The sequence below is a fragment of the Paramormyrops kingsleyae genome, chromosome 14 (assembly GCF_048594095.1).
Source record: "Paramormyrops kingsleyae isolate MSU_618 chromosome 14, PKINGS_0.4, whole genome shotgun sequence".
Lineage (NCBI taxonomy): Eukaryota > Metazoa > Chordata > Actinopteri > Osteoglossiformes > Mormyridae > Paramormyrops > Paramormyrops kingsleyae.
In genome coordinates, this window is record NC_132810.1 from 20,009,677 (window position 1) to 20,065,749 (window position 56,073).

At 41.5% G+C, this 56,073-nt stretch overlaps 1 protein-coding gene across 7 annotated transcripts; it reads left to right on the forward strand.

The window, feature by feature from the left end:
* Positions 1-10,859: 10,859 nt before the first annotated feature.
* Positions 10,860-55,442, forward strand: LOC111857940 (DNA (cytosine-5)-methyltransferase 3A). 7 transcript variants are annotated; one of them, XM_023839210.2, is made up of 23 exons: positions 10,860-11,005; positions 13,189-13,363; positions 18,263-18,367; positions 25,389-25,740; positions 29,877-29,923; positions 30,035-30,184; positions 38,978-39,202; positions 40,883-41,041; positions 41,776-41,883; positions 42,610-42,766; positions 43,594-43,743; positions 44,120-44,164; positions 44,562-44,641; positions 45,348-45,460; positions 45,728-45,911; positions 46,340-46,424; positions 47,069-47,214; positions 47,865-47,955; positions 49,238-49,386; positions 50,151-50,236; positions 50,619-50,688; positions 50,812-50,930; positions 51,432-55,442. In XM_023839210.2, the coding sequence occupies exons 2-23, from the start codon at positions 13,280-13,282 to the stop codon at positions 51,571-51,573; spliced, it is 2,847 nt and encodes a 948-aa protein (XP_023694978.1). In that variant the 5' UTR covers positions 10,860-11,005; positions 13,189-13,279; the 3' UTR covers positions 51,574-55,442. The 7 variants fall into 7 exon arrangements, with proteins under 7 accessions (XP_023694978.1, XP_023694980.1, XP_023694979.1 ...); XM_023839212.2 differs by having other exon boundaries at positions 30,038-30,184; XM_023839211.2 differs by lacking the exon at positions 10,860-11,005 and adding an exon at positions 11,127-11,230.
* The last annotated feature ends 631 nt before the right edge of the window (positions 55,443-56,073 follow it).

The following is a 56,073-nucleotide window of genomic DNA, read 5'->3' on the forward strand; positions in this document are numbered from 1 at the left end:
GGGAGCAAAAATTCTGTAGCTTATAAGAAAAGTAAATGTTGGAATATAAAACAATCTTCTATTTCATATCATACAGGGTGTTTTCCACAGAAGTACAATCATAAAAAGGCTTAGTTATGGCCCAGAGCCTCTGAGATTTTTCCAATGATACTGACTAACTTCAAAAGAGTCTCATACAGACATCAATGATGTCTGCTTTCTGCACCAACTTGCAAGCATAATGTTCAGGGCTGGAGCTTCTCTTCTTCTGCACATTATGGGGTCCACAGTGCCCTGGCAATGCTTCAGGAAGCTCGCGCTGAAATTCCCCGCTGACACAGGCTCTCTTTAGCTGAAGAATTAATCCTGATCGTCCTGAAAAAGACGCGTCGGCTACTCCAGGGCAAAATTGACCATAGTTGCCATACTGTCCAGCAGGGGGCGAAGGAGAGTCTCAAACTGAATCATATTGTTGGTCATAACGGTAGACACCAAATCAGAAAATGTCAGTATTGGAAAATAAGCTGATCTGATAGACAGAAAATATAGTTTTGGTTTTATGGTAAAGCTGGTGACTAAAATATGTAAAATGGTATAAGATAGAGAGCAATTCATACCCTGTGAGGTTAAAGCAGCCCTTCAGACGAGACGTACTGAAATCCCCAGAATGATTATGGTCTGCTTTATCTGGTTTTGTGTCTTCTACATCCTAGTTTCATAGACATCCATATCCTGTTTCCTACATAGTTAAAAAAAAAAAATCCTGCGACGCACAAACTTTTGACAACCTTGACAACCTCTTCAGGAATTTTTAACAAATTCCCACAAAACATGCTGGTTGAGACAGATGCTTGGGCAGCAGACAGCAGAAAGATTCTTCTTCAAAATACTGGATTGTTTTTCTGCGCATCCTCTTATGCCTGGTGGGCTTCTGAAGGCAATGTGACCAAGCTGTGTATCCAATATACCCCCATGATAACTTGTCACTGATGTGTGTAAATAATCAATGCACTTGTCGGGAAACAAGCCTTGTTTTTTTTATCCATTGGATGCATGCAAATTTAAACATAAGTAATTGTTCCCCGGAGATATTGATTGTCGCATACATGAATCCGAATGGAGAATTCTAGAACACACAAGAGCACACAATCTACAGTATATCAGTGATTTATTTTTCTATGTTTGTCGGAGGAAGGCCATAGAAGCACAGTGAAGGTAGGAAACTGTACAGACATTTGTGGGGGGGGGGACGACAATTTGAACCCACAACCCTGGAACTATAAAAGAACAGCAGTTAGCTCCAGTGTCACCGTACCGTCCTTCATGCGGGTCCCTTTGTTTACTCTAAATCAGTGATTCCCAACCAGATCATCAGGGACCAACAGACGGTCCACAGTTTTGCTCCCTCCCAGTTCCCTGTCAGACAGTCCACATACAGTATTTGCTTCCTGGGTGGGAGCAAAAACATGGACTGTCTGCGGATCCCCAAGGACCAGACAGTGAAACACGTCTCTAAGTCCTGTGTTTTTTTCAGTAGCTATACAGTGCTTTGAATGTGTTCATACAGGCGGACTTATGTTACCGATGAGCAATCTTTCATTTCCCTGATCTGTATAAATGACGGCGCTTCACCTCTGCCTGGGGCTGCGGAAATCTGACGATGGAGAGGCAATAAGAACCTCTTGCTTGCTTTCGTTATACTTTCTTTTCTGTCATGCTTTTCTTCCAGCAAGGCATCAAATAACGTTTTTTTGGCTTGAGAATCATATTTCTCTTTTCTTATATATTTTTATGCATTTTATTTCTATGTATGCAATGTTTATGTGTATTACGTGTATTTTAAAGTGAGCAAATGAATGGAAATGTTCCCAGCATATTATTTTGCATTGTTACATTTCATTTTCCCATTTTCTGTTCAGTTTCCTCCTCAATTTCATACAGAACCTGATGATTTTTATTCTCAGATACAGCTTTATGATTAGCAGAGTTATTCCATTTTGTAGTTTGCCAGTCCTTGCAAAGTCGATATTTTAGCTACATAATAATGAATGAAAAACATCTCGTGTAACACAATTGCTTGGGTTCTTTCCCACGGATGTTGCAAAGCAATATGTATGCTGGATGATTTGCTATTCAATCGTTGCGATGATTGACGTGCCATTTGGAGGCCTGAAGAGCAAAGGAAAAGACAGGACATCCTGGACGAACGTTTGATCAGATGGCACCTTAGAATAATAATAATTATTATTTTTTATTATGTGCCACCTACATAGTGAAGGTGGTTGTACTTGTTTTCCTTATTAGAGCTCATGTAGCATGCGAGATCTATTGGCTGACCACATGTCACTTCCTGTTTTTTCGCGCATCTCAGACAGCCCGAGCTGATTGGACGAGGAGCATCAGCTGATCACCCAGTGAGCCAGCAGCACTGCAGTAAGTGGCGCGTGTTGGGCACAGAGAGAGCGGTGCTGCCGCACTGAGTAGAGCCATATGGACACCAACAATAACACTGCAAACATACCTTCACTGGTACTGCAGTCAGTGTGGGTACTGACGCTGACCTCCCATGCAATACATCGCCGCCATTTTTACTGACCATATTCCTGTTTTTGTCAACGGTGAAACTAAATCAAGTCTGTTTAAAGCCCTTATTGTGACCATGACAACATGTCTTATATGGTCAAATTGTTTTGTAGAATGTATCTGTGATCAGTGTACATTAAAAAGCCCACTTGGCAGTTATCACTGGACCGTTAGGAGCATTTGTCTCCCAGCAGTGTCCTCCTGTCGATTTGATCTGCAGTTTTGACACCAGTAAGTTATTGCAGAACTGTAAAATAAAAATAGTCGAAGGTGACCTTGTATATTAATAGCAATTCTTAATATCCGTGTATATTAATTAGGTATTACAAGCAGTTTGGGTTGCAACAATTGAGTAAATTCCCAAAGGAATCAGTTTTGCCTACTTATGCCTAAAAACATTTTTTTTTTTATTGTATGACGTTGTATGCTGCCTAAGAATAGCTTGCTTGACTGCGGGTATTTTTTGGAGTATTGTCCTGTTGTAGTGACATGCCAGTTAAATATACAGCAGTACAGCACATGTCAGGGATTCCACACCGCGGCATCGGGGATGCCACATGACCTCGTGTCTCCCCGTTTACGTGCATCATAGCAACGAGATCCCACAGGAGGTTCCCAGCCTGCCCTGTAGAAGGCGCTGCAGAGCCCTCTGGTCCTGGTGACCCTGCAGGACAGCAGCTGGTTGGAGGGCAGAAGGACACCTCAGTCACATGGTCTGACACCGACATAACACATTAAGCTCTCCTACCCCCATAAGTCCTCAAAAGACACTATTTACATTCACATTTATTTATCTAGCAGACGCTGTATTTAAAATCATGTTGCTATTGATCACGACTACAACTGCAATTTTGGGAATTTTTATTTTAATTTATTTAGACCACTGGTCCCTCCCACATCCCCACTGTACGCAGTATTCTCTTTCTGGGAGCTCAGTGTAAGTGGCACTAGGGGGCAGCAGACAGATCTCTGTAACCATGTTATAATCGATGCACATCAATAACATCATGAGCTCTGGACTGGTACAGATGGCACGCAGAGGATGGCTTAACTGGAGACACATTTTACTGATTGTCTTTGTCCAGTTTTCTGACATGTAAACCAAAGTTTTGAGGCTCCAATTTGGTTGCATTAATTAATAATAATTAATAGTAATAAACCACAGGCAGATATGCTCCTTGCATAGGGCAAGTGGGTACAGAAATTGGATGGATGGATGGATGGATGGATGGATGGTTGATCATTATAAAACATAGGCAAAGAAGCTTTTGGGTTATATGATTAATTGTATGATTTTCAAGAGACATTCAGTCATATAAGCCACATATAAGCCATATAAGTATTTCTATGGATTTATTTGACTGCCTACATCCAGTGTCTTTCTTACTAAAGATAGCCTGTTGGGCAGAAGCCTTTTAGATACTGAGGCAGTCAGTCTTTATCCTCTCTTGCCATCTTTTCTTCTCACCTGCTTGCACACCCCCTCGCCACCAACGCGGGTCTGGATCTTACGTTCGCCCTCTTCATCTGGTGAATAGCAGGATGACTGGCGAACGCGGAGGGGGGGGTTAGCTTAATGTGAGCGTGCTGTCTCGTTACCACGGCACCCACCCGGCGCCCACTTGGGGGGTGGTGGTGGTGGGGGGGGGTGTCACTGCTTGTACTGTCAGCTCCCTACTGAGGTTACAGTTCCTAACATGAATCTCTTAGTCCTTGCTTCACTGTACATTATTCTTTAAACAAACCCTGCCGCATAACCAACGTGATTTTACAATGTTTTACTTTGTCAGATCCTGTTATAATTACTATAGTAAATTAATATGAATGCTTTAAACACCAATTAAATATGAGTTTCAAGATTTCTTGTCCTTTTATAATCAAAAACATAAATGTCATTACAGCTGGACATAATTTGCTTAAGAGTTTGTGATCAGATGGTTGTTGGTTTAAGTCCCGTCTGTGAACAAGGCCCTTAACCCCAGTTTCTCCCAGGACTGGATGGTCCTCCTTTTCTCGCTTTGTATAAAATGCTAAACAAATGTATAAATAGTATTTGTATTTGACTGTAATATCGTGTCACTATGATATTACCATTTCTGTTTTGAATTAAGAGCAGGGATGTACAGTGCAGACTTCCCTTCTGTCTCAGGCTGCAACCCCTCTGTGCTCCAATCCCAGCTTTGGTGCCAGCCACACCCCTCACGTGTCCGTCCAATCGCTGTCCACCCTGAGAATGACACCGTAGGAGACGTTATCTCGCACGAGGGCGGGGTCACACGAAGGCTCCACTTCAGGTATGTGTCCATCCGCCTTTCACCTTCATTCTCATTGAAGTCAATACTCACATCCGCCCCTGCGGCCATTTTGGCCATGGAATGGGGCAGGGTGCCCATCAGTGCTGTAGTGGTGTCTTGGTAGGTGGGTATACTGTTATACCGTATAATTGCGTATACGCTCTCCTCCTCTGATTAATACACATTTCTGACTATTTTGAAGAGTATATACGGTAAATCCATTTCTGTAGAGGTGGGACTACACATTATACCTGGATATACCCAGTGCTACATCTCTGGTGTCCATAGTAATTCATGGTTATGCAGAGACGTTTGCCCATCTGCAGACCTTCCAGTAACTCATCTAGTGTGGAGTTAGAAGGTCAGGAGCCCACGTGAGCCAGAACTACTGTGTGAGTTAGTCTATGCGAGAAGTACAGCAGACGTGTGTAAACGTGAAATGCTAGCTTGTGATGTTTGCCTAGTGCTTCCTTCTCAGCTGATTATCATGCTGGAGAATATGATGGCTGAACTCACGTTTTTAAAAAGAGATTTCACATCCTCAGAGATACTCTCATCATGACTGTTATACAGCCGCGAGGGTGAAGCTTGGTGATAGTATTTTCAGTTGTACCTGGTTCAATTACAGATCCTACGTCATCTCGGGTAAAATTTAATGCATGTGCTGCACACCTGAGCAGTACTACAAACCCATGCAGCTGAAAGTTCCAGAAACATCTTTCATTCTTTTATGAAGTCATCCTGAAAACCTTCAGTTTCCTTCTTTGTCCTGTCGCCTGTGGCTGTTGCTGTGGGCTGATGTAAAACACTTTGAGACAGTGAAATGTTAGGAAAATGTGCAATACAAATAGAATTGAGTAGAATTGTAGAATTTAATTGAATTCCTTGTAATTCAACAAGTAGGTATAATATTTTAACACATTAAACATTGCATAGCTTAAAAATAGACACTGACAGATGCATCAAATTATTCTCACAATTCCAGCAGGTGGGTGAATATAGTGAAGGCTTCATCATTACAGAGTATTTATTAAACAAGGATTAAGCAGGTATTGAGCGGGTTTAAAGCAGGTGTTTTTTTTATTATTTACTAAATTGAGTGTTGGCTTTCTATTTTATTTTTCATTGTCCACAGTGAAGCTCACTGAACCGCTTCACGTGTCTCTTATACAGAAGATGGCTGTGAGGAGAAGGACTCGCTGTACGACAGTGAGGACAGGTGAGTTTGTGCAAGATAGTTAAGTTGCAACAATGAATAATAACAATGCTAATAATGAAGTCATTAAAAATGTTATATAAATACGAAACATACAGTGTCAATGGCATTGCTGTTTTCCAGCTTGCTTGTTCATTTAGAGGAACAGATGGAATAATGATTGAGATCAGCTAACTCCGTATGTTTCACCTTTTACAGATAAGACACCACATAAATTGTTAATAATGGTTTTAGTGGAAAGAGGAGGCCCAGTCAGTTATTCTTTATTTATAGATTATCTAACAATTTTGCCTGTTCCATAAACCATTGTGTCAGAGCCTTGTTTTTTTTAAAATTTCTGAGAAAGGGGATGCTCTCGAGACGCCACTGGACATTGAACCTCGATGCTATCCTGTTTCAATGACAGTTTTGATGATTTTCTGCTCTTAATTAAGAACAGAATGGTCGCTTTTTTTATGGAGCCCAAAGCAGGACATTACATTGTATCTTTTCATTGTATTGCCAAGGCTTCTGGATTTCTTTCTGAAATTCACTTTCTGGACCTCTGCCGGTTTTGGTTGCGGCTTGCTGCATGTGAAAGACTTTCAGTAGCTAAAACCCTGACAATGTATCTGATGACATTGGGGATTATGTTTAATGCAACCCATCCCAAAAGTGCAGAACCCACAGTGGCCTCTTCAGTTGTTGCGGAAAGAGCGACAAAGCTGCCTTAAGTAATTAATAAAGGGAATGGGTGACCCAGATATGCTCTTTGTATTGTTATATAATAATGCATTTAGTCATTCAGTTCAGTATACATTCAGTCTTTAACACCACCACTGAAATGGCAACAAATTCTCACAGCAGTCTCAGCAGGCAATCACGTTTGCTCAAAAGAAGTAGGTCGGCACCCTGTTTGCGTTTCCCATTATCGTAAAGAGAATGCGGATGCCAGAAGTGATCGGTATAGAGTCCTGAACACGATGTGGGCTTTGTCCGTGTTGAGGAATCTGAACACATATGTGCTAACTTTAAATTTGGTTCCAGGCACATGGATATATAGAGACCAGTGGGAGAGAATGTTCAACTCAGTCACATGAGACCACGGGACTGTGGGAGAAACAGGAATAACAGCCCACAGACTTACTTTGGGATATACCGTGAAATTGTCCCTTCTGGCAAAGCACGATGGTATTTTAAAAATGGATTTTATGGAGAAAGTAGGTCCCAGATGCTGTGAACACATGTGCACATCTGCATGTATGTATGCGCATTTGTGTTTTACCTACGCTTTTGGTCAAATGGTTTTACGTACCTCAGGAGAACTGTTACTGGATTTCCACCTGAATAACCACTGCATTCGGGCCTTGGATCAGTCAGTCTTGCCCCCCTGTACACTATTACTTCCTGTCTGTAATTTTCATTGGAGATAAGGACAAGGACATGGGATGACATGACCCCCCTCCCAAATATAAATATGTGAAGGCAAAACTGTAGACTGCCCCACTCATTTATGTATATATAGAGAGTGATAGAGTGGAAGACTTTTATTTTGAAAACATTTTGCTGCTTTCATGTTGCGGGCGGCAAACCCACCAAATGCACCAATAGACCAGTAACCTATAAAATCCTTGTCCTGATTCTTTTTGCAATACCCTCTGTCCAGCCCAGTATCATCCCTGCAGGATCCAGCTCTGGTGACGGGCAGGGCTGTAGGCTGCATCAGCAACGTCGGCCATTACCAGCCGGATGGAGCTCCCCGGTCGTAGGCGAAAATGCTGCTGTTTTTACAAAATGCTGCAAAAGCTGCTGATGATCGTAAAAAGGAAAGGACTGAATGTGGAAATGGTGCATTTAAAATTGAATAAATCTATGTGCCAGTTATGTACTATCTCAGTATGTAGTCACAAAAAGTCCTCTGCAAAAGTCTTAGGCAGTCAAAGAAAATGTTTATGGCTGTATATCTTGGTAGTAATTGTATGTTTGCTCGGAAAAAAATGTCTAGATAAACAACACTTTGGTTTCTAAACCTCTCCTTAGGGGTACCTCAGCCATATTGTGTATTTGTTCAATTTCTCCACCAGCTGAAATAATTAATTAACTTGATTTGTTAAATAACTCAATGCGGTATTGATTAGCCAAACAAGGTGGGGGTAGTGGTCGACTCAAAAAGTACATGGGTGTATTGGACGGTTGCTGCAAATGCTGTGATAATTTTAGGAGATGTTATGAAATGGCTGAGAGAATATCACAATCTTACACCAACATCATTCAAACATCATTTTTTATGACTGCCTGAGAGTTTTGCACAGTACTGTAGTTAGTTGACATTGACACAGTTGTCATAATAATTAGTGTAGATTTGGATTTTTCATTCATTTTTATTTTCAGGGAACCAACCTGGTTTACTAGGCCCTCAGTTAGATGACTTTCTATTCCGGGCAGTAGCCCCGCCCCCCCCCAATCTGTCTTCATCTTGTTTAGCGGTTTTCTGCGAACATGATGTTAGTGATACATTCCATTCGCCACTGGCTACATCACCACTCTCTTCTCATGCTTCTGAATCTACCGTGACTGATGTACCCACAGACATGCAAACACATCAATGCTTTAAATAATCCACCTGCAAGATTCCTTATATTTTAGTGTATTAATGCAACTGATTCTAATTAAAATTTGATCCCATATTAATTCTCATTTACTGTTAACCTAACTTGGATTGTAATGAGAATGTGCTCTTTGTTCTAAAAGTGATTTAACTACCTGGTAAATGAACATTGCATTCCCCAAGAACCTATAACCAAATGGCTTCTGGAGAATCTGAGATGGAAATCTTGTATTGTTATTGTAGCATTATAGTAAATTTGATTATTAGATATTAAGATTAATTGTGAATGATTCAGGGGGAATTTAATCGGATGGACATTTTAATCTGTTAATTATTTGAAGTAGATCAAGAGTGTGACACGTTAAAGATGATGTAGAGGCTGTAGATGCCTCTTGCATAAGAGCCATTCCTTATGAAATACTGGGACATGAGGAGCCCCAGAAGCACAGGGGACACCCTCACATGAGTGACAGGGGACACCCTCACATGAGTGACAGGGGACACCCTCACATGAGATACAGGGGACACCCTCACATGAGTGACAGGGGACACACCCTCACGTGAGTGACAGGGGACACCCTCACGTGAGTGACAGGGGACACACCCTCACGTGAGTGACAGGGGACACCCTTACGTGAGTGACAGGGGACACACCCTCACGTGAGTGACAGGGGACACACCCTTACGTGAGTGACAGGGGACACACCCTCACGTGAGTGACAGGGGACACCCTTACGTGAGGTACAGGGGACACCCTCACATGAGTGACAGGGGACACACCCTCACATGAGTGACAGGGGACACACCCTCACATGAGATACACCTCTAGGTAAAACAGGATGGGACATACCTCACAGCGACTCCTTAATTGCAATGAATTAGCCAATTAGTTACTTAATTAACCAAGTCATTGTGCATTATAACTGGCTATGAAGAGTAATTGGAAATTACTCTAAAGCTACATTACAGCAATAATAATAATAATAATAGTGGTAGAATGTACCTTACAACTACTCCTCAAATTCAATCAGTTCATTGATTAGTCAATTAATAAATAAATTGTGCTATGAAAAATAATTGAAAATTGTATCAATAAAAAGCTGAAGTACAATATATATATATATTGGAGTACTTATGCAATGCAGTTGTTTATGTGTACAATATTTCTCTTAATGTGAGAAGTCTGGAATATTTTCTGTAATAATTTCTCAAAATACATTTGTCTGTAAGAACTATATAGAATCCTGTAATCGTGTAGCATTAAGCAGTGAGTATTATAACTGCATTTTCTAAGGCCATGTCATATTTCATGCTGTTGGCTCGAATGACAATTAATAAAGTATTACAAAATAAACTGTATTATAATGCTTTAGTACTGGAACATTATTGCTGCACTTTAATAACTGATTACTACTATTGATAGCAGATGCATTCTGACTTTAACTTGAGCAGGAATTAATGTTATGCACCCCATGTGTAGGCTGACCAGTTTCATATTGACTCCATTTTGATACCTCTTTGATGTTTGGTATTGTTTTCATTGGATAGCTTTTTTTAATGAATAAATTGAAATTAAAATATTTTTACGGCTTTGTTGTTATTACTGTTTGAAAATAAACATGTTGAATGCAAGATTATATGTAATGCAGTCATAATACTCATGGAGAAAAATCTATTACTTTTTGCATAGGTAATTTTCTTGTCTATAAGATCCTAATATCTTGGAATTGGATTATGATTTGTATCCAGTTTGTCTGTCTCGAAGTCGTGTTATATATGCTTTTATAATTACAGCCTTAATAATGGATTTCATTAAATGCTTTTATTTTGCATACTAAAATGAACAAAATTATTCTGGATAGCTTAAAAGTGTAGACAATATTATAGCTGAACTTAATGCAAATACAATTAATGCTAAATTACGTTTAACACGTAAAACTATGGTTACTCTCCAAGGGAGACACCCCCGGCATGCAAATTTTCGTGACTTGGTGTGTTTGCTGCATGGATGAATCGGTGGCATATAGTAAATTGCAGCGCTGTAAAATAAGAATTGTTTTTTTACTCCCTCTTTCACATCATCTATACTGACGATTGTGGCTTGCGATAAGTTTGCGAGTGAAGGCAAACGAGGCGCATTTGGTTAGGGGGGGGAACACGCCAGTCCAAAAATCTTACTACATTTAGGACCTGGTGGAAACCATCGTTGTAGACTGGCCTCTCTGCAGTGTGATCGGAGCAGCTGGAGTTCTCGCCGGCTAGGGAGGAGATCAGGGAAAGAAACAGAGGGACGATCCGGGAGCTTGAGCAAGCGAAAAAGGGTTAGGCCTGGAACTGGCAAAACGGGTAATTACCACTGTGATCAACTAATTACAAATATTGACCTGTTATTAAAAAAATCACTCGGCTATGATATCCTTCTGAAATGTAACTCCCCCCCCAAAACCGGAAGGTATTTACTAGTCGAGAAAGCAGCAGCTTTTTTTTTTTTTTTTCTTCCTCCTTCTGCAGATGTGTGGTTCAGGCATTGTGATTTGCACTTGAACTTGATGACCGTTTTGTAGCGACCAGGTTTGTACAGAGTACATGTCGCGGTCAACATCGCTGCGAGGAGAACTATTTAATTATTGAGCCGTCTGCCACATTGAATCTGAAACCGAGCGCTTATATGTAGCCAAAGACATTGTAACGATTTGGATTGTTAATCCTGCAGATGTGACCTTATAAGCCTTGCCTTCAGAAACCTAATGTAACCAAAATGTAACTATATTTCGGTGAATTTGCAATCGATTAACCTGACCTTGGTACCTAGCAGTATAACAAAGATTAATGAATTATGTGTCAGAATTGGGATTTTATGCCGGATGTTATTAAAGATAGTTTATACCTTTTGGTATATAAACTCATAATACATTTCACACCTACAGTATATAAGGCCGGATAGATCTTCACTGTATATCTTGCCCACAGTAAATAATCGATCGTCGATTGAATATATAGAATATTTTAACGCTTCATCAAACATAATGAATATATGACACGAAAAGATATATATTTGTATTTGTATTATATATAATACATATTTAATACATAGGCATATAACATATATAAGTAGAAGAGTAAATACCACTAATACTCATCACATAAGTACACTACCCATTTCTTGTAATATAATTTAGTATAAGCTTATAAATGTATTACAGCCCTTACTTTGAGCGAAGTGATGAATTGAAAATTAATGCACGTTATATATCATAATTAATGCACGCACCCTAATTGTTAATTGTTACTGACTTTTGTTTGTGTGTTTGATGTAGACGCTTCATATATACATTATATAATAGACACAAATAAGCCACCCATTTTTGGTAATATCATGTAGCATATATACTACAGCCCGTAGTCTGAATGAAAGCAGTAATTGAAAATGAATGCACTTCGCAAACAAAAGTCAGCAACAGTAATTTATCTTTTGTTTAGAGATCGTTTTATATCTCTATACACATACAGAAATACACCACCCATTTTGGTAATATTTATTGTTTTACATCATGTATGTATTACCTATTTGGCTAGATGTTGAACTTTTCAGTATTTACCTATATGTGTAAAACATCTAGAATGAGCACATACTCATCACACTGAAGCGAGGAATTGAAAATGAATGTACGTTAAATGAATTACTAATTGTTTTTAATGTTTACAGTATTCTTGTAGGCCACATACATAATATCTTTTAAGAATGCCTTGTGTTAACTCCCATTTGCATGTAATACAAATAAAATTAGAATTTCATTGCACCCATTATACACTAATTATGACCACAGCTGATTGTGGATGTAATATGATTCACCTGTTATCTTTTTCTCCTCTTCTATTGCTGACATTAAGATATGAGCATATGAACGTATGAGCTTCATTTAAGGGCTTTTAATAAATGTGTTTTAAGAAAAACAGCTACAGTAGAGTCAGTAGTCACTTAAAATATTACTATTGCATAGTGTTTGCTGTATGGACTTCAGTTAATTGCTGACCCGAAGTTTTCCAGTCAGAAGTTGTAGTTAAATTGTACCACAGAGCATGTTTTTGAAAGTTGGGTGGTTTGGCGGGCAGGTGGGAGGTGTGGAGGGGGAGGGGGGGGGGGGGGGAGGGTAGGGCTAGGGGTCTGAATCTTCTGTCAGCTTTGGGATTTGCAGTTGTCTCATGCTTTCTATATATAATGCTTGGGAAGGAGAAGTCATTTTCTTCTAAATTAATTAATATTTAGTATCTAATACTAAATGTACCTTGGTAAGTTCCCCTGAAATACACCTTGAAATAATAATTCAGCATACGTTTATCAATTTATATATTTAAAAAGATATGTTCTGTATACACTACTCAAACCATTGCATAAAGTTTGTTTTATTATTACATTTTATAGCTTTAAACTTGGAAATCATTCAAAACCGGTCATATTCCAGATTATGGGTTTGCATGCCATGCATCGTATCATTTAGGCAATGTGACTTTTTTGTTCTCGTTTACAGGGAAAAGGAAGAAGTGAAAGAGGAACCATTTTTCTTTTCTTTTATTTTATTCTTATTTGTAAGACACACCGTAGGTCACGCTGTTTTGGTGATGCCATCCAACGTCACCGGCCCTGTAACCACCACATCCTTAAAGAGTTCAGAGGCGAACTGTGATGCTTCCGGAAAAAGGACGGTAAGGGAGGCCTTGACGTGGAACAGAAAGCATAAAATGTGGTCATGCAATTCAAATCAGTTATTTGAACTTAATCTATATAGAGAGAATTTGTCCTGATTGAAAAGAAGTCATTCCACTAGAAATCAGTAGATTATTATGGATTTACGTTTTTTTTTGTTTTGTTTTTTGTAGATGGATATCTTATGAAGAAACTTGTCTCTTTGTATACCAACTACACCAAGTGTACAACAGCAGTGTTAGTCCTGCCACACTGTTGTTTGCTTTTTTAAAATCCATTCAGGAATTAATTCTTAATCAAAAAAAAAAAACCTTTAAATACAACTTGATCAGTCTATTCACAGCCGTGCTCTTAGTTCGTATGTTAATATAAGTATTCTGGATGCTAGGTGTATTTGGTAAATTATCTTGTTTCTGCTTTTTATGTGTGGGTACTGCTATGTTTTAAAAATGCTATTTAAATAAACATTGTTGCCTTTCCAGACGTCCCAAACAGCTATATTGCTCTCTTTGGTATATTAGGCCTATTACTCTCCTTCAGAGTAAAACCATACAAAGGTCATCGCCCTAGGCTTGATCTTAATAGTTAATGTAGTGGGCTGGATCATATCACAGGATGGGCACTTATGTAATACCTTTGACTACTTAACCTTCTATCCTAAATTGCTGTATTGCATTTCTAACCGAACAGTTACTTTCGCCTTTGGCTGGTGGTCTTCTGGATGTCTCATTCAGCTGTGGTGCTTTCCGTTTAACTGTCATACCTACAGGCCAAATGCAAACCCTGTCAGTGAAATAGCGGACTAAATTCACTTTGGGGGGTGGGGGCACAGGTGACTGATGTGGTTAAGCTCCACTTGTTCGTCACCCTGCTTTAGAGCTGGGCCAGGCTGCCCGCCAGCCATTGGCTGCCGGCAGTGAGGGTCAACCCACTCATCCAATTGGAGCTCGGGGCTGGAGCACGACGCCAGCTCATTCGCCGCTTGGCTACAAGGCCAGAAGGCAAACGGCACCTCAAATACACTAGCAGCAATGTAATGACATAACCACAGGGAGCAGCTCTGGCAACATGTTTTGGCTAATTACAGTTTCTTAATCTGCGCAGGAGCAGGGCAGAATCTGCGCAGTTGTTTCGGAGGTGTGCGTGGTATTACTCTCTATACAGAAGGTTTATTGCAGGGTGGTGGCCATTAGAGGATAAAATAAACCCAGCAGTGCCAGAACTGTGGATATTCTGCTGGGAAAACTGTAGCGCGGTGCGTGCACTCCTGTTGCTTGGCAACCTGTGTTGGCCTTAAATAACCTGTAGCTGGTGGAAACACAGCAAAGAGATTAAGTCGATGTGAGAGTTCGCGTGAGGTGAGAAGAGGTGGCAGGTGTCCCGATATGCTTCTCCTGGGGGCGATTATTTCTTCAAACCACACACCACTCCTAAATTTTATTATAATTGCACAGAAGATGACACATACCTGTATCATGTATATACCGGACCTATGTGGTGTATTAAGATATGGGTACCATCTTGTGTCTTTTACTCTGTTTTGTTTTCTCATTTTTTTCCCCCTCCTTTTTGTTCTCATTTACGTGAGTTGCCCAGCGATAAAACATTAATAGTAGGTTTAGATAAGTATGGCGTATGTGTCAGAAAATGAGGAAAAATGTTTTTGAAAAGATAATTAATATACATTTCCTTCAGCGATGAGTCACTTTTAAGCCGTTGTGCGGAATAATAAAATATTATTTCTAAATTAATAATTATTAGCATATTTGAATGCAATTTCACACATTCAGGTAGATGTGTGGACTTCCCCATTTTTTTCTTTGAAATATCTGGGCGTTTATTTGTCAGAATGACAGGAGGACAGTGATCGTATCATCGGTGCCATTTAGAGCTGAGGATAGACTCTATCTATGCCCTTTGAAGAGGTACGGTTACATACCTGCAGGTCTCAGATGGGCCGTCGCCTTTAATTGAATGATTGGCTTTGTCAGCTTAATCAGGGAGCCCTTTGATCGTTAGGCCACTAATGATAAAGGGCTTGTTTATCATTACCTGCATAGTTGAACAAACTGACTAGATCCCAAGGGATTCTGCATGTCCGAAAGGCCATGAATGAGTTTATAAGGAGACTGAGTTTGTCTGGACGTGGCGGTTTGGCAGAGATGAAGGGAAGGAATATAATAAAATAATAAAATTAACCATTTCAGTTTTTTCTTTCATCATCCAAAGCAACATGCATTTCTCAAAGGTACAACAAAAGTTCCCAACCTGGGGATCTGAACCTCTAAACTGGATAAAATTCAAAATTCTTTATACGCTAAACTATCTTCTGCTCATCTAGGCCATCCTTGAACTCGTTGGAGCCATAATCCGTTGCTCAGCCTCTCAGTCCCGATGACAGCGGTTGCTAAGTGGGATTTTCGCCCTAGCAACAAACCTCTAACTTTAGCAACCTGTCTGTAACTGGAGTAAAGGATCTCTGTAGGCATCAACCGACATCTATGTTGATCTATGCAACCAGGGCCTCAAGGTCTGTCACCGAGAGTGACGTGAATGGAGATAAAGCCGTGATAGGCATTTTATCATGTTCCGTTCACCTTTTGTCCTCATTTATGTGTAATTATATAGCATTGTGGCTGCTTGCAGCTTAGATGATAATGGCAAGTGTAACTAACTATGGATCTGTTGAACTCTGAAATCGGTTCTTTGAGGATGATCTTGAAAATGAATGTTTGCGATGTGCTATTTGCCTCCCTGTCCGTGGCTTTGGACAAAAGCGTCTGCCAAATATGCAAATGAAAATGGTCCTATGCTGAAGCATCCCATTGTCCTTCGGGTTCTCCCGTAGTGACACGTGTGGTAAGGTTAACATATTTTTCTGAGCTTGTATTTCTTAGATTTTGCCACATCATGAAATACGGGGCCTACTCTTGAGCTTCAGCTACTGGATTTGGTGGCCAAAGCAGAGAAAATACATTTTCAAAATCAATAAGAAAAATTAAGATTTCATCTGGATTAACAAGGTGTTGTATTCTTTATATATAGGGTGACCAGAAAATCCATGTCGGGGGTGGGGGGGGGCACTTTGAGCTACTTCAGGTTTTACAAACTACTTTGGCTAAATAGTTTTTCTTGTGCTTTACAGGTTCATTTCCTCGATTGAAAGACTCATCCAGCTGTTTCAGATTAACATTAGTGACACGTGCATGATTATAGGAGACTGACCAATCAGCACACAGCAAGAACTCAGTGCTTAAATGTCCTCCCTGACATGGATTATCTGGTCACCCTATTTATATATTAACAATACCTTATTTGGACATTCTTGAATGTGTTTCCTCCACAACAATTAATTGATACAGACCTGCCAGTCGTTAACTTACGATGGTGTGGTGGTGGTGATTATTATTCAGTAGCATAATTCGATAGGGATTAGCAGATTTAGGTCACACCATTAGATGGATGGAATTGTCTTCAACTATCCAGTCATCATCTGTGTTTAGTATTATTTGTAATATTTTACATTCCAGTGCAACAGTATCATAAACCCAATTGATTCTCTGGTGTTTTTCAAAATTGAAATTTGCCACAAAGAATATTGTTTTTGATACCTGGTGATATTTAATGTTATGAACCACACTTGGGGGGCTACAACATTCTATGAGGTTCCTTAGGCTTATCTGAAAAAAAAAACAGAACTTCTTATTTCCTAGTTTTTACGTAACTTTACAGATATATAATCTTCAGTCATTAAAGGTGTCACACTGACTCGTAAGACCATAAATAAACAAAACAAGAAAATAGACACACACAAAAAAAAGCGACAGTCATAGTTAATTAAATATCTATAAGCAAATACAAGTTGGTGTGTTTTGCGTACAGATGCAGGCAATCTACACGATCACTGAAACTCATCAGTCCATAAGCCTCCTCTGTCGCATCCAAACTAACCCTATCCAAGTGCTTCACCTCAGTTTGAACTCCCATCCACACACGTTGACAGAGCAGCTTCAGCTGAACCAACGGCTCATCGATGGTGCTCTCGTTTGCCGAGTGTCGAGTAGAGCGGAAGGCTCGCCGAGGTTAGACTGTCAGCACTCAGAACTGTCATCTCCAGATGATGCGGAAGAAAAATATGACCTGCGAGTTCTATCGTATCCCGGTGACACCACAGGAGTCAGACCCAACCACGGGGGTGATTTGATACCTGTCACCTTATCGTCCACCTGTGCAGGATTTCAGTGGCCTTAAATGTTCTAAATGGGAAAAAAATGTATTTTGTATTTTATTGAGACATATCCAAGTACATGACCATGTGATTAATTTCCACTGCAGTAAAATATATTTTTTTTGTGTCTTCAAAGGGTGATGTTTTCATTTGATCTTTCTTATTGTATAATTTCACCTAATATAAGAATATCCTTAAGGCTTGTAAGTGTTATTGGGCGTAGCACATTTTAGTGCTTGGAACATAATTGAAATAATTGCTGCCTGGTTCTTACTTAATAACTCAGGTTTATTATGTCAAAATTGTGCATTTCTTTGATTTATAAGCTGCATTTGCTTTACTTATATCAGTAAGGTCAGTGTAGTTCTCATATTGTCTTTGTTGGGAGAAGGCATTTTCTTGCATGTTTTTCATAGATATAATTACTATTGACACATGCAAATAAAATGACCTAAGATGACCTACGCATTACACGTGGGACAAAATGCAGCATGAGTCACGAGACCAAATAAGGAATAACTTCTTAGAGGTTTGCATTTTAAGGGAGGTCTTTGGGTCATAGCTACCAATATTAAAAGAGGAAATCTATGTAGCTAAAGTTACAAAATCAACGACCGTGTGAAGGGGGCGGATGAACGTGCCATAACTGTGGCTGTTTTCATGTTCACAGAAGGGGGACAAGGCAGATGATACCGTCACCCGGGAGGAGAGCTCGTCTGACAGTGGCCCAGCAAGGACCGTTGGCCGGCCCGGAAGGAAGCGTAAACAGCTTTCAGTGAGTGCGATTCCCAGCGTCTTTAAACATGGAGTGTACAGTAATCGACACCTATGGCATCTTCTGTTACCTGAGGTCTTAATGACTGTCAAAATAAATTCTGAGCAATGATGGACGTTGTACAGTTAGCTTCTGCTGCTGCATGTTAGCCTTTGCGTAATTTTTGTTTGTTGCAGTGAGCAGTGTTTGCACTTTGCCGTTAAAAAAATGAGGTGCATTCAGGCAAAATCGAGACACTTCCTTCCAAGTGCCATAGTGCTTTTCCTGTGGATTTTCTCATAATTGGGAGCATTAGCTATTGGTGAATTATTCCCGGTCTATGGATTTTGAGCAGTGAGGACCGGCTGGTCCTGGCATCCATGCTTCTCGTCAAACCCTTTTGGTGTGCGATGTCGTCCTTGAGTGGCGCGGTCTGGGGGAAGCTGCCCCATGCTGTCGCCTGGCAGAGAATGAGCCGTAGCGAGGCCTTTGTTGAACTGTCGTCAAGCCACCGCGAGGTTTCTCGGCTGAAACTCTGAACTGCTCTTGGACGGAGAACAAAGGCCCGTTGATAGCTGGCAGGACAGCCGAGTCACATGGGTTCGACGCCTGGGGTCAAACGCAGCCAGAAATGGCGTCGGGATTTGTAAAGACGCTCGCTAACATATGCTAAACCTCTTGTGTTTTGATTACGTTTTTCGTGTTTGTAAAAAATAAATTTCGAGGTAAGACTATCAGAAATGCTTTCAGCGAAGAAATACAACTTTATGAAGAGTTTTTTTAATTGTGAAGCCTTATTTTTTTTATGTGTTTCTGAGCTCTTCGCTACATTTGGAACTGATAATTCTAACTACTGCTGTAGTATCTAATCAAGGTGTGCAAAGTATTTTAGATTTCAAAGTGGGTGTTGTTTGCTGTTTTTACTGTTACGTGCTGTTACCGTTACATGATGTTTCTGCTACATGGACACTCAACAGTCTTGAATGTTGAATATCGTGTAACACCTTAGGGCTTCTGTCTTGTTTTCATGGGGTGGGGGGGGGCGCTACAACTAATATACTGTTTAAAACACTTTTAATGGTATGAACAGATTTCACAACAGAAATATGAGAGTGGAAACACTCAAATATCTCGTTTGAATCTGTAGAACATCTGTAGACCAGGTGTCACGTTTCATGTATATATTTCTCACACTTTACCACATTCCACGTATAACGACAAAGACACACTGAGATCAGCTGGTTTGTTCACTTTCCAGTTGTCATCACTGAGAACAGATTATTATTACACTGCAGATCCAGTGCAATTTACAAGCAGCAAAGAAACTCACTGCTTGGGCTGAATGGGGGGTTTAGCTATTACATTCCCCCACTGGATGTTTTATTACATTTTTCTCATTAGATTGCGACTCTATCTAATGGGATTGATCTATAGATAAATGCTATTATCTTACATTGATCAAAGTGCAAAATAATAACTTTGCCGTGTAGCAGATTTTACGTATTAATATTGTTCTTTTCAGTACTAAAATTAATAATATTCTTTATTTTATCAAGTAGCACCCTCATCACATCGAGACTGATTCCAAGACTGATTCCGTGTTTTTCTGTGTACTATTCTATTCTATTTATTGTCATAACATTTACTAAACACTAAGTAAATTACTCTAACAGTAAGCAATAAAGAAAATGCAAAATAACCTTAATGTCATTGTTGTTTTATTAAGAACAGTTTTTGTTTTCCTTTTGTTTAATAGATAACCTTTTGATAATGTAACCGAACACAGAACTGTTTCAAATATAGGTCTAAGTAGACCTATAAAAAAATTTGGGTAATGTCTTCAACAAAAACAAATAGGCCTAACGTATTATATAAATGATAGCCAACTTTTTAAAAGCTATGTTAACAGCTTAATACAGGCCATTTCTGAGTGAATACCAACATGTAAATATCTGTTTAATCTGTAGACCTAATAAGTGTCATCCTCGGAGACATGTGTCGCCTTATTTGAACGTGAAAGTGACTTGATAGCAACTCCCACTATAAAACCGAACTCTTACGCTGTCCTGCCCCACATTTGAGTTTAATCTCGCATTATTCTCCCTCATTGATGGCTCCTTGTCTATCTGGACGCCCAGACGAAGAGCGTGCTCGTTGCTCACGTGTTCTCCTGTACATTAATTTCCAGGTTATTTAGCGGTGAAGTGCATTGCTGAGCGAAGGGAAGATTAGGCATCATAAAGCATGTAGTACTTCTGACGTGATTTGTATTTGCATCCACGGGGCGTCGTGGCGCATTTGGCCGCAAATCTATATACCGTCCAGGGCTTGTAGCAGGAATTTTAAAAGATTCCTCATAAACTTTTTAAATAGCTGGCAGCAGTAGAAATTATGATGTCTATCAACCCCAGTAAAACTAATATATCTGTAGAGTCTGGATTTCATGCCAAGAATGAATTGGCTTGCACTTGTCATACACAATATTATATTAGGCTTTTAAGGGTCTTTCCAGTGTATTTTTTTCAAAAAGGTTTTATCGCTATCTAAAATTAAAATGTTTACCAGGTGTAGTTTTAATTTGACTTGATTTACGTGCGAAATCTAATTTAGTTGATTTTTTAAAAGGGAAAATGGCTTTAATTTTCAGGGTTTACATTTATTTTTTTAGAAACTGCATACATGTATTGTTGTTATTATACGTTTTGTATGTTACGATTATAAGTATGCAGGATGTAATGTGGAGCCATAAGCGGGTACACCCCTGCAATCAGCAGTCTGGCATTTCTGCTTTGTTTACGGAAATCGGTGCTTTCGGTGTTTAATTGCTCCGTTTACTCCTTGACATGACAAATACGATTTCCAGGGGATATTATGCAATAATCGCCATTTTATGCGTAGCTTTATATTTCGAATATTATTGCTAAAAACTTGTATTTTTGCTTCCATTCTTCTAAGGTCTGCAGTTCTCGGCGTAGCTACAGTATTTCCTATGACAGCCACCATTTACTGGACCAGCAGCGCCTTCCATGTTAGGGAAGCGACAGGGAGCCTTTTGGCAGACAATGGAGTCTGCATCTTTTGAGCCCTTAATTTAACTTGATTTATAGCTATTAACGATTGAATTAAATGTTACATTTCGGTCCTGCAACAGCATATCGCCATGTTTTAACGAGCGCTGAAAGAATCTAGTCCGTCTTTATTTGCCTGGACGGTAAATGACACGCAGTCTGCCCCCGTAACGTGTCCGGCCGCCCATGTCCTTCCCTGAAGTGCCCCAGATCTCAAAAGCTGTGCAAAAACGTAAAAATCTGTTAGTGATTATGTGCACGGTGACACAGGATCCAGCGAATCAAACACAGTGCCAGTTTCAATCAATCCGACAAAGGTTGCGTATGTTCCCTAGTATACGTTTAAAAATATATATGAAAAAAAACTGCAAGCGCATTTTCCATGCGTGTAATTATTTTGTTTTTTTAAAGACTTCCCTCAGTCCATTTACAGACACTACACTTCAGCCGGAGACGGTGGTGATAATTATGAATATGTATGTTGTGTGATATTGTATATGGTAACACGGTGTATCATGTACACTGTTTACCGCTCATGTATATTGCATTTTGTATAAATAATGCATTGAATAATTTGTCTTCATATTGACCAATAAATCACGCATCATGAATCTTCATTACGAAGATATTGAAGGAGAACAGGATTTCTTTAAACAAATATGAAGGCTGGGAGATTATGAGCAAAATCAATCGCTTTGTGATATTAATTTCTTGACCACATTTACTTTGGCAGAGACGTAGGATGAAAGTGCGCTCTGCAATACGTATAATGTATGTAATTACGTATAGTCTAACTATGAGTATGCCGAGGAGATATTTTCACAGAACTTTTGCAAACAGGTAGCGTGTAGAATAAATTAATTTAAGAATGTGAATAAAAAAGTCTTTCGTGCTCACCCCCCATAAAACACGGCATGTGCAGTGGAATTAACAGTGTCTGTTTCACAGAGAAGGTAAAAACCTGATTTAGCGGAATGATCGAACACGTACACGAAATGACGCTGATATTAATGGATGCAACGGTACGTACAGATCAAACGTATCGTCCACCCTGGAAAATAAAGGAATGGCTCATTAAAATCATATTTGCATTAACCACTCATAGGCAACCTTCTAATGATGTGGATAAAATCATTTTCTGTTATATTCTGTGTGACAATCTGTCGAACTTCACAGTGGCCAGTGAACATTTCCTTGTGGTTGCAGTGGTGGCTTATTGGTTAGGGAAGTGTGCTTTTGCTCAGAAGGTTGCTGGTTTGAATCCTTACCCAGCAGGTATCACCCTCAAAAATAGTAGCTGCCCACTGCTATATCACTTATGGGTTGAATGCAGAGGACACATTTCACTGCGGTGTGTCAACACTGACAATTAATTGCTTCCACTTTAAGTGAGAGGAGCAAAGGAAAACGGCCCACTTCCTCTTTACGGTTAAGTAACGCAACCCTCTAATGTTGAAAATGGGCCCCCACGACCCAACCAGGGTAGATCGTGCAAAGTCAGGAATGCTCGCTTGCTGCGTAGGAAAATTATTTTTAACTTAACACAGGGGATTGGATTAAATTTTACCGATTAGATTACAGTTGACATTGGGCCTGTGGTATCAGGGATGTATGTTATACTGGAGAAGCAGACCCGGAGAAGCAGTCCATCTGTCTACCATGACTGCTTATCCAATACAGGGTCCTGGTGAGCCTGCGTGGTGGCCGTCCCCGGAAGCACAGGGCACCAGGCGGGGGACATCGTTACCTTACTGCAGCCTGAATAATCATGGGGAGGACATGTGTACCCCACACACAGAAACATGGAGCCAGTGCAGAACGCATCTTAATGGAGGGGGGGAGGGGGGGAAGGGCATAAAGTCATGTCCACTTATTTGTTTACTTTTGAAAAAATCTCCAATTTAACTTTTTTGTTTTTTAAAAAACAAGGATATAAATGATGCTCCAGAAGCACTTTTATCCACCTACACATCTAATTGTAGATTCTAGTTATATATCTGTCCATCCATTTTCTGTAACTACAGAGCACACACACACCTACGGGCCATTTAGTAACTCCAGTTAACCTTGCCATGTTTTTAGACTCTGTGTGGGGGGGGGGGGGGGGGGCAAACCAGAGTACCCAGAAGGACCCCCACGATGACACAGGGAGGACATGCAAACTCCACACTCAGATTCAAACCCAGGTCCCAGAGGTGTGAGGCAACACTGCTAACCACTGTATGCCATGTCACCCCTTTGCATTTGGTATGTTTTACATAACCTTTGATTTCCTGACTTAGGCATTCAGGTAGTGGATTAACACAGGAACCTGGACTGGCTCCAAGACAGAGGACTGGGTTGAGACCCTTGTGTTTGAGACACTGTGTTCACTACTTCCAATATGAATGTTTTGAAGCTGACCCCTGAGGTGATTTTGCCCACATACTGCAAAAACGGCTCACAATTTGCTGTCTAATCCTGCAAAATAAGCATCAGTAAAAAAAAAATCAAATCCACAGCTCGTGTTTATACCAGGGCTATTCAAATCGCAGTCCTCAAAGGCCAGATACTGCTGATTTTCCAGCCTTCCGTTACCTGTTAGCCAGGTGTGAAGCCCCTGGCCAATCAGAATCAGTAATTATTAAATGAACTACCTGGGAGAACTGAAAACATGGTCTGGATTTGAATCAAGGGCAAGATTTGAATGGGGGGGCGGGGTGTTTAGACTTTATAATTTCACCCATGTACTGTTTCCTGTAAGGGACTGCTCAGAAATGTTATTCTGGAGTAAGTTCAGCTCGCTGGGCTTCCAATTTCTGTTTCCAAAGTTCAGGTTCAGCGTTCCAACGCCTCCTGCATTACTTTTTCGATCCAGCAGCGGTCTGACCGGAGGGGCATAAGCGTCAGTGCCAGCTGAGTTATACCCCTGCATTTCTGTGTCAAAACATGTCAAGCCTTTCACCGTATCTAATGTGAGCAAGGCCATGTGGCCATATATTATCCAGCGTTTCAGGTCCAGGACCGTCTATTTCTGAACCACACGATCCAAAAAGCATTTTTTGCACACGCCCTGTACTTAGCTAACACACATTTTGATGCCACGGTCCGAGGGGGTTATCAGTTATCTCTGGAAGAGTCAGGTAGGCGGTTGCTTTGTTGATTTATTCTACCTGTCCTTCAGTTCCCAGTTTTATATTGGTGACCTCTGTTTACTTTGTCCCTGGTAACCTAGACTCGTTGACTCCTGCGGAGAAAAGCCAGTGAAGCGATATTTATATGTGTGTGTGTTTTAATTCCCAGAAACCCCACGTTCCGCCATTCCTCTCTGTTCTCCCCTCGTTAATGAAAAGACGCATCTGAAAATAAATCCACGGCTTGCTTTTAAAGGTTTTCGGTTTGTTTATCGGGCTACAAAAGCTCTTGCACAAAATGACTTGTATGGAAATACCTGTTGCATACAAATTCTTCCATTCTGTTTTCCGAATAATCTTCTCTTTAGCCGCACAGGACTCTTTACATCATTCTTGTTTTTCATCACAAAATCACATAATTCCTCACCCATATTATTAAGTTAATATTTTGAGTCCGACTGATGTTTACATTTGCGCAGTTTCAGCAGGACAAAGACTTTGATTGATGATGTCTAATCCACGTTGCGTGATACTTCAGGCCTGCTAGGATTCTGCTTGCTTATGTGCAATGAAAAGTAAGTCATGAAGAGATTTGTGGACCTAGGGGATATTTATTTTATGCCCAACATGTGTTGAGCGGAGCACTTATTCAATGATTAGTCAAATTTCTAGCACCAAGATTGTTCACGTAACTTAGCTTATCCTGTTTTTCGACCATACACTGACGTTCAGTTGAGGGTCCGATGACGTCAGAGGTGTTTCGAAATTCTGCCTTCTGTGTTATATTAGCCATTAGCGTCCCCATGCTAACACCTGAATGAAATGTGAAGTTGAGTTGTGTGTCTCATGTTTCTTATCCAGATGGATACCTCCAGTCTCGTGAAGGAGTCTCAGTCTGGCCCAGAGACTCCCACTGGTGCTGACAGGAAGTCTCAGGCGCAGGTCTGCAACGGAGACCTGGACTCCCACACAAGCGGTGCTACATCCAGGAAACAAAACAGGAAGGCCCCGGAAAACGGAGTCCCCAAGGAACCTCCCTACAAGGCTGAGAACGTTCCGGATCAGGGCAGCTTCAAGAAAGGCCACGCAGAGTCCTCTCAGGAGAACGGCTATCTCACCCACCTGGACCAGGAGTCAGATGCCAGTGGAGAACAGGTGCCCTCAACGCCGCAGAAGAAGCGAGGAAGGCGGAAACTGGAGCACCCTGAGAAATGTAAGCGGTCGTGTTTTTTTTTTCCTTCCCTTAATCTCAAAGAGGCTGAAACATGGTTAGTAGTTAAAAAAAAAAAGGGTGTAAAAGCATCATTTGAGGAGCATTAATTATGGGTGATAGTGTATAACCTTCCCTACAAAAACGTAATTTAAATTCACTTGGTCATTATTGAGCAGGGTGATTCTCGCTATGTAGGTGAATGAGGTTTAGCGATTATAAATACTTCAGGCATATTTATGGGAGCCGTTTGTGAGGAGTGAGGCCGTCATTTGCTAATGGCGATTTTAACTTTCTGCCCAGCACGTGTGTCAGGGCCTTACGGCTCCCTGGGAGTTTATGGTTACATATGTTGTCCAGCTGCCTGAACGGACCGCTTGTTCATAAATAAAAGAACGCCAATTAAAATGAAATGGATAAAGAAATTGCATTATATAAGTATGATTTAAAAATACCTTGCTTTATAAGCACAATGGCAACAAAGTGCCTGAACAAATTATGAACATTGATGGAAGTTTTGATATATTTTTATCCTAGTAACCTTTCTCTCAAAACAGCTCATCATTACAGGTGTATGCTTGATGCTGTATACATTATATTCCTGGGCTATTATGCACCCCTGATTGTATTTGTTAGATAACCTGATTTATTAAACCTAGGTTTATTTGGAATATCTCAGTTGCCTAGGTATGTTTATGGTGATAGCTTGGTTTATACTCAACTTTTACTCTAGGATCTCTATAGGACTCTTACTCTAAACATAATGCCCTCTTTCTTTGGTGATAGCACATGCGCACATGCAAATGTTTCCCATAAAAGCCTAACAGCCCCACCCACATATACCTCTTGCACATATGTGTCACTCCGATTTAGCCGCGCATTGTAAACAGGACGGCCCTGTATGGCCATGGGCCTTTTACTTGTGAGCAGATGTCACATGTCTGTGGCATGCATGTCTCCAGGGGCCTGTTTCGGGTAGATGGGGGGCCCCCTTCCGCTCTGCCGTGAGTCCATTTATATACCGCAGAGAGGCCTGAACGGCTCACATCTGTCTTATTATTGGTGCAAGTGGGACACTAGGAGGCGTAACGGTTCGGGTGAACTGCAAGAATAATCTCAACAAGGCTTCATTGTTTTTTTGTTTGACTCGTATCAAATAAATCCTCGTTCGGCTTGTTTGATACTGATTCGGTTTACAAAGGATCGACGTGGATCCATAAGGGACTTTGCAGTGATCTGATGAGATTCCTAAAAAAACATGGGGCATAAGGAGATTCAGTCGTAGGCTAGGGACAGGCACACGCATACGCACAAATCCTGCATGTCCGTAGCCTGCGTGAGGAAACCAGAATAGCAGTAAACTCACAGAAACACATGGAAAGCATAAAGTAAGAAAAAAAACACACTCACGCACACGGAGACATGCACACGCATGCTCTTATGTCGCGTAGCCAAGCCGCCAAAAGATAACTGAATGCTTCATCGATCTCGTAAACGGGGTCTGATAGAAATTGTAATATAATTTGATCTGTTAGAGGCGAGCGTACAGCAGAGCGGATAGAATGACACAGAGTCAGCCACGGAGTTTGGCGAGGGCCCAGTTGGCACTGCATCTACGGCAGGGCATGAAACCAAACCTTCACACAAACCCAGTGACCTTGGTGGTTGGGGGGGAAAAAAAAAACTTTACCTCATGAATTGGTTATTTACTTACGTACCCTCTTTGACTTGGTGGGGGAAGTCAGTCAAGGGCAATGTTGGAGAGGTATGTGGGTGGGGGGGGGCATTTGAATGACACCCTCAAGGCTGGTCATGCAGTTTAGGAATCATGTGCGTTTCTACGAGAGCATTACAGAGGATCCAGATTTCTCCCCCCTCCATCTTGCCTCTGCTCAGCTCTCCGTGGGAGGGGCGTTTACCCGGATTGGTTGACAGAGATGGCAAATCCAAGCACCAGCCTCATTAAAATTCAGCAACCCCCCAGGTTGCAGATGCCTGTAGCGGGTTTAGGTTGATGCCAGTGTTTCACGCTGAGAGTCCTGTACGAAGAAGGAATGATCCAGGCGTCAGATTTAATGTACAGAAAAGATGTTTAAATGGCTCAGGCGCTAACTCAGGGGACCCTCTGTGGAAATGGAGGTAGCAAGCTTACAGTCTACATGCAGAGAAAATTCTGGAATCCTTTATCTACAAAATTTTGTAATTATCAAGTATCTATGAGTGCGATGCAGTTCATGCACAAACACAAACACACACAGAGTGCTATATCTGAATGTAAGGTCATAGCTAATTACAGATAACATGGTTAATAAAAATAAAATGGCTGCCCCTACCTTTCCCTCGTGTCTTGTTAGACTTTGGAGAAACATGGAAGCTGCTTGTGAAACCTTGGGAAATGGAGGTGCTTCAGAAAACACCATCAACAGATAAGGGAAATAAGAAGATGGCAGGCCCAAGACAGTTTTGTGGTGCTGAAATGTGTCAGTTAACGTTATGAGGAAAGTACCCTGACAGACAGATCAAATCCCCTTAATTTTGGGATTAGACAGGAGAGAGCCAGTGGATTAGGTCAGAAGGATACCAGAAGCACATTTGTTTGCAAAGAGGAGGGCGGTCAGGGTAACAAAGGCCTCTTTATTCATCCGGAATCCAATATCAAGTGTAAATATCCGGTTTATTGATGAAACCAACAGCAATTCCTCATCAGCACAGTTCATTTAGCATCTATGAGGAATACGTATTTTGCCTCGTTTCCACCGCCGTGGTGCCAGTGCCACTGCTGGGCTTTTTCCCAAACCAGAACTAGTTCCGCGTGTTTCCACCGCAAAAAAACTGGCCCTGGGCCAGAAAAAATGGCTCCGGCACCAAATCAGCACCAAAAGCCGGTCTCAGAATTGGACAATCACATCCAAACCTCCCGCATATCTGGAAAATTCAATCCATAACCTATATAGTTTAGTCTAATATCACCGGTGCCAGCAGTGCAACAACTTGCCAGCTTATTAGTGGAATAATGTTGCATCATTTTTTTTTAATTTTGTGGAAGGTGAACAGTTGATTTGCTTGCCAGATTTAATAATAAATGATAAACATGTCACAGGTCGAAAAATATTGTGGCATTCTAGTGGCGAAGAGATCATGAGGCAGACAGCAAAGTTCAGTTATTAGCAGATTCTTTTATTGTGTGATCCTTAAAAGGACAGCAGTAAACCAGCAAGCGGGAATAAACTCACACACAGATGGAGAACCTTACGGAGACAAAATTGGATAAAGGCAGTAGAGACTGCAATGAGTCATACTCTGAAAACTTTTTTTCAGTTCAGCAGCTTATAAAAACGTGAAATCTGAAACAGATCAAAATAAATCCAACAAATCGGAATACAAATGAATCTTTACTTTACTCTCACTTCTGCCTACGTAACATTTCTGTTCTGCTCCTTTTTGAAACCGGTGGAAATGCAGGCAGGTTCCTAAAAAGCACCAAATGAGAACCAGCCCAGCATCGGCACCAGCACAGTGTTTGTGATAATGAGGTATTTGTGAAGCACTGGTCATTACTGGGTAATTTTCCATTTACAATATAAAAGAACGTGGATAAGAGAAGCAACAGTCCTTAGAAAGTCTTGGTTTGGCGATCTAGCAAAAAAAATCAAGGTTTCTCTACCTTTGTACCTTTCTTTATCGAGTACCTTAAAATTATTAATAGCCCATATTAATATATTAGTAGATTAAAGTGATATAAATTCCGTTAGCTCCATTAATGGGTGCAGTACTGGTTTAATTGATATGTTTAATCACCCTATACGAACCTGAAATGTTTTGTAAATATGAAACACCAGCAAATGAAAACCTCTTAATGAATATCTTGAACTCACCCAGCCTCCTGTGTAGCCCTAAAAGATCAGCAGCAGCTGAGAGGTGTAATCTGAAGGTGATCTAGAGGTCTCTCCATCCTTGAGGAGTCAGGCGCTTGCATGGCATTTATCATGATGTGAAATAGAGATTCTATTAGAAACCCTTTTCCGAATCTCATTGTCATACAATTGGAAATAGTACTGTATATTTTACACAGTACAGCTCCCACAAATCCATTAACTCATGTATCGTTCCTCAAAGTGCCGCCCTTTTTTCTCTTTCAGATGTGGAGGAAAAGGAGGACAGTGGCTCCGAGACACTCAAGAGCGAGGTGAGGTACTTGTTATGTTCCCCTGTGCTCGTTCCCCCGTCATCCCGCCATGCAGATCATACATCCTAAGGGAAAACTGTCTGCTTTCTCTCACGGCCCTTCTTCATTCAGCAGGGGGGGCGGGGCAGGGCCCGTGGAGACCAAGGCTGGGAGATCAGCCTCCGCCAGAGGCCCGTCCAGCGCATCACCTTCCAGGCCGGAGACCCTTACTACATCAGCAAGCGGACGAGGGACGAGTGGCTGGCCAGATGGAAGATGGAGGTAGGTAGCCGGTGCCTGGATTCACGGCCGCGTTTCACCCTGGGTGGGGTCTCTGCTGTCCCGTCCATGAGAAAGACATGCATGTTAAATCAGGGCTCTCGGGTCTCACACATCGACCATGAGACACACGCATTCCAACATGCTCACGCTCCACACCTAAATAGTAAGGGATAACGTCCACCAAAGTGTCCCGAATTATACAGAGTTAATAGCCACCTACCAGCCAATCAGAATATAGCATTTGTTGCATGTGATCCCGCTACAAACACGTTATTACATGGATACACACACAGAGTGTAGACAAGGTGGAAGTCACAGAGCAAGATCTAATGAATGCGGTAGGTGGGACTCTACAGTGTCACGCATTGGCTGTGAGACACGCTGCACCCTTAACAGATATAATCTCACTCCGAACTTTCAAAGAAACTTGAGAGCCCTGCTAAATGCTAAATGGTTGCTAAATGGATTCAGCATGATGCTAAATGGATTGTTTAGAATGAAGTATCTCAATTGCGAGTGAAGAATTTCATTAATCAGTGGGTTAGGATGTGAGAGTCAATACAAGAGTCTGGAAATCTTTACTTAGCTTCTATTTTGAGAAAAACAAAGCTTTTCTGTTGGGTGTCACATGCTTGTTGGCTGTGTTTTGTCCGATTTGAGGGCCGTGTAGTTTGGGGGTTATAGGGCTTTGCCTGTGATCAATAGGTTGCTGATTCGAATCCCATGGCTGGCAAATTGCTTCAGGGATGCTGTATGCAGACTGAGCCTGCACTTGGACCCCAGACTTCAGTCTCAGCTGTGTGTGTGTGTGTATGTGTGTGTGTGTGTGTGTGTGTGTGCATGTATGTGTGTGTGTGTGTATGTGTGTGTGTGTGCGTCTCAAAGGAGAGCATGATGGGATATCTGAGAATAATCATTCCAATGTGCTTGTACAAATGGCAAATAAAGCATCACTTCATCTTATTATTGTTCACGTAGGAAGGCCGATATGCTGTGTTACTGTTGTTAAATTTGAATTGAGGTGAACAGTTGGAGAAGCCATACCTCATTTTGACTCCGGGGCATTTGTGTCTAGGTCATAAAAATGAAAGAGAATGACTGTGAAAGACTGTGAATGTGAAGGTCATCTGGGCAGACTTGCTTATTCACTTGCTAATTCATTGTTCTCTTCACGCCTGTGCCCTATGTTCGAGCTTCCCAACAGAAAATGGGTTCCCCTCCATCCTCGTTTTGCAAAAATGACCGTCCGTGGCCCCGTAACACCGCTAGCGGTGCTGCCGCTAATTAGTTAAGTGCTGTTTCAGCATTTTGTGTCCAGCTGACAGCGTTAAGCTACTTATTCCAAATCATTTACATGAGGTCCTAAATGAGGCAACTGTGGTAGCTGGCCAGACTTTTTGCCTGAACGATTTTCCCCTCCTTTTTTGTGGAATTCACAGTTGAAGGGTTTTTAAGATTTATTTTTCTTTGTTTAGCCAAATTCTTGCTGGACTTTAGGTATATATATTTCCTTTTAAAATTATGAGATGCATTACATTTTGCAGGCTTATGCTATTTATGTGTAAGCTGGAAATGCAATGGTTCATATTTACTTCTCTAAAGTCTGTGGTCATACACAGACAAGCCATAAAAATAGTATCAAAACTGCATTTGCACCTTACACACTACTGGTACTACACATTTATCTTAATAGTAGGGGCTACACAGCCTGGCAAATTCCTAACAATCTTTTATGCATTCTGTTAATTAATACTTGTTCATCATCTGCAAGGTGCACAGTGAGTAACATGTTTGCCGACGAAGCGCATGTTGTTAGGCATGCATGTGTGACTGCCTTCCCAGAGTGCTTCAGTGTTTCTCTGGAGGAATTAACTCGATCAAAGTAGTACATTAAAAGATACACTGAAATTTGATAAACCCAAAGAGATGGTCAATCTGTCTGTCTTAACTTCCGTGTGATTCTAATATTTCAAACTCAAGGGGTCATTTCAGCTGATAATTATCGATGTCATATCAGCTTATAGTGTCTGGGGAAGGACAAGAGGTGGCAATGTAAAAAAACAATAATAAAATGTTTTTTTTTTCCCATAAAGTAATTGCAAGCAGCTGCTGCCTATGTTACCAATCAAACAAAGCAGAATGGAAGCACTGCACGGACGATGTTTATAGCGTGCTATCAGCTTTTGACATTAAATGGGGGGGGGGGGTGGTCATTCCAGAGAAAAGCTCTGCTCGTGTTTAGCAGGAGGACCCAAGCCACCACCAATTAAACTGCGGCTTCTCCGAAAGTGACGTGACCTCGGATTGACAGCCATCCAGATGATGTTCAACCTTTGTGCCACATCTGGGATACTAAGAGGAGGCGCCGTAGATATTAAGCTGTTATATGTACACTGAGCTAATGGAAATGGAAAAGTATGCTCTTTTTAAGCTGTATAATATATAACATACTGGTTCTATTTTGTTATTTTTAGCTGTTTTTATGTTCAGTGGTTTTTCTTCCAGCTCCATTTTCAGTGTGATACAGTTTGCCCTTTTTCTGTTCTTTCCTTTTTTCCCTCTCTTTTTTTTCCGCTAAATTTCCCTATACTCTGCTAACATTCCTTAAGTGACAGCCTCGGCTTGCAGGAGTCGTTCCCCGTAGCACTTCCAGAGGGGTTTTATAGAAACGTTTCAACGGGAGCAGGCGGTAAATCACTAGACAGGCTGAGGAACGGCAAAAATAAAAAAGGGTAGGGGGAGGGAAGGAGTGGGGGGCTTCCGGTGGGGGTAGCCGGAGTGACGAGTTGAATTATCGGTTTGAGTTCCCGGCGCGGTGCTGTTGCCGCGCAATGGCGGTGAGTGTAAGACAACCCCCCCCCCCCCATCCCCTCCCCCATGCAGTGGGCCTGAGCTGTAGCCTAGTTTTCTGCGCGGCATGTTGTCCCCAGCTGACCTGGGTTTGGCCACAGCAAGGAGGAGGCGGAGGAGGCCACAGGAGGAAGCTGCACGATTGAGGCTCCTCCCTGCGTCTCCCGTCCAAGCCCAGCCCTGGCGACGTTCCACCATGCGAACGCTCTCCCTGCAGACCCCCGGGCCTGATTATTAACACATGTGGCCCCGACTTTGACGACATCCCCTAGTGGCCCGTAATGGTCCTGCAGGAGGTGTTGACTGCCCCCCCCCCCACGCCCCTTCACCTGGGGTTCCTCGAGTTCGCAACATCCTCCGCTCTTGCTCAACAGCTGAACTCGATTTCAAGCGTTTCAAGCCAAAAGAACAAACCGAAAAAAAACCCCGCCTGGATTAAGACAAATAAAACCACCTGAGGAATCTTGGCCTCGTCACCACGGTTACTGCAAGGTGATGCGACGTAGCATCACCTACAGCGACTCAGGCCTCCGTGACAGTCCCAGAAGGATAATGTCACGATGCGATGACATCCTTCCACTGCCATTTATGTCCTCTCATCGTTTCAAAGAAAGTGCTTTCTGTAAACACCGTCGTTGATTGCAGGTGTGAGTCTGTTGTTCGCAAAAAGAAAAACCTCACAGCCCAAAATCCCCAGTTGCTGTTACCGAAATACATTTGGTATTTGGTACGTTGCAAAACCACGAGGCACTGTTTCCTGGTATATTTAAATGCAGTTTACATTATGTCTCTTTCATGCCTTGTCATTTTCCAACTTATATGAAATGTAAACTTGGGTAGAAGGATAGAGTTTATTGAACTAATCTCTAGATGTTAATTTTTGTCCTGAGTTTGTAATCACATTAATAAGTTTAATGAAAACGTTACAGAATGTACACATAGTAATAATCATTCTACATCTTATGGTATGTTGTGTATCTTTCTTTTTAAAGAAATAATACAGCAGACTGACATAATTTCAGGGAAAACAATATGAATTTTGTTGATGTTATTTTCATTCTTAGGAGCGGAAATTCCATGAAAACTTGAATAGGGTGCCTACATCTTGAGCTTCTCCCTGTTCCCTCCCTGCTGGCACAGGAATGGGCTGTCATAAATGTGTCTGACGGATAAAAATATTGTCAGGTTGGCAGGACATGCACTGTCTTGTCCAAGTTAGCAGATCTCGCAGTGACAGCAGGAAAATAGTTCCTGAAACGTGCCTCCTTGTCTTTCAGGCGCAATTTGCAACTATATTCAAAACATGGCAATTTTAAAATTACAGTCAAGAAAAGGCGCCTCAACAAGTGTGAAGTGTGACAGCGGGAACTACGTGGTTTTACTAATCCGAGTATTATTTTAAAATTCTTTTCAAATGTTGCCATTAACCTGCCTCAATTATTAATACATATAATCATATTAAACATGTACAAATAACATTAAAATCAAATTGCCATGAGCTCTTAAATGTTACAAATTTCATATACTATCCAGGCTGTGGTTTAAAACAGGCATCAGAGGGACAGTTTTATATTGCAACAGAAATACCACATGCTGGTGTTTTCTCAGAAAGAAATACCCTTAATAATAATATTCCTTGTTTTATAGTCGGTCCCCCTTGTCCGGCCCTGTTTGTTGGTCTGGCTCCTCCCCCAGATATGGAAATGAACCTTGTGCCATAGATATGAGGGTGAAGATGAGGTTTGCAGCAGATTTCCAGCCTGCATACAGACAGCCTCCTGGCTCACAGCCAACGTATGCAAGTCCTCTCTAGCCAACCAGAATTCCTGTTGCCGATCACCTGACCTTGAATTCCCAGACAAAGAAATGCTTTTTTTTTTTTTTTTTTTTTAGAAGCGAGCTCCTTTAGCCTGAGAGTGGGGGGTAAAGAAAAAATTTGAGCCACACGTTGGATTTAAAGTTGCGTGCACCAGAGTTTATGGGTACGTGCATTGCATTGTTCGCTTAGTAGCACAGTGGTATATGCTTTTTTCTGTTCAGCCTTTTTTTTGCAGCAGATTTTACATATTGACTTGTGGTATTTCTGGAGAGTTGTTACGGTGCATCTGTTCCAGGGAACTTAAAGGGAAACCGTCACTTTAAATGCAAAAAAGGGAAGCTAGACTTTTCAGCCGGCTACGGAAGGACATGCGCTGGGAACAAGCTTTTCAGAGGATACATGTTTGCAAGATGTGGTTGTGGTTTCTCAGATCCTTGCATTTGCCTGTTTGAAGCGAAGCCGGGAGATTTTTCCTGCTGTATTTCTTGACTCTGCTATACTAAACTTGACAGTGCATGTTTGCAATGGTAGCTGTGCATTAAAGATTTGAGATGCATTTGTGTTTCTCTCTGTTATTTCAGTTAACCCCGAGAAGGTGACAGAGAACATTGAAAAGCACAAAATTGCTGTATTTTATTGTCAAATTTACTCAGAGGGCCAGGAACTTGCATTTTAAAAATTCTTTTAAAAATCTGTTGATAAAAACGAGCCACTAATGTGCTCATTACAATAAGGGATATTGTGATTTTTTTTTTCCTTATGAAAAAAAAGAAAAAGAGACTTGCCACTTGAAGGTAAGAATGTTTAAATGTTGCCTCACCTTGTACTTCTGTGTATCCAAGAGTAATGTTTTATATTTTAAAAGTATTTAGGAGTAGAAAAGCATGAGCTTTTTATCTGTATATTATTGTTATACTTTGTTTCATATTGAAACAATAATTTGGAAGTTGCTGCAGAAAATGCTACGTTGAACTCTGATTATTTGGCACGGCCTGCAGAGGTGAATGGGTTCGTGTTTTGAAGTGCAGAGTGCGGAGAACTAGGGCGAAGCGCGGGTTCTAGAGAAATTCACTGGCTCACCAGCGACTAACTTGCAGTTTCGTGAAAAAAAGGTCAGCCGGTTCAGGGAGCTATGAGAAGACTGCCCCCCACCCTCTCCCCTACCCCCCTACCCCACAGTCAGCCAAGCCTCGTCAATGGGGGGTCTTGTCTAGCGGGCAATGAGGTGATATCAGGACACACGGATTCTATAGCCGCAGATTACATGTGCGGGTAAATTCATAGCGGTTACTTAAGCAACCGCCAGTCCAATAAAAGAGAAACTAGACCTGATTAGAAACCCTGTGTACCATTTTGACTTAGAGTACAGTGTCTCTATATAAAAATCGCTAAAGGAGTACGACTTTACGACATGCAAGTAACGTTATGCTAGCTTAACATTTGTTTAGTTGTTTTCAACATTGAGCCATTTGTCAGTGAGGTTGATGGCTGTGTTTTATAGCATTTGCATGAATTCTACATTACGATGAAATCATGTGCATGATGAAAGGAGTTACGATAAACAGCCGCTGGCCTGCAACTTAAGTTTAGGCTCTGGCACAAATTCAGTCAAATTCTAGGCTCCGTTGTGTGTGTTATAACGAAAGTACAGTTGTAGCTGCATGTCACTTTTTGGCATTCATTGTTTAACGTTAGCTCAACCAGTTGCCGAGTTTGTGACATATTAAATTTATAAATACCCAACTGCCGCTGTAAAGTACAGTTTAAGAACTTCTAACTTGGGAAGCAAAACAGAGACAGCTTCTCTTTGAAATGCAGTTGTATTTGGTGTCTGGAAAACGTATGGTATGTGCTATACGGTCAGTGACTTTAGTGTAACATACAGTAAAATAATGCGGTTTCTGACATCTACCACGGGTAAGAGATAACTAATCCCTGAATGTAACGCGAGAATTGTGAGACGGCATCTGCAGATTTTATGGAAATAACTCGGGCCATGGAAGCTGGGGTTACAAAAAAAACCATGAAAGATCAAAAACATTTCAGTTCTCGTAGAATTAGTGCGGTAACGAGCGGCTGTTAGCCTAACTAAGTCCATCGACGCCATTCGAATGTTATCCACTCCAGTTACGAGGTCTGGGCCGTAGCCAGCAAACAGCATGACCCGCGCATTTAAATTTATATAGGGGGGTTATAGGCTTGTTGAAGGTGTGTCACTGAAGCAGTATGATTGAGTTCCAAACCACTGTAAATAGTAGCTCTAAGCTTGATTACTTCAATGATGAAGATTTCAGAGTTGAGTAATACAGAAAGAAGTTCTGGAAGAGCTTAATTAACTAATGGTAGCTCTAAGAAAACTGAATATCACTGTATTGTCATAAATTGGTGCCCCATGCACCGTTAGCTAATCCATAATATTTGCTAATCTTTCACATTATATCATTCTACGAAGATTATTTGCACATAACAGTTCAATGAACCTATGGGCTCAGAAACTTGTTTTATTGAATTGTTGATGTTTCAGCGAATGGGGGAGTATAGAACTTCACCTCTTCTTCAGTGTTGGCTGAATTCATATATCACTTTATTTTTGGACGGTGGATCATTTTGGGATTGTGCCATTATTCTAATGTGCCGTTGAGTGTGAGATCGCTTTTCCCACACAAACAGCTTGTTGCCATGTTGCATTGGCCAGACAGGGTATCCATATATCACAGACCCTGACTGGAAATGGTAAAAAAGAAAAATCGTTGATATTCACTAACCATATCACAGATATAGATGTTTTTGACGTACTTGTACGAATTTGGGGAAGCTATTACGCTAAAATTTGGAGTAATACAGAAGTTGTGGTGGAAGTAAGAAAAGGATTTATGCTGGGTGATTGTGAAAGCTGAGCTATTTTTATGCATGCAGGGGGATCTGTTGTAGGTTCTGGTTACTGCATAAAGCTTTTTATTGCCCACAAAGCCCTGAGCACCACAGCCTACAGGACAGTGTATCAGCTTATGTTCAGCCATGACTTAAAACAGGTGGATCTGGGTATGATCAGAGAATATCGTGAGACCCCGTCCACCATTCATGAACAACAGATGAAATGTCAGTCATAGTTTTATTATTGTTTTTCTGTTTTCGCTTTGTGTTTTCTCCTGCAAAAATGACATATTGTAATTCAATTTAAATGCAGTATCCCCACCTTCTGACCTGAGAACTGTCAGGTCATTTAACACTTCCTGAAGTGGTTTTTCCTGTCTTGATACTACTTTACCAACAAATGGGTTGTATTGGATTATACCTGATATATAATCAATATATGGGTAACGGCTTCCTGAACCATTTGTCTTCCTAACAGTCCCATTCATTGTCATCGTATATTCACTTACTAAGCATTGATGTCAACAGTAGTACATACAGAGTGACATCACAGCTAGATTTGTAGTTCACTGTAGCCAGTGTGGAAACTGTAGTCGGTATTCAAACTACAGGCCAAATACTTTGCTTGCTCCCCCTCCGCCACACTGGTATGCAAATTAGTATTTATGCATTATTTCTTTTTATTATCTTGTCTGCTACTCACCCAGGCTTCATTCATTCTCCTCGTCTTCTGTGTAATCTAAATATCAGTAACATTTTTTTTTTAGCAATGCCCAAAGAAAATGTATTTTTCGTGACTTTGCTGTGCCCTGAGATTGTATTCAAATTCAAATTCGACTGAATTTGGTACAGGATTGAGTGAAGAAGAAATGTGTTTTACTCTGACAAACCCATGCTCTCTCTTATGAACTCTGATAGTCAGTGTTCACTGTGGAATCTCCCAAGATGCACCACAGTTGTCCATTTTGAATGAAAGCGGATTGGTCAGGGTGTCGGTCTGCTCTGCTCGACTTCCTGTTGTGGAGTGCGAAGTCCAAAATTGGAAGCGACTAAATCGAAGTGAAACTTGAGTAAACAACCGATTTAGGCTTTGCCCCCTGCTTCTTAGATTATTTGCGGGCCTTGTCATTTCCATTACTGCGCATTTTAAACAGCCATTCATGCATATTTACAGTAGCTGTCCCTTGTGAAAGGAAGCAGACTTACGTGTTAATGCTGTGACCCATGAATTTGGTCTTCCGTTTGCACAGGCAGAGCAAAAAGCCAAGCTGGCTTCTGTGATGGACACGACAGAGGGGCCAGAGAGGCCCCAGCTCCAGAAGGAGGAGGACACCGTAATCCCCAGCCCCCCACCTCTCCAGCAGCAGCCCACCGACCCCGCGTCTCCAACCGTGGCCACCACCCCAGAGCCAATTTCCACAGGGGGCGGAGACAAGGCCACACCCCAGTCCACGGATATGGAGCTGGAGTACGAGGTAAAGTGCTGCTTAGTTGTAATGTTGTTTTACCCAGTGAAGGACGTGCCAAATGATCCGTTTTAAATAAATCATTCAGTATGACTTGCTCAGGGTGGGATCTGAAAACAGATCCAAATAACACGGGGATGAATAGGCACTTTTTTTTTGGTTTTGAGTTTAACAAACTGGGGGAAACAAACAGACACAACACAGTCATTCTGGCATAAGAAAAAAGGGAAACCGGGCAGGGAAAGGAGGATGAGACAAAACGTTAGTCTGTTTCATATTACAGTAACAGTGAAGGACTCATCTCCTCCCCCATTTTATAAATTCGTATAACACACATGAACCACCAACACTGGAAATTCATTGAAATTCACATAATCCGATTATTTCAGTGATGAAGTCGTTAGGCTTAGAGCTGGGAAAGATGTTGAGCCCCATAAACTTTGTGAAAACTGACACGCAGAGTTTTGCATTAGTGCTTAGAAGTGTGCATGAAACGCAGCTAATGCATGTCGGTGATGCATGGCTTCACACAACCCCATGCTGGTGAGTATGTGTGCAATGCAGTTATTGCATGTAGGTGATGCATGGTTTCACGCAGCCCCATGCTGGTCAGTATGTGTGCAATGCAGTTAATGCATGTCGGTGATGCATGGCTTCACACAGCCCCATGCTGGTGAGTATGTGTGCAATGCAGTTAATGCATGTCGGTGATGCATGGCTTCACACAGCCCCATGCTGAGGAGTATGTGTGCAATGCAGTTAATGCATGTCGGTGATGCATGGCTTCACACAGCGCCATGCTGGTCAGTATGTGTGCAATGCAGTTAATGCATGTCGGTGATGCATGGCTTCACACAGCCCCATGCTGAGGAGTATGTGTGCAATGCAGTTAATGCATGTCGGTGATGCATGGCTTCACACAGCCCCATGCTGAGGAGTATGTGTGCAATGCAGTTAATGCATGTCGGTGATGCATGGCTTCACACAGCGCCATGCTGGTGAGTATGTGTGCAATGCAGTTAATGCATATCGGTGATGCATGGCTTCACACAGCCCCATGCTGAGGAGTATGCGTGTGTGTATGCACAGTTAATGCCTACAGGCATACTCTATATGTTAACAGGAAATTAAAAATTAAGTACTGTTAAAGGCTTCCAGCATTAATAACAAGGAGATTTCTGGGGAATTACCCAATAAACAGTATTTTACTAATTCGTAAATCGATGTCTCTCTGACTTTGATTCTGATGCCTGATTACTGTAATTTTGGCCTACTGATTCCCTTTTATATTATTGTTGTAATATATTACTATATTACTAAATTTTAATAAAATTTCCATGTGGTACATAACAGTGTGGTACCAGGTGTGTTAAAATTATTGTTGGTGAATTTTAAGGGCCCCCTTTCTACAGAATTTAGATTATTGACTTTATCAGGCAGGGTTAGCTATCAAAATTTTTCTTTTTAAAATATTGAATTCATTATTAGAGAACTGGGGTTTGTTGTTGGGGACAAATTGTGTCTGATGTAACCTTGTTGAGAGACAGGAAAGACAAACGCTGGGTTGGATTTATAATTAGAAAAATATTTAGTGTATCCTGATGGCCAAAATGATGTGGATCCTGCACGTGGGATATTCCTGGAATATTAGTATGGAGGGGCTGACCTGCACGCTGAACTCCGCTGCAGGACGGCCGTGGTTTCGGGATCGGGGAGCTGGTGTGGGGGAAGCTGCGGGGCTTTTCCTGGTGGCCCGGGCGCATAGTGTCCTGGTGGATGACCGGCCGGAGCCGGGCCGCGGAGGGAACCAGATGGGTCATGTGGTTTGGGGACGGCAAATTCTCCGTGGTGAGTCCGATCATCTTTTCCGTAAAATGAAACGCGAGCTCAGTCCCGCTATCTGCCACAGTATTTTTCTAATCGGCTTATCAGTTTTCACCATGTGTATCATTTTGGGGTAGCATATTTAACTTTAAGAGCTGGGCTGTACTATTATTTCTGGATCAGCCGTGGTAAAATACCTGATTCAGCTTGTTCCAGTCTACCTTGTTTACAGCTGTAAATCTGAATCCGCTAAACCCGTGCTTCCAGGAAATCATGAAGGCGGCCACAGTTTCTGGCCAAGGCAGCAATCAGATCACCGACTTTTCCTGTACGGCAAACAAAAACTCCTAAACTTTAAATAATTTTGCCCGTTACTTGCAATAAAAACACCAGCATGTGCTAATTGCTAATTAAAGAGAAAATTTCTGGCAATGGAGTCTCGCTGCGTCCTTATTTGACCTTCTGGCTTAAATAGCAATTTGGAAACTCTCCTGCTTTTACAAAATAAAGTTCTCTGTTACTGTTTTCTAAACATTGCCATCCCATGTTTATGTCATGATTTCTAAACATTGCCGTAAGAAACCGTATACTGAATTATACACATCATGTTGAGGAATTTGTTTAAACTTTGTTTTAAATGATTACAAAACTTTCTTGCCGATTGTTAAACCTTAAACGTTAGTCTTGAACGTTAAGACAGGTCTATCGGTGTCCGTAATGGACGGATGTGTAAAATCTCATCTCCCTTTTCTTGGCAGGTGTGTGTGGAGAAACTGATGCCTTTAAGTTCATTTTCCAATGCATTTCACCAGCCAACCTACAACAAGCAGCCCATGTACAAGAAAGCAATCTACGAGGTGCTACAGGTGCGCTGTTTATGGGTTTTAATCTTTGGAAATTGCCAGAAATCACCAGATTATAGTTACTGTTCAGTTGCAATAACTTTAGAATAAATGGGTTTGCTGTGAGCCGCTCATTGGCTTTTCATTTCCATGTTTATGGGTCCAATTACATCATTTAGCGTGTTTGTGTTTGATCTTTAATGGACTGGCATCCCAGCCAGTTCTTGCTGGGGAAAAAAGAGATGAGTTTGAAATTGCCTGCTAAAACATAATGGAAAGATATTTATGTCAATACAGTGCTTACAAATGTGGGGGGGTGTATGTTGTTCCTCTGATCAGACGGTTGCCAGTTCAAATCTCAGGGTCCCTAGAATGATTTTACTGTTGATCCCCTGACTAATGTCCTTAATCTCCACTCCACTGATTGGCTGACTCTGCCTTCTCAAAGATGTCCATTGTCTCGGATACACACATCTACTGAATGTAATAAAATGAAATATATGTTTTAAATGCAGTTGTATATATGTTAAAAAATACATTAAAATATATATCCCTGTATTTAGGAATGTAACGTGTTTAATTTTCAAACCACAGCAATAAATGTGTACATTTGCAAAACATTCTGTGGGGGGGCGGGGTTTAGCCTGGGCTGCCCAGGGACTTACAGATGGGACAGCGTGTGTTGCGTATGGGTTCCTAATTTACGGCTGCTGCTCTGAAAGCCAGCTGTCCCCTCCTCAATCCTCACAGGTAGCAAGCAGCAGGGCCGGTAAGATCTTCCGCACTTGTCCAGACAGCGACGAAACAGACACTTCCAAGACCGTGGATATGCAGAACAAGGAGATGATTGAGTGGGCCATAGCGGGCTTCCAGCCCACTGGTCCCAAGTGCTTGGAACCCCCTGAAGGTATGAGGTCTCCCACCCCCAAAAAATGACATCAGACTGTGGTCTGAGATGGATTTCCCCTGGTCTTTGCACTCTGGGAAGCTGGGCATCATTTGACATGCCCTTCTGCCTTCGAGTATGTTGAGGTTGAATTTTAAACGTAACATCAAGGACCGTTCACTCTATTCAAGTGGAACTTATATCAAAGTGTCATTGCAATATCCTATGCAGTATTAACAGAGGATGTATGAGTGGGTGTTCCCTTAAAAAAATGACTGCAGAGGTGATCCTGAAGCCAAATGCAAGTGGAGAAGGAATTCTTATGGTAGCATTATGTTAAATGGTATTATTATGAGTCTCTGCTACTGCAAGGTACAAAAGAATGAACCTCTAGCTATCTTAAGTGTGTTATTTGTTCAGCCATGTTTGTGGGCCGCTGAAGTGGTTCAGCCTTGAATGATCTGGGTAGTTAGCTGCTGTTTTGGTGCCCCCTGTAGGCATTTTGTGTATCTGCGAGTTATAATAGAAACGTCTCTCCTCCAGTTAGCAGAGCTAGTTTTTACGAAACTCTGAGGCCTTTTATTGTGTAATGAAAGCGATGAAGTTTGTCAGGAGCGAATCGAGGAGGCCAAGAAGGTATCAGGTCTGAAATGCTTTGCAAATAGTCATAATAAGCCTTGGGAACAACTTAACTGAGAGAAATTTCGAGGAATGATTACAAAATAATAATACATTTAACGACAATCAACAAATCAAGAGTTTATCAGTTTATAAGAAACTGGGAATCGACATCTGACGCTTCCCAGTTTCTTTCCTTGGTAATTCCCTGTGTCTCCGCTTCTGTGCAGAGGAGCGTAATCCGTATAAGGAGGTGTACCCCGAGATGTGGATCGAACCTGAAGCCGCAGCCTACTCCTCGCCACCACCAGCCAAAAAACCACGCAAAAACACAGCAGAGAAGCCCAGGATTAAGGAAATCATCGACGAGGGGACTCGAGGTAGAGATTACTAGGCCACCCAGCCTTCAGGTTCCGTTCCACTAGGTTCCCATACCACTAAAATCACGTAAAACTGTGAAAAGTGTATCAGTTATATAAATACAGCGATGTGTGTGTTTTCTTAAAGACCATACAGAGATTTGGTGCATGGTGCTTGTGCAGGTGTGTAACTCTTAACAGGTCATGTGATGTTTATTGACTGCGTGTACATCTTGTATGCCTTGAGGTATAGCTGTACTGTCCCACCATGTAACCACATAACCCAACTCCTTGAAGTTGATCTAACTGTTTACAAGGTGGGTGTCCCCAAATGAATCCTCAAAATGGCCGTGCCCTCCTCCCTCAACATTAACCTTTTTTTGTCTTTTCATTAAAGAGAGACTTGTCTACGACGTGCGACAGAAATGCAGAAATATAGAAGGTGGGTAGAACTCGTTTATGCCTGGTCTCTGTGTGAAGCCTATTCTACAAAGAACTCTTGCTTTGTGATAAAGAAAAAACACCTGTAGAAGATGCATAGTATCCTGTTAGAAATTACAAAAGCCTGAATGTCTGCTCCTTTTCTCTGATTATGGTAGAAAAAATGTGTCATAAATAATTTTGTGGGAATTCTGATAGAAAGTGGTCCGAGTACATACTAATTCTAAATATTTGGTTCCTCCGGTATGAATCCATACGGTACATTTACGACATGTTCCCGTGTCCCCAGGGTTGAGTGAAAGGTTCATAGTTCCAGCAGAGAGTGGCACCTTCCTTCCGCACATGAGCACAGCGAAGCGCGGACTCGCATGAGCTAAAATGTCCTTTTTCTTGCTCAGATATTTGCATCTCTTGCGGAAGCCTGAACGTATCCCTGGAACATCCGCTGTTCACGGGAGGCATGTGTCAAAGTTGCAAGGTAGGGACATGTCACCGGGTCTGTCTGAGTGTGCGTGTATGACTCTAAAGCCAGAATGTGGCGTTGCATGGGTCTGATCCGTGTGCTAAAGTAGCACAGGCTGCTAACGGACTGCTACTTTCTGTATTACCTGTCTGAGAAGATCGGTAGTGGCGAAAATCAGTGTACATTACTGCGGTTGTTTTTCACTGGGCAGTGTAAACTCAGGATAGTGAAATAATAATTTTAATTATTATCGTCATTATCTTCCTTGCAAATCTGTCCAGTATAAGACAGATTTTCCTCACAGGCGTTTGTAGAATTGGCACATATCTGGCTCAGAGGGCTTAGAGGCTGTATTTGTGATCAGATAGTTGCCGGGTCAAATCCTATGGCCGACAGAATGATGTCTTTGTTGGGCCCTTGAGCAAGACCATTATCCCTAATTGTTCCAGGGACTGTCTGGACCTGCTTTATCAATTTTACATCACTTTGAATAAAAGTGTCTGCTATATATATATATATATAAGTATATATACTTCCAGTATCACCTATACATAAAGATGCTTAATTACTGCATTTCGTGATGTTGCAGCAGGGTTGACTGTAACAAGCGTGTTCGACAGCTATTGCTTATGACTATAATATGACACCAGCCAATGAGAAGCTGGGGAACAGACGCTTTGCCGGCTCAATGGCGATCACTGACGCCATACCCCTGTCTCAGAACTGCTTCCTGGAATGTGCCTACCAGTATGACGATGATGGATACCAGTCCTACTGCACAATCTGCTGCGGAGGACGCGAGGTGCTCATGTGTGGGAACAACAACTGCTGTCGGTGAGAAAGCCGGCAGGCGATGCCACGGTCACTCGGAGCATCTTAGAAAATTGTGACGAGCCTGTTCATGAAAGTAACCGATGTGCGTCCATTAATGGGCCGTGTGTTGACGTTCCAAGGAATGAGGTGTGGTTTCCGACACGTAAATTTAATAGACAGGGGTTTCGTGGTCCTTAATCGAAATGAAGCACGCTCATTGTTGTACTTCAGCGATTTTTTTGCTCATAACTGACTCGCTCGTAACCAAGTGTTTGCATCTGCTAACAGGTGCTTCTGCGTGGAATGTGTTGACCTCTTGGTGGGTCCAGGGGCGGCCCAGGCAGCCATTAAGGAAGACCCCTGGAACTGCTACATGTGCGGCCGACAAGGCGTGTTCGGGCTCCTGGAGCGCCGGACTGACTGGCCCTGCCGCCTGCAGCATTTCTTTGCCAATAACCACGACCAGGATTTCGTGAGTGCCCATGGTCACAGACTCCCTCACTTCTTGTTCTACGCCACTGAATTTCTTGCAAGGTTACGTCCTCTTTAGGATGCTTAGGTAGCTAATCGTACTCCATGAACAGGGAATATTTGTGGTTTTAGGACCCGTCCACTACCACTGCTATAGACACTTATCTCATTAGTGTGATAACTCAAAAAGTATATGATGGATCTTTTTTAGACTTTCCATTTACACTGTATGGGTGACAAACTGGAAATTGTCAGATTTTGAGACATATCACACCAAAATTGTTCTGGTAGCAAAGAGGAGGGCAGCCTTAGATGCAGATCAGGTGAACCTGATTACATTGAGAAAAGTCACATGAAGTTGTGGTTTTTAAAAATATTTTGGAGACTGCAAATCCTGTGTTAATCTGCCCATTTCGCCCTGTGTGCCAGGATCCGCCGAAGCTTTATCCACCAGTCCTTGCTGAAAAAAGGAAGCCCATTAGGGTCCTGTCACTCTTTGATGGCATCGCGACGGGTGAGGTGTTACTCTGTTTTTGGATGCAGAAAAAGTCTTTGGTGGCTTTCAGTATGCAGGATGTTCGTACTAAAGTTTGTCATAGTAATAGGATATTTAAAAGAACATCGTGACACACTGCCCAGTACGCTCTGAGATCTGAGCTCTGAGTTTAAAAATGACCCATGGACTCAAAGAGGAGAGGATTCCATGTAAGTCAGATATGCTAACAAATGTATTAGCATAGATTGTTGTTGCTACCCTGTACGTGCAACGTATTTACAGTCAACCCGTCTGCATCGCAACTTTCCTCATCGTGCTTCCGATGTATCGCAGGATTGGTATAAGAAATTAAATGGGTATTTTTGAGGAGTTTTTGGGAGTTGCGCAAAAGCTGCAGACGACATAGAAAAACAGTTTGGAGAGCGCCAAGTGTGTTTAGGGCACATGCCAAGGGGACCAAGGTGACCAAAAACTTTTATTTAGTTTTTCCAAATTGCAGGGGGCCTGCGCCCCTTACCCCCATGGTTGGGAAGAGTCATTGGGACTGCCTGATGTCTGACAATACCACCAGATAAATAATGGATCAGTATGGCACAGTGGCAGGAACCAGTCTAGGCTACAGTTCGGAGGTGCCCTCTGATCTTTGACTCATCTGTGCTCAGGCTTGCTGGTGCTAAAGGAGCTGGGGATAGAGGTGGAATGCTACATTGCCTCAGAGGTGTGTGAGGACTCCATAACCGTGGGCATCGTGCGGCACCATGGCCGCATCATGTACGTCGGGGACGTGAGGAACGTCACGCGTAAACATGTGAGTGCCAGCCTTGACTTGCTGAAGTGTGTGTGGCCACATGTGAATGGTGAAGGGAAACTGTGAATGCAGCTCTGTGAATGAGGTTCTGTGAATGTGGCTCTGTGAGTGCACTGTACTTCACACTTGCTTTTGAAAATATGAACGGATTTGTGTATAACTAGTACATAATTTATTTTCAGTATTCATATCATAATGAGTAACTTAGTTTAAGCTATTTAGCTAATCTGAAGCTGTTTTGTAAACTATTGATTGTGGTCAAGAATAAGTCCTGCCAGTTGTACAAGTTCCGTTTTTATGTATATTTTGCACTTCACTGTAATTTTTGAGTACGGTTTTTTTTTGGGGGGGGGTACATTTTTCGATCCCCCTCCTCTCCCCAGAACAATGAAAAGTCTTAACGCTACTCCAAAAGTTTAGTTCCATATTAATAAATACTAGATTTCACTTTCACTTTCACTTTGGCATGTCAGATGCTTAGTCAGATGGCGACGCACTTAGGTGATACTCAGGGCTGACTTTGCATGTAGCACGATTAGCACTCGCTAAGGATTCGTGGGTAATGCTGCACTGGACAGATGGACGCAGCTGGAATCAAGGACCTCTCCTAGCGTGACAAATGTGACATTTTCTCCTTCTTGATTGTGCAGATACAAGAATGGGGCCCTTTCGACCTGGTCATCGGAGGAAGCCCTTGCAATGACCTCTCCATCGTAAACCCTGCGCGCAAGGGCCTTTATGGTACAAAGAGCCGAACCGCCACTCACTGCACCGTGATTCACTCACCATCTGCCCCGTGGTTCCACACAGAAGCCAGTCAATTCAATTCATTATACTGCTTAAACTCTGTAAAGGGGAAACAGGTGTATTCTGGTAATAACCAAGTTGCTGATAGAAGTTAAGCGAGTTTTGGAAAAAGCAAAAAATAAGTTTCATTTCTCAGTTGTACACTTGCGTTAAATTGTGTAGCAGGCATTTATTTTTAGCATCTCTATGTTCAGGCCTATTTGCATTGACAATTATATATATAAATTGTATATATATATACAAATATATATATATATAAATATAAAGTGTAAATTACAGACACGCAGAAGAATACTATGAAAATGCCCAATGTTTCCCAGTTATAGTGAATAGGTGCTTGTAGTGTAGCTCTTGCGCTGATGCTAACTCGCTAACTGATGCTACTGGATGTTCAGGTGAAGTTGAGCCAAGCTGCACTTACATACGAAGTCAGCTCCTTGACAGCTGTATGCTTGTAATATAATATCACTTGTATGTTGCTTTGGAGAGAAACGTCTGCTAAATGAATAAATGTAGACATAAAAGTACAGTCTGTGATGGATTGGCAAGCCATCCTTGGTTATTCTGCCTTGCGCCCGTAGCTTCCAGCATAGGTTCTAGAGCCCCGCGCCCCTGCATAGGACAAGCAGGTATAGAAAATGGATGGATAAACGTACAGTACCATTTAAGTTTGGATGCAGCTACTGAAAATCATGTCTTTTTCAACAAGATGATGACCCTAAGAACACCTTGAGGGTATGTAGTAAGTATTATCCTGTGAACAAGCAGGGAGATGGAGTGCTGTGACAGATGACCTGGCCCCCCCCACAATCCCCGACCTAAACGCTATAGAGCTGCTCTGGGATGAGTTGGATCGAAGAGTAAGAGCAAGCTAGCCAACTTGTGCCCAGAACTTGTGGAAACTCCTTCAGGATTGTTGGAGAAGCATTCCAGGTGGCTACATCTGGAAGCTGGTTGAAAGAATGCCAAGAGTCTACAATGCTGTCATCGAAGCAGAAGGAGGTTATTTTGATGAGTCTAAACTTTGTGAAAATTTTGAGATGTTGAATGGTTTCTCTTAGTTGTTGCAAGATTTGATATGTATTACTTCATTGCCTCGAGGCCTTTTACTATAAGGTGAATCACATAGCTAAAATAGAGACAAATACATTAAAAGCAGGTGTGTCCAGACCCTGGACTGATACTGTAACATAAACATGACCTGCCGTCTTCCCAGAGGGCACCGGGCGGCTGTTCTTCGAGTTCTACCGACTGCTACATGAGGCGCGACCCAAGGAAGCCGACGACCGTCCATTCTTTTGGCTCTTTGAGAACGTCGTGGCGATGGGCGTCAGCGACAAGAGGGACATCTCTCGTTTCCTGGAGGTGCCTGTCTTCATATGCGATATTCTAACGTCAGATCATTATCTGCACCAGGGACCAAAGTTTTATTTTCACGTATTATTGCATTAATCAGCTATATTTTGCAACTAAGGTTGTATGATAGGTTTGGTAGTTAGTGTGTGTATTACAAGTGACACCTAGTGGTTATAAGTAGGTAGTACTACTAATTTAGTTAGGCTGTCTTCAATAGTAGCTTAATCTCCTAACTGCAATGGTTTAATATCCATAACTTGTTGCAGCATATTTTAATTAGTAATCTCCCAAGGCCAATAGGTGACTGAAATTGCCGTAGTGTGTGATTATGTGTATGTGCCGTAAGAAGGAGTTTATGGGAGTTTTACTTACATAAAAATGTTCTGAGAAGGAAAAATGATTGGTTCAAAGGAATAACCAATCAGATTGTAGAAGAGGTAGGTCCAAGCAACTAGAGGATGCAGGACCAAGACATGTGATTGGTTGGAGCCATCTCTGCTAATTGCTTAGTCCTACCTTCTCTACAATCTGATTGATTATCTCTCTGAACCCGTCATTTCTCCTTCTGCCCTCAGAAGATTTTTGTGTAAGTAAAACACCCATGAACTATGATGGACTAGGTGTCCACCTGCCCTTGTCCCATGTGTTTCCTGTCCTGTGTGACCCAGTACTAGTTAACCAGTTATGGAGGCTTGATGGATAGATGTCACATGCTAATTCAGTATCATTGTGCACAGAACTGCGAGCTGAAATATTTTTCACTTCCCTTATAGTGCAACCCAGTGATGATTGATGCCAAAGAGGTTTCAGCTGCCCACCGAGCCCGTTACTTCTGGGGTAACCTCCCTGGGATGAACAGGTCAGCAGCAACATCACCAATCAACATAAAGCCACGCCCCCAAGTGACCACATGCTGACCAATGGCATTCCTGTCACTCTTAGTTTTCTTTTCTGATTGGTCCTTTAAGAAGCAAATGCAATGAAAATCAAAATGTTCTTCCCAAGGCACCTATTAAATGTCTGAAGTAGATTTTAACATGAAAAGTATGTGCTTTAAATTCAACCTTAGTAGTGTTATGTTTATAACACATATAGGGTATTGTAAATTCTAGTTATTGTATTGTATGTATGTACAGTTACATTAATTTCTGCATTTAGAGTATTTTGCATTGAGCGGTTTTTACATTGGTGTCTGCGACCCCATAACTGTCACCATCATCCACTCCTCCGTGTCCCTGCAGACCACTAACTGCCATGAGCAGTGACAAGCTGGACCTGCAGGACTGTCTGGAGCACGGCAGGACGGCCAAGGTGAGGCCTAGTCATCCGTGCAGCTCCTTGCGCACGTGTACGGATTAATAACACGGCAGAGTGGAGCCAGTTATGTAAGGAGAGACAGTGACATCATCCGTTTTGTTTTTTTTTTGTACTCAGTTTGGAAAAGTAAGGACCATAACAACTAGGTCCAATTCCATCAAGCAGGGCAAAGACCAGCATTTTCCTGTCTATATGAACGATAAGGAGGACATTCTGTGGTGCACCGAAATGGAAAGGTAGGATGGACACAGAAAAACCTCTGTATCTACTGGGGGCTTCGTTTTGTAGACATTAAATCATTCTTCCTGGTTCTTGGTTATTGTGTGCATCACCTTCTGCTACCCATTAATATTGTCCTGCTCTGCAGTGACCTTCTGACAGCCTTTACTTATTTTTGGAGGTAATATGACCTCACGTTCTGGCCTGGGCGTATGTAGATGGCTCACAGACTGACCACAGACCACTAGTGCCCAGAGAACTCGGGCAGTTTAAGTAGTAGAGGATGCCTTTTGTTCTGTCTCAGAGAATTGTGGGGAGGGACATGAAAACCATAAAAGGCAAAATGTAAATATTTACATTTCCGTATATTTACGTATTACGTAATCATTCACTTGGTTTAAGTTGAAAACGGATTGGTTATTCGTGCTTTTCTTGGCGCTTCTGATTGCGACGGGATGCCCGCATTGGGGCCCTGGTACTGACCTGTTTGTCCCTTTGTCTCATGTGCGGTCTGCCAGGGTGTTTGGCTTCCCTGTCCATTACACGGACGTGTCCAACATGAGCCGGCTGGCAAGGCAGAGGCTGCTGGGGAGGTCATGGAGTGTTCCGGTGATTCGCCACCTGTTTGCGCCGCTCAAAGATTACTTTGCGTGTATTTAAACCACCCGCAGTATTGCCACGAGCAAGAAAAATCGATGAGAATGGGTAGAAATACTCTCTACATTACGGTTTTGTTTAAAGCTAGATTTTTTTTTTTTACTTTATGACTTGTATTTGAAATGCTATTCTTTTATATTATTTAATTTTTGTAATGCAATTTTAATTTTCAGCTTTGTTACCCAATATTATACAAACTGATTTATGTGTGCAAGCTGTACTTGAGGCAAGACGTTTCTTTTTTTTTACAGCACTGATAAAAGAAAAAACATTTGTCTGATGAGATTATAAAACATCCGAAGAATATCGTCCACCAATACCCCCTTCGGTGCTCCTCATTATGAGATTTTTACACAAATAAGCTGTATAAGGGCTTGTCGTAGTAACGTTTTGATGGTGATGCAAAACTAAAATCGTTAAATAATGATCATATATTCAAAGAGAGGCTCACAAGTTCAAAAACACTAATTCAATATTAGACCACTAAAGTATATTTTTATGACTCGCGAACGTCTTAAACAAGCCAATTTACCCTTTAGCTAGCCAGCTGAATTAAGTAGCTACTAATAGCTATCATTGATTCTGTCTCGCTAAGCACAACAAATGGCTTAAATTTAATCGAATGTTGCCACCAAGCGCAGCCCTTGCCAAGCGGAGGCAGGTTGTAGTGGGGTTTACGATGTTGAGAGGAACTCTAAGAAGATGTCGCGTAAAGAGGCTAGCAGTACTGACCTCAGGTCAAATGCATCAGGGTGTGATGAGACACGTCAGCCATTAGAGAGCTAGGAGCATGAAGCGCACCACAGGATAGAAATGCCATGATCTCTTGAATTTCTCTTTATTTTAGACCCTTCCGTGATTTCCCTGGGCAGCACTGTGGGGTATAGATGGAACAGGTCTGTTTTATGGTCACATGTATAGGCATGTTAATTGGGGAATCGGTCACAGTGCGCTGTTAAAGGATCATACCTAGAGTGTCCTCCACTCAAACCTTCCCTCCGGATTTCAGTTACTGAGCCTCAGAGAGCTTGGAAACAAGCCAGCAAACCTTTATCATCCGTGGAGCTGGGGGCTCCGGCCTCCGGCTGACTCTCGACGGTCAGTTCATTCACAGTATGCTTCCTGTTTACAGTCCATAGCGCAAACGGTACCGCTGCAAAATGGCAACAATTCTATGGTGCTTCAAGGATGATGAAAAACATCCGCTCTCATGTGGCCTTAACAAGCTTAAATATAGTCAGGGAACGCTGGAGGCAGCTGCCAGGTTGGACGCAAGCGTTTCGCTTCCCTTTTGGTCACAGTAAAAATGAACAAAATAAGTGGAAGGCGGGACTTCCTCTGGCCTTTTGATGTCTTGAGGGGAGGCCCGCTATGATAAGATGCCACTTAGCATTTTATCTCTACCACAGCTTTTGTACACAGAACTGGTGCTCTCTCTCTAACCCCTACGGCCTTCTCCTGTGGCAGCACAAACCAAACCAGCCAAGTGGGCAGCGATGTTTTTTGTCATCCAAAAAAAAAATTCCTCAAGATCGAAGACCGCTTCAGATCAAATGTGACATTTTCTAGTTTTACGCAGACTGACGTAAAATCTACTGTAAAAACGGGCAAGAATGGGAGTCGCCGGGCCGCGTTTTCGCACCCTGGTGAACAACCCCTTTACCGATTGACACTATACGCTTCTTCAGTCAGGTGCAAATATTACAATATGGTGCGGCTCAACATTAGTCTTCTGTTTTATATCTTTTTTTTAATTAAAATATTTTTGTTGTTTTTTTTTTTTTTTTGTTTTTACCTCCAAATTTTTGATGTCCCCTTTTTTGTGTGTTTGGTTTAACCCCTGTAGTACTTAATCATATAGGGCTGTGCCAATAGAATAGCCAATGACAAAAAAAAGGGGAGTCGGTATTTTTGTAATTAGAATTCTATCAGCTAACAAAACAACTCCGCTATCGCAATTTAGCGCGATGGGAGTACAACTACATACCTTCCATAAAAATGTTACTCCCCTTTTTTTCCACTTCCTCTGTTTATGGTAGTTTGTTACTGTGTAACAGTTGGCATGTTTGAGTGTTACTATTTCCATACGGCCTTGGCAAAAGTATCCGGCACCCCTGGATTCTCAAAATTTGGAAGGTAAAGAATAAATTTCCCCCAAGAATTTCCCCCTGGGATCAATAATGCTTATCTTAAAAATATTAACCAATTAGGTTTTAAATTCAGGGTTGCCTGGCACCTTTGACCACAGGCTGTACAATCGGTAGTAGCGTGTACAGTATACTTGAGAAAATAACTGCTTCTGAAAGTCTACCAGATCACGCCTAGTGATTTTCTGCTCTATCCCTGCAATCAGTATCTTTGTCTCTTACCCTAATCCCAGATAAACTTCACCCAAATTTGCCCCTAGAAGAGTTTGTCTAGAAGAGTTTCACGTGAGTCCACTCAATTTAAAACTTTCTGAGTGGTAATAAACAGTAAAAAAAGAAAAAAGTAGTGGTTGTTGTGGGAACTGAGTAAACCGCCACACAAGTTCATGAATAGCAGGCGACGCAATTCCAAATGATTAATCTGATGAGTTTGGTGTATTTTGACTGAAAAAAATGACCCCGATTTAGACAAACTATGACAGAAGGCTACAGCCAGAAGTAAACTGGTTTTTTAATCTGTTCTTAACCATTGCACTGCATTTATTGGGACAGCTTCCATTTATTACTACAGTATATTCCCCAATCCTTGGCAATTCCTAGATTTTTTTATACAAAGACAGGTTGGCCTACTGTTTTCGGTTTGTTACGACTTTTTAAATTACCTATGGGATGTACAAATGATTTCTTTGCATATATATAATGAAATAGTAAAGATTAGGTTAAAGAAACATTATAAATGAATTTGTGTAAACAAAAATAAGCTACTACGTGTAGGGACAGCGAGTTTGAACACAACTCGAAGTCCCTTTTTGTATTTATAGATGGTTTTATGTCTGGCTGAATAGTGTATTGTCATAAATTTGTCGAGTGATCTTAACAATAACCTATTGAATAGTTTTGCATTTGTTTTTTTCTGCACAACCTACACAGCCCTACATACGCTATTATTTGTTTCCTTTTCAAATATATCTATATCTATCTATCTATATATATATGGAGGGATTGTTGGAGTTTCATAAGGTGCTAAACATTTTATCTCAATGAAATATATTATTAGAAAAATTAAATCAGTTTATTCTGACAATGACTGTTTTTAAGTTCCGGCATTTTTTTTTTTTTTTTTTTTATTTCGCTCTTATCTGAAAACATTTTAGAAAAGGCATTTTAACTTTGTACTTGAAAAAAAGAGGAAATAAAATACAGAATTGCAATTTATTTTAACTGAGGCAACACTGAGGTCCCTTTATTTGGGGAGAATGTGTAATAATATTTGAAATTCAAAAAATAATTTGGGGGAAAAAAACTTTACTGTTACAAATCTGATTCCCTAACATAAATGATTTAACATTCCAGCTGTTGGTCGTTTTGTTTTTTCCTCCACTGGTCATTTCCACTGTCGCTTTGGTATTTATTGACATATACTGATATACTGTACATTTTAGTTAAGCTTTTTGCAGGTTGGTTCTCTGCATTTCTTAAGTGACTGTATTTCTGTGTACCATTTGTTTTGTGTTATTGCGTTTAATGGATTATAACCCCCCCCCCCCCCCCCCCCACTCACCCACCACCCCCCAGGTCAGTGAATATACTCAATGTAGCAGTAAAACTGGTGCAACCTCTCCAACTATTTTTGTTTCAGTACCTGGAAGACGAGAAAAGAAAGGCTGTCTTATGTACTTGTGCTGGAGAACACTTGAATAAATGTACTGTTTTGTGCAAAAAGTTTTTGCCAGAGTGTGGTATTCATTCAAGAGTATGCAGCACCTCGGCCGTTTAAAAACTGTGTGAGCCGAAGTGGCCCACATGGCGTTCAAAAGAGATACTGACACAAAAAATCTAATTAGAGGAAATTATATGCAATGCAACCAACCAAAGCAACTTGCTGTAACCTGAGCTCATGGGAGTTTTCCTGAGACAAAAATGTTCTGAGGGCAGAAGGAATAATGATTGTCAGGAGGTGGGTCAACACAAATAGAGGAGGCAGGGCGAAGACATCTTATTGGTTGGTCCCACCTCCTCTACAATTTGATTGGTTCAGAGAAATAACCAATCATTGATCCTTCTGCCCTCAGAACATTTTTGTATAAGTAAAACCCCAATGAGCGTAACCTGGAGCCAGTACTAACAGGTACATCTAGCTAGTTCTCGGTAGGACCTACTTTAGCCTCCAGAACCACTTTTTTACTAACCTTCTTTTTGAAACTCATAACCTTCCAGTTAGCTTTAATGAGTGGGGTCATTATCTAACTGATTACTAACAAGGATTTTGCAGCCTTTTGATCATGACACCATTATCTGTAAAACTAGAGACTGTGCTGTGTGAAAATCCCAGGTGGATGGCCTGTTAGGGGCCGGA

Bases quoted from the DNA above. Each gene is read 5' to 3' on its own strand.
- LOC111857940 (XM_023839210.2), top strand. From the start codon at position 13,280: ATGCCATCCAACGTCACCGGCCCTGTAACCACCACATCCTTAAAGAGT. The intron at 39,203-40,882 runs GTAAAGTGCTGC...ACTCCGCTGCAG, and splicing joins ATATGGAGCTGGAGTACGAG to GACGGCCGTGGTTTCGGGAT. The intron at 50,931-51,431 runs GTAGGATGGACA...GCGGTCTGCCAG, and splicing joins TGGTGCACCGAAATGGAAAG to GGTGTTTGGCTTCCCTGTCC.